General features: G+C 40.9%; 1 protein-coding gene and 1 pseudogene across 1 annotated transcript; both read left to right on the top strand.

The window, feature by feature from the left end:
• The first annotated feature begins 14284 nt into the window (after positions 1–14284).
• On the top strand, positions 14285–14743 carry LOC142169193 (uncharacterized). The gene has a single exon (XM_075230428.1). It carries the CDS (start codon positions 14285–14287, stop codon positions 14741–14743), a length of 459 nt encoding a protein of 152 aa, XP_075086529.1.
• A 332-nt stretch (positions 14744–15075) lies between these two features.
• Positions 15076–67231, top strand: LOC142169192 (small ribosomal subunit protein uS3m-like; annotated as a pseudogene).
• Positions 67232–72089: the final 4858 nt, after the last annotated feature.

The following is a 72089-nucleotide window of genomic DNA, read 5'->3' as shown; positions in this document are numbered from 1 at the left end:
TCAAATTTCCCTATTGAGTCCAGGATTATTACATTTTACACACAAATTTGTTCCTAATTGACTGCGTATTGTTGACTATCTATATAGTCTAATCTTAGACACTAGCCACTCCTGTTCTATACAACTTGCATTAATTTTATTTCAGTTTCAAACTTCAAAGATGCCTCTATGTCGGCAAAGAACAATATTTATTAGCCCCCAAGTAAAATATTACAAAAATAATAATAAGAAAACGAAAAAAAGACTAGGGTAAATGAAATAATAATACTAGAAAGGTTAAATGAAGGCTCAATAAATATTACTGATAGAACCCAATTTGATCCTAACGTGACATTCAATCATTGAACTCACACATACTATATATTTGCAGCTTCCTTTAACCAAATAAATATTTATATATCCTTTTTCTAGGGAAAAATGTTGCTTTCTTATTGGTAACAGGCACAAATATCGAGGTAAAAACTTTTTTTATTAAGCTTTAAAAATAGTTTAATTTTCTGACACTGTAGGTTTTCTTAGAACGGTCCTTTTTGATTTCTTGAACTAATAATTCTTTTTTTTGAAGTAATACACAATGTTTTAACCTCTTTATTTAGTTTAATTTCCATCCGATACGCGTATTATGGCTCCGATAAATCCAAACACATATTGTGTAAGATCTGGGAAATCACTTTTTTTAAAGATTTTTTTTATATCCATAGTTCGAAACCAAAATTTGATTTAGGGTAAAAGAATTTTATCCATCTAAACATGATCCTTGAAAAATTATTTTTATTATCGATGAGTTTTAATCGATTCCGTAAATTTAAGTAATATATATATATATATATATATATATATATATATATATATATATATATATATATATATTATCATGTGATGAGTTTTTACTAGAATATACATTTTGATATTTTCACAACTACGTGAAAACATGTGGTTTTATAACCTAAAAGATTATCTATAAATCCCTTCCCGGATTTGGACAAAAATTAAACTATATTTTGAAGAAGAAAAAAACAGTATGAAATGGGAGGAAGACAGTGAATAATTTCCAGTAGACATCGCAGAAGTCTCTTCCAATCAAAGGATAGAAGGAATCATTTGAATATGTCAGGAAGGTTAATGATTAAGGGAAGATTAAATTATTTTTAAGTGATTATTAAATATTGGTTGAAGGACATGGGTGTCAGAAATTATTCGATTTATTATTTTAAAAGTATATTTTAGAACAGAAATTTCAATAATTAATGACCGACTTATTCTTTTGTTTCAATACCAAGAGGGTAATTAATTAAATATTGAATATTAGATAACTTCTAACGTAGTAGACTTAATAGAACAATTTTCTTTGGGACTTTGGTTACTTGGGATTAGTATTTTGACCAAGGATTTTAACTTCTCTTGCTTCTCATTTCTTAGGCAAAGAGGAATAATTAAGTATTAAACTCGACGGTAATTTCTAAGTGTATACGGTTAAAACCGATCCTCGGTCATGAAGATCGATCGAGGATGGCATTTCAATCAAGGGGTATCTTCATGGAGACCCCGAACGAATTCCGAGATGGGGGCGTCGAGCTCGGGCGTTCGAATCGACCGAGGTAACATCGACCGATACAGGTCCCGAACATCGATGCCCAAAAGTGATCACCTAGCTCGAAACCAAGGCCGAGGTTCCGATCCGATACCGAGCTCGAGTCGGTATCGAGTTCACAGACAAAAAGCTGTTACAACCGCACCAAAGGAGAGAATCTCTGTGGGAATTAAGGAGGAGACACACCATCATGGGTCCTCTACTAGTAATATTTATTCCATCATGTTGCTATAGATAAAGTAGTGATCCTTGGCTATAAAAAGAAAGATAGTTTGTAATAGAAGGCACCTTTTGGCTGGGATTAAGAATTCATTGTGTTTATCCTTCTAAAGCTCATTAAATATCTTTGTTCATCATCTTTTATTTTTGCACCATAAATACGTGTATTGTTATTTTCAGATCAAAGGAATCTACTTGCCCTTAGAACCATACATAAATTCAACGTTATCCGATTCTTCGGGTAAACAGTTTGGCGCCCACCGTGGGGCTAAGGATAACAAGTGATTATTTGATACAAATATGCAGCACGCTCCAGCTTACAAACTTCATATCAACAATGGCTCTGCCAATCGACCTCGAAGCCGGCCTTCAGGATGAAACCAATAACTTGGTGCCCATAGCCGAAAGGCTACCCAACAACGGCAACGAGGCTCGAATCGAGGAACTCGAAATTCGAGCCGAAGTACCAGTAGATATCAATTCACGAATAGCTCTAGAAGCGAATCAACGTTCCGAGCAGGAAAGAAGCGTTCAGGGTGGCGCTCGACCCATAGCCCGAGACACCCACAGCACGGGGGAAATCGGGGTCAGCTTGCGCATGATTTTCGAAATGCTACAAGCCCAACAAGTAGCGATAGCTCAGTTGCAGAGCCAAACTCATATGCGAAGTAATCCAAACTCCAATCCACTTCTTCGAGAAGTAACCCCCAGAACGGAGCCCGACACAGTGAAACCGAACGAGTGAAAATCGGGAACCGCTCCTGAAATTGCTAAACTGCTCGAGGAACTCACGAAGCGAGTCGAAGCCAACGACAAAAAATTCGAAACATATGATGCTAGGATCGATCAGATCCCGGGGCTCCGCCCATGATGAAAGGGCTGGATTCGAAGAAATTCATACAAAAGCCTTTTCCATCAAGCGCGGCCCCGAAACCGATCCCAAAAAAGTTTCGTATGCCCGTAATTCCCAAATATAACGGTACGACCGATCCCAACGAACATCTCACCTCCTATACATGTGCCATCAAAGGCAACGATTTGAAAGACGATGAGATCGAGTCCGTATTATTGAAAAAGTTCGGAGAGACCCTCGCAAAAGGAGCAATGATCTGGTATCACAACTTGCCACCGAATTCTATCGATTCTTTTGCCATGTTAGCAGATTCATTCGTAAAGGCACATGTTGGTGCCATAAAGGCCGCAACGAGGAAATCGGACCTATTCAAAGTAAAACAAAGGGGTGACGAAATACTGAGGGAATTCGTATCCCGGTTTCAAATGGAACGCATGGATTTGCCACCAGTCACGGATGACTGGGCCGTACAAGCTTTCACCCAAGGGTTGAACGGACTGAGTTCGACAACATCACGTCGGCTGAAACAAAGCTTGATCGAATACCCTGCAATAACTTGGGCGGATATACACAATCGGTATCAATCGAAAATCAGGGTCGAAGATGATCAATTGGGATTTTCGTATGAACCCACGCGTCAGAACCGCGCAACCACTAAAATTCTGAAGGAAACCAACAGAGAACAAAGGTCAAACAGAGACCGACACCAGCCGTACGTCACATATCGGGTGAACCACGGTTCGGCACATGAGACGGTTAGGAATAACCGCAGGTATGATCGGGGGCAAAATTCTCGGGGACTTATGAGCAAGAGAGGCTTTGATAAATATGCCGATCCTATAGAAGTTCCTCGATTATCGGAATATAACTTCAACATCGATGCATCCGCCATCGTATCAGCTATCGGACGCATCAAAGATACCAGATGGCCTCGACCCATGCAGACCGATCCGGCCCAAAGGAATCCCAATCAGATATGCGAGTATCATGGCATCCATGGTCACAAAACGGAAGAATGCAGACAATTAAGAGATGAAGTAGCCCGCCTGTTTAACAAAGGGCACCTTAGGGAATTTTTGAGTGATAGGGCGAAGAACCATTTTAAAAACAAGGACTTCGGCAAGCAAAACGAAGAAGAAGAATCACAGCACGTCATTCACATGATCATCGGCGGCGTCGATACCCCTCAGGGACCTTTGCCCAAACGCGCTAAAACGTCGATTGTGAGGGAAAAGCGATCTCGAATTCAAGATTACACTCCCTCAGGGACTTTATCGTTCAATGATGAAGATGCAGAGGGAATCATCCAACCCCATAATGATGCACTGGTAATATCCGTACTCATGAATAAAATTAAAATTAAGCGTGTGTTAATTGATCCAGGTAGCTCGGCCAATATCATCAGATCGAAGGTCGTAAAATAGCTCGGCTTACAAAACCAGGTCGTATTCGCAACTTTGGTTTTAAACGGATTCAATATGGCATGCGAAACCACCAAAGGCGAGATAACCCTACCGATAAACGTCGCCGGAACAATTCAGGAAACAAAGTTCCACGTGATCGAAGGCGATATGAGATATAACGCCCTTTTCGAAAGGCCATGGATCCACAACATGAGAGCTATACCTTCGACCCTACACCAGGTCCTCAAATTCCTAACACCGACAGGTGTCAAAATAGTATACGGAGAATAACCAGCCGCAAAGGAAATGTTCTCCGTCGAGGAAGCAAAACCAGCATCCTCGGCTTCGCCAGTGAATGTATCGGTTTCAAAAGGAGGGACAGTCGAAGACCGGAACGCCAAATAGCAATCAAAGACATTGGCCCCGACCCAGCCAGATAAGCAGAGCATCGAAGAAGATAATGATCAGTGGATCCCTCGATCCTTCGTGACCCCCGATGACTCCGATGCCACCAAATCAACTATTGAGGAATTGGAGCAAATCATTTTGATCGATCACTGGCCCGAACGAAAGGTATACCTGGGAAGGGGTTTGAGACCCGAACTCAGGAAGAAAATCATTCAATTTCTTATCGATAACATCGATTGCTTTGCTTGGTCCCACTTAGATATAACAGGAATCCCGCCGGACATAACGACACATCGACTAAGTGTGTCCCCTAGATTCAGACCGGTGAAGCAAAAAAGAAGACCCCAATCGGAGGTGAAGCACGCATTCATAAAAGATGAGGTAACCAAACTGCTCAAAATAGGATCCATTAGAGAGGTAAAATACCCCGAATGGTTATCCAATGTGGTCGTAGTGCCTAAAAAGGGAAACAAACTTAGAATGTGTATAGACTACAAAGACTTGAACAAATCATGCCCCAAAGATTCTTATCCACTGCCCAACATCGATCACTTGATCGATGCCACGGCCGGCCACGAGATCCTTACTTTTCTCGACGCCTATTCCGGGTATAATCAAATCCAGATGAACCCAGAAGACCTGGAAAAGTCTTCGTTTGTGACCAGATATGGAATATATTGTTATAACGTAATGCCCTTCGGGCTAAAAAATGCAGGAGCTACTTATCAACTCCTAGTAAATAGAATGTTCGAAGAACAAATAGATAAATCAATGGAAGTCTATATTGATGACATGCTAGTCAAGTCCCTGCGCGCAGAGGACCATTTGACCCATTTGCAGGAAACATTCGATATTCTGAGGAAATACAACATGAGGCTCAACCCCGAAAAATGTGCTTTCGGAGTCGGCTCGGGAATGTTCCTCGGCTTCATGGTGTCAAATCGGGGAATCGAGATTAACCCAGACAAAATCAAGGCCATTGAAGACATCACCATCGTGAACAGCGTGAAAGCTGTATAAAGGTTAACAGGAAGAATAGCAGCCCTAGGCCGATTCATTTCGAGATCATCAGATCGAAGCCACAAATTTTTCTCTCTACTCAAAAAGAAGAACGACTTCGCTTGGGCACCGGAATGCCAACTAGCGTTGCAAGAACTGAAACGATATCTATCGAACCCACCACTGCTGCACACTCCAAAAACTGACAAAAAACTTAACCTGTACTTGGCAGTATCAGAAGTCGCCATAAGCAGTGTCCTGGTTCGAGAAGAGGAAGGTACGCAATTTCCTGTTTACTGCGTAAGTCAGACCTTAGGGGAAGCGGAAACTAGATATCCGCACTTGGAAAAACTGGCGCTTGCACTGGTTAGTGCCTCTAGGAAGTTACGACCGTACTTCCAATGCCACCCCATAAGCGTATTAACCAACTGCCCACTTCGTAATATTTTACATAGGCCTGAACTATCGGGCCGATTGGCCAAATGGGCCATCGAACTCAGCGGGTATGATATCGAATATCGACCTCGAACGGCCATCAAATCTCAAATTTTAGCAAACTTCGTAGCCGATTTCACGCCGACCCTCGTACCCGAAGTCGAAAAAGAACTACTGTTAAAATCAAATTTATCGACGAAGGCATGGATCCTCTTTATGGACGGAGCTTCGAACGTAAAGGGGTCCGGGCTAGGCATAGTTTTAAAATCTCCCAAGGGTAACATTATTAGGCAAGCTATTAAAACTATTAGGTTAACTAACAACGAGGCCGAGTATGAAGCCATAATTGCAGGTCTCAAGCTAGTTAGAAATTTGGGAGCAGAGGTCGTTGAGGCCAACTGCGACTCTTTTCTAGTGGTGAGTCAAGTAAACAAAACCTTCGAAGTCCGAGAAGGCAGAATGCAAAGGTATTTGGACAAACTGCTTATCACTTTAAACTATTTCAAATAGTGGAGTCTACGACATGTTCCACGAGAACAGAATAACGAGGCCGATGCGCTTGCTAATTTGGGATCATCGGTCGAGGTGAATGGTTTGAACTCAGAAACTGTCGTTCAACTTTCAAGGTCTGTAATCGAAGATGGGCACGCCGAAATACATTCTACTAGCTTAACCTAGGATTGGAGAAACAAGTATATTGAATACTTAAAAAACGGAAAGCTCCCTTCAGACCACAAAGAGTCCAGGACCCTCCGAACTAAAGCTGTTAGATTTACTTTGGTTGCGGACGGAACGTTATATCGAAGAACATTCGACGGACCGATGGCGGTATGCATAGGTCCGGGGGATACCAATTACATCCTCCGGGAAGTACACGAGGGCACTTGCGGCAATCACTCTGGTGCCGACATGTTAGTTCGAAAAGTGATCAGAGCAGGGTATTATTGGATCGATATGGGCAAAGACATAAAAGAATTTGTTCGTAAATGCGATAAATGTCAAAGGTTTGCTCCAATGATCCATCAGCCCGGAGAACAGCTTCACTCGGTCCTATCGCCATGGCCATTCATGAAATGGGGAATGGACATCGTCGGCCCCCTACCATCGACCCCAGGTAAAGCTAGATTTATTTTGTTTATGACTGACTATTTTTCTAAATAGGTTGAAGTGCAGGCGTTCGAGAAAGTAAGAGAAAAAGAGGTTATCAATTTTTTGTGGGATCATATCGTATGCCGATTCGGGATACCATCCGAAATAGTATGTGATAATGGGAAGCAATTCATTGGCAGCAAAATCACAAAATTCTTCGAAGACTACAAAATAAGAAGGATACTAGCAACCCCATACCATCCCAGCGGAAACGGACAAGCCGAATCAACAAACAAAACTATTCTTCAAAACCTGAAGAAGAGATTGAACGACGCTAAGGGAAAATGGAGAGAAATCCTGCCCGAAGTCCTTTGGGCATACCGAACAACATCGAAATCCAGTACAGGGGCGACCCATTCTCCTTAGTATATGGCTCCGAAGCATTGATACCAATCGAAGTCGGAGAGCCTAGTCCCAGATTTCGATTCATGATGGAAGAAGCAAATAGCGAGGCTATGAACACCAGCCTTGAATTATCAGACGAAGGACGAGAAGCTGCCCTCGTCCGGTTGGCCGCACAAAAGCAACGAATCGAAAGGTATTACAATCGAAGAACTAAACTTCATCACTTCAAGCCAGGGGACTTGGTGTTACGGAAAGTCACCATCAACACTCGGAATCCAAACGAAGGAAAATTAGGACCAAATTGGGAAGGGCCGTACCAGGTGCTCGAGAACTTTGGGAAAGGATCGTACAAGCTCGGTATCATAAACGGCAAACAGCTATCAAGCAGTTACAATGTATCATATCTAAAACGGTACTACTGCTAAGGTCCGACCTTTCCCATATTTATTCAACTGTCCCATTCAGAAGTTCGAACGAAGAACAGAAGTATTCTTTTACTCAAAAGCACGTGTTGCACTCTTTTCTCCTTAGACCGGTTTTTCCCAAAAGGGTTTTTTGCGGCAAGGTTTTTAATGAGGCAACCATCGATCGTGTTGCGCTTTCAAAATAGTATCTGAGGCTTTCAACCCTTAGCCCGAACGGACTCGAATACCGGGAGGGCTCCAAGACCTCAAATACATCGAGTTCAGACACAACAAAGTCTTCTCACAATAATAGAGGAAAAATTGTGAGAGCCAAAATGGTCAAAATGAACCATGCTCATATTAGATTGCCCCAAAAAATATGTACAATGACTTTAGATTTATTATGCAACCAGAATTAACGATCACTCGAATATTAAGCCTACGGGCTACCACATTATCTCGAGGTCGAAATAAACAAGCCTACGGTCTACTTCAACATCGAGTTCGAAACGAGCACTCAAATATTAAGCCTACGGGCTACCACATTATCTTGAGTTCGAAATGATCACTCGAATATTTAGCCTACGGGCTTCCACATTATCTCGAGTTCGAAATTATCATTCGAATATTAAGCCTACGGGCTACCACATTATCTCGAGTTCGAAATAAACACTCGAATATTAAGCCTACGGGCTACTTCTATATCAAGTTCGAAATACTCAGTCGACCGTTGAGCCTACGGGTTAATTCAATATCGAGTTCGAAATAATCACTCAAATATTAAGCCTACGGGCTTCCACATTATCTCGAGTTCGAAATAATCATTCGAATATTAAACCTACGGGCTACCACATTATCTCAAGTTCGAAATAAACACTCGAATATTAAGCCTACGGGCTACTCCTATATCAAGTTCGAAATACTCAGTCATCCGTCGAGCCTACGGGCTGCAGAGTTCGAACAAGGACCCAATCGAATTTGAAACATTGAAAAAGCTACGTTTACTCAGAGTTTACGTTAACCACCACATCTTCATCGACTCAACAAGCAAAATCGACCTTGTTATATATATACAAAATTGCGTACGTAATTAATTTACAGGTAATGAGAATTAGACTCTAAGCTTCTGGGTCGGGGTCTTCCCCACCCTCGGACCCGCTTTTGCTACCATCATCGTTATCATCGTCAGAAGCCAAGGCTTCAGCTTTCGCTTCAAGCTCTTTTGCCTTTCTTACCTCTTCGGTAAGATCGAAACCTCGAGCATGAATCTCCTCGAGGGTCTCCCTCCGAGATCTACACTTAACAAGTTCGGCAACCCAATGAGCTCGAGCATCGACAATCTTCGCCGCTTCCCGGGCCTCCACCTGAGCGGCCTCAGCATCAGCTCGATATACAGTAATAGACTTATCCGCCAAAACTTTCGACGACTCAACCTCCGCCTTAGACTCAGCAAGTCGTATCTCAAGCTCATCGATTTTCTTAGCCTGAACCGACACCTTTTGCTTGACGTTTCGAAGCTGAACGTCGGCTGATAATAACTTTGTTAAAATGGTTTCTTTCTCCGCTGCCAGGCGGTCAATAGTCTCCTTCCACTGGTTGCATTCGGCCCGGATTTGATCGACCTCCCCTCGAAGTAGCCCGATCCTCTCGATCTTTTGCTGCAACTGAGACAACGGATGGTTAACTTCCACAGTCGAGTCGAATCCATACTTTAACAGAACAAGGCTCACCTGCTGATCGAGCTCGACCCTTTCTTTACGAACCTTAGCCAAATCCGCTTGAAGATCCTTTATAGCCTCCTCCTTTTTGCTACAAAGAAGCCGAAGGTCATCTCTTTCACCTAGGACCTTCCGGAGTTCGGCCTCACACTGGCTAAGATCAACTCGAAACCTACCGATGGCCTGTATAGTTAGAAACTGTCATCAACAATAATAAAGCAAAAAAGGATCACCGATATCGGAACCGTCAAGTATGGAAAAGAACAAAGAAGCCAAGTACGGAAGAATCATTACCCGAGTAATAAAACGCTGAGCTTCCTCTAACAAAAGAGAAGCATCACCGATATCGGAACTGTCATCAACACCGATAAAACAATCCTTAAAAGGATCCGCTGCACCTGAGCCAGCACCAATATCGAGAGTCTTCAGCTCTCGAGCCTCCTTCAACGCCTCCTCAGAAAAAGACGGAAGGGAAGGTGAATGACCCATTGCCATTACCCCGAGCAAATCACTTGGGGTACTCTGATCGAGACTTAGGTCTCCGGAACCAACCCCGATGGGCACAGCCGCCATCGGCTCAGCAGCTCTAGCAACCTCGACTGCCTCCGTAGGTCGGACTACCAAAGCCGAGGAACTATCTTCTTCTTCTTCTTCCTCCCTCAGTCGATGGACCGAGTCGATCGAAAGGGCAATGATTTTTCTCCTCACCGTCCGAGTTTTGGGCTTAGGGTCCTCCGGCCGAGAGGAAGCCCTTCGTTTCTTTTCTTTCCCCTGTTCCAGGACCGGGGGCTTATTTCCTTCATCACCGCTCAAAGGCCGCAAAACGGCATCTCTAGTTACACCTATATACAAGGGAAAAACGATAATGAAATAAACGCAGAATATACCTCGAGGGAAACATGAACCAAACCTCACCATGATTCTTGGCCTCCCATCTACCTTTAGCCAAATCACGCCAAGCGCGTTCGGCATAGGATAAAGTCGAGGCTAACTTTCGAACCCAATCCTCGATATCAGGCAGAGCTTATGGCATCCAGGGTGTAACTGGACATCAGAAAATAATATTAACAAATACGGAAAAAGACACAAAAAGCAAACATGGATCACTTACGATCGAAGTTCCATTTTTCAGGAAATGACATCTTTTCCTCCGGGATAAGATCACGAGTCCTCACTCGAATATATCGACCCATCCAGCCTCGATCCTTATCTTCATCGATGCTCGACATCAAAGCCTTCGATGCCCGATGATATAGCCTAATAAGTCCACGAAAAATCTGAGGCTGATACAGTCGTATAAGGTGGCTCAAAGAAAAATACAACCCTCCGGCTTTAGTAGAGAAGAAATGCAATAAGATGACTATACGCCATAAGGAAGGATGAATTTGGCTGAGGGTGACCTGATATCTCCTGCAGAAATCAAAAATCACGGGATCGACAGCTCCCAATATAAAAGGGATAGGTGTAAACACTTAGAAATCCCTCCACATAGGTAGTGACGCTCTCATCGGAGGAGGGGATTTGTAACACAACCTCAGAACCCCAGCCGCAGTCTTTCCTGACGGCCTCGAGGTGAACCTCCGCTATAGAGCACATATACATCGATACGTGCTCACACCGACCCAGAACGGATGAAGGATTCTCCACTTTAAAATCAGCTTTTAAAATACACGGGCCGGGAATATAATCTTGAACGGACGGCTCGGGCGGCGCCTTATCGTCACACAGCCGCGAGGAAGAAGCTTTCTCCTTGTAAGGTACGATTTTTGAAGTTTTTGCCATTAATATGAGAAAAAAAATCGCAAAGAAAGGTGAAAGAGGGTACAGCACCGTAACTCCGGTATAAGCGGTACTAAAGCAACGAAATAAGAGAAACTAATCAAAGGGAATTTGGGAAAAGAGGAAGCACAAAAGTGGAAAACATTATAAGTGAAAACTATTTATAAGGCATGGCAATTCGTTTCTAGCGGTGGCCGACCACCGAGTGAGACACATTAAATACCTCGATAAAACCAATTCGATAGGACAGCTATCACGCACGTCATAGTCAAAGCCGATAGAAACGTCATTATCGATTCGGTCGAACCTTAGGGAAATCACATCGTTTCTCGTCATCTCCTTTCCAAGAAATGAGGGGGCTATCTGTATACGGTTAAAACCAATCCTCGATCATGAAGATCGATCGAGGATGGCATTTCAATCAAGGGATATCTTCATGAAGACCCCGAACGAATTCCGAGATGGGGGCGTCAAGCTCGGGCGTTCGAATCGACCGAGGTAACATCGACCGATACAGGTCCCGAACATCGATGCCCAAAAGTGATCACCTAGCTCAAAACCAAGGCCGAGGTTCCGATCCGATACCGAGCTCGAGTCGGTATCGAGTTCACAGATAAAAAGCTGTTACAACTGCACCAAAAGAGAGAATCTCTGCGAGAATTAAGGAGGAGACACACCATCATGGGTCCTCCACTAGTAATATTTATTCCATCATGTTGCTATAGATAAAGTAGTAATCCTTGGCTATAAAAAGAAAGATAGTTTGTAATAGAAGGCACCTTTTGGCTGGGATTAAGAATTCATTGTGTCTATCCTTCTAAAGCTCATTAAATATCTTTGTTCATCATCTTCTATTTTTGTACCATAAATACGTGTATTGTTATTTTCAGATCAAAGGAATCTACTTGCCCTTAGAACCATACATAAATTCAACGTTATCCGATTCTTCGGGTAAACACTAAGTCTAAACAAATGGGATTTTACTAGCTATTTATGGATGCTATATAGGTTAAACAAAATAGTTTACCATAAACAGTAAGTGGAATTATAGAAACTTTTATTCTTCTCTCTTAGCGCATGATATCATGCTCCCGCTAACGTACGCTAGCCAGCAATGGGGTGGGGCAGGCCAAAGAAAAAATGCAACCATGATTCAGCTAGTAGACTATATGGGGACTCGCAACAACACTCAAGGTATTGGAATTCAGAGTGCTAAGATCACAAATGCAGAGAAAACTTCAATGGAACAGTGGCCGCCATTATCAACCACGAAGGAAGGTATGAAAACACCTACTCCTATGCTTCATTTACCGATGATTGATAGTGCGAAGATAGCTATTGAAACTCAGTTGAAGGATGTTAACCCTAGCTCAAGGAAAACTAACATGCATGTGAGTAATCTAGTAGCTATTGCTTGGGGAAAATTGGAGGCATGAATGATATTGATAAAGGCCAAAACAAATTACCAACTGAGAATACAGAGAAGTGGGCAAATTTGTTTATGGGTAATAGGTTGGTAGCGAAAAGAATGGATCTAAGCTTCATTGCACCAGCTATAAAAAAAATGGTGAAGTAATTATGGAACTATGCAAGGAAGAAGTGGAAGAAGATACATACAAATGAAAGCAAGCCCTGATCCTCTATGTAGTTGGAGGAGCTCCAACTATAGGAGCTATGGAATTCTTTATTGCTTCAGCATGGAATTTTTGCAATAAAGCCAAAAATCTATTTCCATAATGATGGGTATTTTATGTTAATATTTAACTCTACAGATGACAGAAATGAAGTTCTATATTCTAGACCTCATATGCTAAATAACAAGTTAATTATCATGTAAGTATGGTCAGCTGATTTTGATTTCAACAAGGAAGTATTGCATACCATTCTTGTATGGGTCAAATATCCTAACCTCCCACTCAATTGTTGGGGAGCAAAGTCATTGAGCATAATAAGTAGTGGACTAAGAATTCCCTTATATGCAGATGCATGTACCACTCAGTTAGATCGAATTTCTTATGCTAGAGTACTAATTGAGATGGATGTTACTAAAGAACTTCCCAGAGCTATTAAGGTGACTGATCCTAATGGTAGAGAATTTATGCAGGAGGTAGATTATGATTGGTTTCCTGAGTTTTGCCATACCTGCCTGCAAGTGGGACACAAATGCAACTCAGGAGAGCAGCCAACACCTAAGCCTAGGCCTAAGCAGCAGAAGAAGAAACATGAATGGCAGCCAAAAGCTATTCCAAATGACAAGGCACCTGTAGCAGCCAACAATAGTAGTGAGGTAGCAATATCTACTGGTGCAAAGGATGCAAATAATAGACTTGTAAGTTCACATGCAAGGCTAGCTAGAGGGGAGGAGGAACATGCTGGGAAAAAAGCTACATGAAAATCAGTAGGAGCAGGGAGAAACCAGGAGACGATGCAGTCGACATGATTAATAGATTCAACATACTGGTAGAATCTGGACTGCAGCTAAAATTTTCAAGGCAAATGGGTGAGGGTACAAGTAGACAGAGTAGTCAAGAAGGAGAGGATGGGTGTCCACAACCCCTATTTATTCCATTATGAAGCTGGTTACATAGAATATTAGGGGATTTAACAAGATACCTAGGCAGAAAGAGGTTAAGATAGTTATAAGGAGCAGTAGAATAAATATGATTGCATTACTAGAACACAAAATAAACGAGCAGAAGGTTGTACAAATAATTAAGAAAATCACTCCGGAATGGGCTTGGCTTGCAAACTATGAACATAGTAGTAGAGGACGAATTTGGTTACTTTGGGATACCACTAAGATAGAATGCATGGAATTGGGAAAATCCTCTCAATTTATTCATACTGTAGTACACATTAAAAGTATGAATATGAGATTCACATTTACAACAGTTGATGGTCTACATACTCTGGAAGATAGGAGGTGTTTATGGAGTGACTTAACTGGCTTGCATAATGTGCAACACGGCCCATGTCTAATAATGGAGGACTACAATGCTATTAGATCATGGGAGGATCGACCAATTGGGAATACTGTGCAAGAGTTGGAGATTATGGACTTTAATAATTTCATTGATGATATTGCTTTGGTAGAAATGAGAACTAGTGGAAGGAGTTTCACCTGGACAAATGGCCACACATACAGCAAGATAGATAGAGCCTTGGTAAATGCTGAGTGGATGCTGCAAATGCCACACTTAGAAGTAAGGCTAATGGATCCAGTCTGTTCTGATCACTCCTCTTTGAGCATTACCTTTGAAGATAACGAAGATAAGGATCCTAAACTATTAAAGTTTCTAAACCAACTAACAGAACATAAAGACTTTCTGACCATAGTTAGTGGAGCAAAGGAAGTGAGTAATGGGCTAAATATTATGAAGGATGTGTGTAAGAGACTAAAACAAGTAAATCAAGCTATGAAAGATCTTAACAGTGCATAGTATAGTACAGTAGGAGACGGGATTAAACAATGCAGGAAATAACTTTGTGAATTACAGAAGCAAATGAGGGACCATGGGCAATCTGAGGACATGGCTGAAAGCATTATGAAACAGAAATCAAGAGTACAATGGCTGAAGTTAGGAGATGCTAACACAACTTATTTTTTTGCAAGTATGAAAACTAGGTACTCTCAAAACAAGATCAAAAGCTTAATAAGGACCAATGGGGAATTGGTGCAGACAAAATAAGAGATTGAAGAGGAAGTGCTTGATTTTATAAGCAGCTATTGGGATCATCAACTGAAAATATACCTGCTATTAATCTAATAGCGATGAGGGATAGTCCACTGGTGAATAGACAACAACAGCTACAATTGGTGACAGATATATCTTAAGAGGAAATCTACCAGGCACTGCTAGGTATCAGTGATAACAAAGCACCTGATTGTGATGGTTTCAATGCACTATTTTTAAAAAAGGTATGGCCTGTGATTGGTGACAAGATTACAAATGTTGTGATAGAATTCTTCTCAAGTGCTAACCTATACCAGCTTATCAATCGCACAACAGTTACTCTTGTACCAAAGGTGACCAATCCATCCAAAATCACTGAGTACAGACCAATTTTATGTTGCACCCTCCTATACAAAATTATTTCTAAAGTGATAACAAGCAAACTGCAGAGTGTAATGGATGATCTAGTAGATAGAAATCAGTCTGCTTTTGTGCCTGGCAGGCTGATAAATAAAAATATCATACTGAGCCATGAACTTGTTAAAGGATATAGTAGAAAAGGCTTGTACCCAAGGTGCATGTTAAAAGTAGACATAAAAAAGGCTTATGACTCTATTGAATATGACTATATGGAACAAGTTCTAACAAGTCTGCAAATACCTGGAAAATTTATCCAATGGATTACGAGGTGTCTGAGAAGTGTCTCTTATGCCATCATCATTAATGGATAGCATACAACCCCATTCCTTACTAAAAAAAGAATGAGACAGGGTGACCCTTTATCTCCTTATCTATTTGTGTTGGCCATGGAGTACCTGACTAGATTATTGAAGACACTAAAGAGGAATCTAAATTTCAACTATCACCTTAGTATGCTAAAATGAACATAGTACAACTTAGCTTTGCTGATGATCTTTTGCTCTTTTGTAGATGTGATATTATATATGTGCAGTTATTATATCAATGCTTTCAAGAGTTTTTTCAAGATTCTAGATTAGTTTCTAATGCTGATAAAAGCTCCATATTCTTTGGGGGAGTTAGGTATGATATACAACATGAAATACTGCAAGTATTAGGTTTCTCTGAAGTATGTTTGCCAGTGAGGTACCTGGGGGGTGCCTTTGAGTACTAAGAGACTATCACTGGTACACTGTCAATGGATAGCATACAACCCCATTTCCTGCTAAAAAAGAAATGAGACAGGGTGACCCTTTATCTCTTTATCTATTTGTGTTGGCAATGGAGTACCTGTCCAGATTATTGAAGACACTAAAGAGGAATTAAAATTTCAACTATCACTCTAAGTGTGCTAAAATGAACATAGTACAGCTTAGCTTTGCTGATGATCTTTTGCTCTTTTTGTAGAGGTAATATTATATCTGTGCAGCTATTATATCAATGCTTTCAAGAGTTTTCTCAAGATTCTAGATTAGTTTCTAATGCTGATAAAAGCTCCATATTCTTTGGGGGAGTTAGGTATGATATACAACAGGAAATACTACAAGTATTAGGCTTCTCTAAAATATGTTTGCCAGTGAGGTACCTGGGGATGCCTTTGAGTACTAAGAGACTATCACTGGTACAATGTCAACCTCTTATTGGGAAGATGCTAGAGAGAATACAATCTTGGAATACTAGATTTATGTCCTATGCAGGAAGAATTCAGCTTATCAAGAGTATGTTGTTCTCTATACAAATGTTTTGGTCTCATGTCTTCTTGCTGCCAAAGAAACTGACCCAATTAATTGAGAGTATGTGTAGAAGGTTTCTATGGATATGAGGGGTGGAGGTAACCAAGAAAGTACTTCTGGCTTGGGATAGACTGTGTTGGCCAAGAGCAGCAGGTGGTTTAAATTTTCTAGATGTATGTACATGGAATAGAGCAGCCATCTGTAAACTGCTATGGAATCTATGCAAGAAGAAAGACAAAATATGGGTCCAATGGGTTCACATATACTATAAGAAACATACCTCACTGTGGGGGTGCTAAGACAAAGCAAGCATCGTAGGTGATGCAGAAGATACTAAAAGCAAAAAAATACTTTGAGGAAGCTGGCTACTCAGAGGAAGAGGTAATGAGAATGAAAAAATTCTCAATCAAGGCCATGTAATTGAAACTTAAAGGAGATTTGATCAAAGTTCCATGGAGAAGAATGATATGCAATAATGTTGGGCTACCAAAGTAGATATTCACTCTATTCTTGACTACACATAGAAGACTATTAACACTAGACAAATTAAGGAAATGGGGCTGCTTGGATGATCCAACCCGCTTCCTCTGTAACACAGAGGAAGAAACCATCGACCATCTATTTTTAGCTACTCATTCTCAACACAAGAATGGACAGCAATGCTGGACTAGCAGGGGATTCATAGGCAGGTGATAGATTGGGATCATGAATTCACTACAAGAAAATGAGGATACGACGATATTTATTTAGTGACATTTAAAATAAATATCGGAAAAAAATAAATTTCTTGACATTTATGAACAAATGTCATAAAAATAATGACATTGGATACAAAATGTTGTAAAATAAGTGACATTTGATATAAAATATCGTAAAAACAATGACATTTGATATAAAAAGTTATAAAAACAACGACATTTGATACAAAAATATCGAAAATATTATGACTTATATTTTAAATATCATATTAGTAATTGGTAACTAACAATAATTACATCTAATGTTGGAAATTTTACTATATTTTTTAATTATTAAATCGTACTTTGTACAAGAAAAAAAGTTATTTTTTATTTTTAATTAGTGATAGTAAATGTCGATAAAAAGCTTGTTTAAAATATTGACATAACAATAACGACAGAATAGTGTAAAAAACGATAACAAAAATAATAATTTTGATTTTGATCTTAAATCACAATAAAGTACAATTTAGTGATATTTAGAACTAAAAATGAAAAATTTACCGCATTTGTAACTTAAATTTGATAGATGGATATTAAGGAAATTGTAAGATTATTACTGAAAAACAAATTAGGAACTCTTAATAAAGGCCTCACTCTAATTCTTTTCTCTCAAAACCCTAACCGCCTCTCACCTTTCCTCAACCCTTTCTCACGATTGATTTGAGATTCCTTGGAAACAACCATATTTCCATTTTGCAAAAGCCAAGAAAATATGAAATTGGGGAAGGACATCAACAAGATATTCTGAATTTTAGGATTATTATCAACTTGTTAGCTATCTTTTTTCTCAAGAGGGGAGTATTATTTATCTTTTTATTTGTTTATGTTTTAACGAGTTACGGGTTCAACTAGTATAGATTTATAGATTAGTGACCTAGATTGTGGTAATGGATGCACAACTTGGGTGACGATCTGTTTCAAGGAAGGCTTCTAGCTAGCCGATCAATCAAGAACTCCTTTCGATGTTGTTCCAGTGTTATGACGGAAAGTCGGTTATTATGGAAGATTTGGTTTTGAGTAATATTCTCCAACACGGCACGGGCAAGATAAAAAATGCTTGAAACTAAGCTTAGAGAAAGATCTTGGCCCATATTGCTTATTATTATTTTCTTAGACTATAGACGATCTTAACTTCTTTTAGAGATGTATAAAGAAAATTTATATTTATTTGAGAACAATTATCTATTATTACATTGCTTACAATATTTTGATAATTACAGTTTGTATTTCTTTACAAAACGAGTATGCAGAAAGTGGCTATTTATTTCATTTTTATGGTGTATGGTGTTCTGAAATATCAAATGATTATTTCATCATGAAGAATTTCAAAATTCATTATATTATTTTAATATAAAAACCAAAAACAGAAAAACTATTGACGAGACATATTTTTCGACATTTCTATTTTATGTTGCAAGCAAGATGAGTCGAGAGTACATCTTATTGACATTTGACAACATGTCGTAAAACAAATGTCACTAATTATTTTACGACACTAGTTTAAATATTGAAAAATTTCCGACATCGAAATTTCCGACATTTATTTTAAGTGTAAAATAAATATCGGTTAAGCATTTTATGACATTTATGTGATCTATGGCGACATTTTTAAAATGTCGTCATAGCCTTATTTTCTTGTAGTGATTAGAGTGGGATGAACGACATTACAAAGGGAAGAACTCCAAAGCTGAAGTATACAGGATAAAACTAGCTGATAGCATGTATTATATATGGCAAGAGAGGAATGCAAGAATATTTCAAGCAAAATAGAGGAATGCATCAACAATTACTCGACTACTAACACAGGATATACACTGTCGAGGGGGCTTGAAAGCAACGAGTGAAGGGAAGGTTACTAGAGTTAAATTACTATCCTAATGTTCATAGAGATATGTAAAGGGTAGTTATGGTAGTTAGAAAGAGCGGAAATGACAGAAGTGTAGCCGAATGTGGGACTATTGTTCAGATCAGGCTACCGTGAGAAACAGTATGTAAATACTACTTGGTAAATAAAACTGTTTAATTACCAAAAAAAATATATTAAGTGGTTAAATTTTCACCCTAATTATACGGATGAGTTCACTAATTACACAATGCAGCATGAGGTTACACTACTAGAAATCCGGTAAAAATCGACCAACGTTGGTCGGTAATGGCCAAAACGCGACCATTTACGTGTGGACGGTATTTTTGTGGTCGGAAAGGCATACCGACCAAAGTTGGTCTGAAATTACCGACCAACTTTGGTCGGTCAATTAAATTCAAAAAAAAAATATTACAAGAAAAATCGACCAAAGTTGGTCGATATTTTAATTGTGTAATAAGAAGATCCACCATCTGGGAATCGAACCGGGGTCTGTACTGTGTTAGGATACTATTCTACTACTAGACCATTTTTACATATTATTTTAAGACTGTCTTTTATTTGATTTATACTCTTTAATTGTATTTTCGCACGAAAATAACCGACCAAAGTTGGTCGATTTTATTAAAAAGTAAAATTACCGACCAAAGTTGGTCGATTTTTTTAAATGACCGGCCGAATTATCCAACCAATTTGAATTGGTCGGTTTTTTTAATATTAATTTTTATTTATTTTAATTGAAAAACCGACCAAAGTTGGTCGGTTTTTTGAAATATAAATTTCGCGGGATTCAAAAATAGTTTCCCGCATTTTTGCACCAAAGAAAACCGACCAAAGTTAGTCGGTTTCGTAAAAAAAAAAATTAAAAAAATATATATTTTGAAAAACCGATCAACTTTGGTCGGTTTTTTGACCGACCAAAGTTGGTCGGTCGGATGAGTTCACTAATTACACAATGCAACATGAGGTTACATGATTTATGCTATTTGTTGATGATATCATGCAAAAGTTAACTAAACGAGAGCGTCTACCAAAAGTTTAAGAAGCATATAGAGAGTAAGGATTTTAGAACAGTAAAAGTATATATATTGTTTTACTGCAATTTTAGCTAGCTAGTATAAGAAGAGGTAAATTGATATATAAGAAGAGGTAAATTGATATAAGATCAGTCTAATGATTTGATGCATCATCACATAGCCCTCGTGTAACTCCTCGAGAATCATATCATTCGCTTATCACGTGTTGCCACCAAAGTTATAAATACTCGAAATAAGATCCTAGATCGCCCTTACCTACAGTGTTTAAATGCAAACAGTTCAGATATTTAGGCTCGATGTCCGAGAAAAATAGTATGAGAGCAGACGGGATTGCAGTGCGTAAATGGTACCGAAGTATGATGTGATAGAGCTTAGATTAGACGAGATTGCGATGCCTAAATCGACTCATTTATAACTCTATCATTTTCAAAGAGAAAAAGCACGTATGCATGGATGGAATATTCGTGGGATATATATCGAGCAAGTTGATATATCCATATATGGAAGAATGTAAGTCTTTTAACAGGCAAATCACCAGCTTTTACGACTGAAAATATTTTTTAATCAAACCTAAAGTCATACATTATCTATGTTAGCTTGTAAAGTAACTTAATTAAAAAATGCTAAATAAAAAACAAGTGGTGAGAAAGTTAATTAACTTGAACGCTATAGTGGATTACTAGTGTTGGTTATGACTTATGAGTGGGATTCCTCTAGCTTCCCATTTTCTTATGAGTTGGACTTTTCAATAATTTGACTAATTGCTTTTAGCCCTTCACCTCTTTTTTATTATTATTTCTTTCGTCGTAAAATAAATACATCAATTTGACCAATTTTAAAATTAAATTAGATTAAATTAACTTAATATTCAAAAATTAAAGTTTAAATATTTAAAAAGTATATGAAAAGTATTGTATGTTGCAATTAATTTTTAATTTGTTATCCTTCTTTAAGCTAATATGTTTTGATGTCCCACAAAACATATTTTTTAATTTGTTATCCTTCTTTAAGCTAATATGTTTTGCCGAGGGGCTTTCGAAAACAGCTTCTCTACTCTCTCGGGGTAGGGGTAAGGTCTGCGTATACATTACCCTCCTCATACCTCATTAGTGAGATTTTACTGGGTTGTTATTGTTGTTGTTGTTGTTGTTTTGATGTCCCACAGATTTGCCTATATGGGTTGTATATTCCATATATGAAATCACCCAGAATTTCTTTACGCCCTCTCACCTCCTTCCATTTATTATTACTGTATTATTGACTATTATCATTAGTATATAAACTATAAAGGAGAAGATGATTTATACTTTAAATACAAATACCACTCTAGAAAGAGAAATTAAAACAGGCAACAAAGTCTATAAAGTGGGGATTAAAACCCCTGAAAAGTGGGCGGGCTGGTCAGAGGTTGGCCCACATATCCTTGGCCCATTGGGCTCGTATCCTTTTTTAAGGTGTTGGTCTGGGCCGATTATAATATTGTAATTGATAATTGAGCTTTTGACAAAGTTAGCCGCTCGGCAAAAATTATAAACAACCGCCTAGACCACAATTGCATATTACAACTTGTAGCCAAAAATAAATAAATTATGTTAACTAGCATATCTGTGCCGCCCGCCCTCCCTAGTCACCAAAGTCCAAAATTTGGCGATGGATCACCACTTCTCTAGCATTCATTTATTGATTCTCCTTCTTGCACTAAGCAATTTCTTCTATCGGATTGTCGTGTCCGTTGGAAAGTTTCGATTGTATTTTTTTTTTTTTTTGGTGAAATTGAAGAAATCATAAGTTTCCAAAGAAAGAGTACGAGTTTCTGAAGGAGATCGGAATTGGCCCTAAAAATCTAGGTTGTTATGTCAATGGCACCTGAAAAGCTAGTGGCTCCGTCATCTCTACTCTTAATCCCGCCAACAATCCGGATCTTAATTTTTAACGATTTTAAGTTTTTTTTTATATTTAAATTGTACTACTGGTTAATTTAAAGCTATTTTTGTGGATACAGACTATTGCTGAAGTTTTAGAAGCTTCTGCCCAAGATTATGAGGAAGGCATGCAAGCTAGCTCTGAAGCAGCAAAGATATTTTGGTTTAAAATTCACGTGCTAAAGTAACATTTATGATCTTGATGAGGGAGGTTTTATTCTTCTTAGTTTCTGCCGCCAAAAAGGATCCTAGAAATCCTTTTCCTTGTAACCTCTTTCTTTTATGTGTATTATTAAGGAACAATTGTAGTTTGGTTTAGAACAAATATCTGGTATACATTTTTAAATAATTTAATTTCAGGCCCACCATTAGTATATATTTACATGGATATTTATGTATTTCTTTTGGTGAAAATAAATTTAAATATTGGTATATTACAAAATATATAAAATAAAAAATTTCATCTTACCTTACCAAATTCTCCTATACAAAATATATACAAAAATAGATTGTCACTATACAAACAATATACAAAATAGGGTGTCACTATATAATTTATATAAAATAGAATGTCACTATACAAAATATATACAAAATAGACTGTCACTATACAAAAAATATACTAAATAGACTGTCACTATACAATTTATATACAATAGACTGTCACTATACAAAATATATACAAAATAGACTGTCACTATACAAAATATATACTAAATAGACCGTCACTATACAAAATATATATACAAAATAGACTGTCATTATACAAAAAATATACAAAATAGATATTTCTGACTATTAGATGTAATATGTTTGGGCAGGAGGGACATTTCATGTCAATAAAAAAAAATATGGGCTATTAAACTTTTGAGGGGCTGTACAGAATAATTTACCCTTGATAATTCCTATCCTAGCTCACGAACTATATAGGCTTTAAATGAGCCGGGTCGGGCTCTTTTAGAAAAGTCTTGTTTAAAATAGATTCTAATCTGTATTTAAATTATACTTAATTAATTGAAAAAACATAACTGGGCAGTATTTTGAAAACTTTTACAGGATCTTAGCATAATTACTTAATTAACATTTTTGGCAATTATATATTTGCACATATAACATAATTCAATTGGAAGGAAGTCACACGTTTCCTTAAGCATTTAATACCCTTTTATTGCTAATTTAATACTCAACAAATGATTTTTATCTTTTTATTCTAAAATGATTTTGTCATTAATGATGATTTTATTGGTACTTTCCCTCTCTACCTATTATGATGGTTATACATATTTTATCATTTGTATAAATGATTTTTTTTATTGATAAACAGGAATGTTTGGATAATAATGCATACTTGGATAAATAACTAATAAATAACTACTCCTATTATATACGTTATATATAACTTATATATAACTGGTATAATAAATAATTATTTAATAAGTATATTATGAAGTATATTTAAATATTATTTTATATAATATTATGATATTTGGATATACATATACATAATTATTTTATCAATGCCATGAATATATAAGATATATATTCGGAGTATTTTAAATTTATTACTCAAAATGTATCATATATTTATTTTATGAATATTGTATATTCAGAGTACATGATAGTTGTATAATTTCATAGAGTATAATATTATTGTTATATCTAAAGTATATAAAAATGTAAATGATATAATAATGAAATATATATTCATTTGTGTTTATTTGCGCAGTTTATTTAGAAAAAAATGCAGATTTACTTATGTTAATAAATATAAATACTAAAAGTGATAGAGTTATCATGAAAGAGGATGAGGAATAAATTGATAAGAATTTAAAGTCATCCCCTTAATTTGAGGGTTAGTATTTATTAGTTTCTAAACCTGATAACTATTGCACGTGAGCAATTTGTGCTACAATTGTTATTAAATCTGTTATTTTTAAAATAAATCAAAAGCATTGTTATTTATTAAATAAATTCTTAATTAGTGCTCTACAACGTAAAAAAACCTAATTAATTTAGAGAACTTAGTTAAATACTTTTATGCTTTTTTCCCCACTAATTGAATTCTTGTATTATTTAGTTTATTTTGTTTGATAATATGAATCACCAACTCCAAAATAACAACAACAAAAACCCGGTATATTCCCACAGAACCATCAACTCCAAAAATGAATTGGTAAAATACCATCAAAGTACCAATATAAGTTGTGGTGGGATAGATGGATCCCTCCACCCTTAACCAGAGGTCTCGGGTTCGAGCCATGAACATGAAAAAATCATAATTAGGAAATGTTTCGCCCTTAAATGGGTTTTATTTGGTGCATATTTAGATATAATCGGGCTTCAAAGCAAGTAGCGACGGACGGGAAACCCATCCAAAAAATAATGTCGTCAAATTAATTGCGGTAATTGTTTTTTATTTTTTATTTTTAGAAAGAAGCAAACGGCGACTGTTCTCCTCGTTGCTGCATCTCCTGCAACTTACATTTTATGTGGCAGCTACAATTAGGCCTGAAGGAACAGATATTTTATATCCTTGGCTAATTTTTATATTATCTTTTAAGTTTTTCCCCATACCTCTGAAAACAGGAATAGACATAGGACCACTTTCTTTTTATGGTGATAATAGAGTTCATATTTCCAAATTGACTCTTGTGGAAAATTAAAATTGTTTTTTAGTTGTTTTGCTTTATGTTTACATAAATTTTTAAACAGTAAAACAGAGATATGACTGATTAAAAAGATTGAAAGAAATTTTAGTCAATAGGTAAACCGATAAAGATATGATAAGCGACTTATAAAGTCAAATATATATGATGAATTAAATCTTTGTATTGTTAACAGATTTTCTCGTCCTAACCAAACATCTTACATATTACAAGATTGTTAGACTCCAGTTTAATATATGCTAGGTGGCATAGTTAATTGGTCTTTTACAAAGACCAATAGAAGTCTATGTCTAGTTGGGATTAAAATTGTAATTTTTTTAGTTAGTGACCCTATGGGCTCACTAACTTATAAAGAGGAGACACATCATCCTTAAATGGGCACCTTTTAGAAATTTACAAATATAGAAAGTTAATTTTACAAAATATCGAAAATAGAAATTTTCCTTTGGCTAACGTATGTTTTTTTTAAACTATTATAAAACTACGGGAGAGGAATATGAAATTCAAACATTGGATCCAATCTAAACTAGTGAACGGTCGTGGCGAAACGATGACTATTGTTCATTAGATCATTTTTGTGGGCCCGCAACATTTTAGCAGATTAGGGGCCGGTCACCCGAATTCATGCAGATGGAGCACACGAAAATCTGGGAATCGTTTTGAATTCCTGTTTTATGGCCCTAAAATGCCAAAAAGCGAGGAACAGACATGACGAAGCGATGACTATTGTTCATTAAGTGGTTTTATATGTGCCCGCAAAATTTTAGGAGATTCAGGGCCGGTCGCCTGAATTCATGCAGATGGCGTGGACTATAGCACAGGAAAATCTGAGAATCGTCCTAAATTCATGTTTTATGGCCCTCAAACGGCAAAAAAAAAGGAACGGTCATGGCGAAACAATGACTATTGTTCGTTATATCGTTTTTTAGGAGATTCTAGGCCGCTTGCCCAAATTCATGCAGATGGCATGGACTACATCGAACAAAAATCTAGGAGTCGTCATGAATTCCTATTTTATGGCCTAAAACGCCTAACACGAGGAATGGTCATGACGAAGTAATAACTATTGTTCAGTAGGTCATTTTTTATGGGCCCTAAAATTTTTAGGAGATTCGGGGATGGTCACCCGAATTCATGCAGATGACGTGGACTATTGCACACGAAAATCTAGGAATTATCCCGAATTCTTTTTTATGACCCGAAATGCCAAAAAATGAGGAATGGTCATGGCGAAGCGATAACAATTGTTCATTAGGTCATTTTTTATGGGCTTGCAAAATTTTAGGAGTCTCGGGGGGAGGGGGGTCGCCTGAATTCATGCAGATGGCGTGGACTGTAGCGAACGAAAATCTGGGAATCGTCATGAATTCCTAGTTTATGGCCCTAAAGCGCCAAAAAATAAAAATTGGTCTTGGCGAAGCGATGACTATTGTCCATTAGGTCGTTTTTGATGCGCCAACAATATTTTAGAAAATTTGGGGCCGGTCGCCCAAATTCATGTAGATGGCGTGGACTATGGCACATAAAAAATTTGGGAATCAACCTGAATTTCTGTTTTATGGCCCTAATACGCCAAAAAATGAGGAACAGTCATAGCGAAACAATGACTATTGTTCATTAGGTTGTTTTTATGGGCTCGCAAAATTTTAGGAGATTCGGGGCCGGTTACCCTAAATCATGCAGATGGCGTAGATTGTAGCACATATTAATATGAGAATTATCCCGAAATCCTTTTATATGGCCCAAAATACCAAAAAGAGGAACGATTATGGCGAAGCGATAACTATTGTTCGTTAGGTCATTTTATGGGCTCTTAAAATTTTTGGAGATTCGGGGTTGGTCGCCGAATTCATACAGATGACATGGACTATAGCATACAACAATATGGGAATTGTCCCGAATTCCTTTTTTATAGTCCAAAATACCAAAAAACGAGGAACAATTATGGCAAAGGGATGACTATTATTCATTAGGTAACTTTTTATAGGCCTGCAAAATTTAAGGAGACTTAGGGGTGGTCGCCCGAATTCATGTAGATGGTGGGGATTATAACACACTAAAATATGGGAATTGTCTTGAATTCCTGTTTTATAGCCTTAAAATACTAAAAAATGAGAAACAGTTATGGCGAAGCGATGACTATTGTTCATTAGGTCGTTTATCATGGGCCCGTAAATTTTTAGGAGATTCGGCACCGGTCGCCTGAATTCATGCCAATGACGTGGGCACATGATAATATGAGAATTGCACTAAATTCCTGTTTTATGGCCCTAAAATGCCAAAAATAAGAAACGAACATGGCGAGGTGGAGACTATTGTTCCTTAGGTCATTTTTGATTGGCCGACAAAATTTTAGGCGATCCGGGTCCGGTCGCCTGTGCCATGCAGAAGATGTGGGTTATATCACACGAAAAATTGAGAATCAGGTAAAATTTTAATTTTATGGCCCTAATACGCCAAACAATGAGTAATGGTCATGGCGAGACGGGGTCTATTGTTACTTACGTCTTTTTTATGGCATGCAAAATATTAGGCGATCCGGGTTCGATCACTCGGGCCCGTGCAGAAGGTGGGTGGGAATCCGGCGAAATACCGGGTTTATGACCCTTAAACGCCAAAAACGAGTAACTGTCATGGCGAGACAGTGAATATTGTTCCTTAGGTAATTTTTGATGGGTCGACAAAATTTTAGGTATTCGGGTCCGGTCGCCTAGGCTCATGCAGAAAGCGTGGGCTATGTTACACGAAAATTTAGGAATCAGACAGAATTCCGGTTTTATGGCCCTAAAATGCCAAAATATTAGTAACGATCATGGCAAGGCGGTTAATTTATTTCTTAGGTTATTTTTTATGTGCCGAAAAAATTTTAAGTGATCGGGTCCGGTCGTCCTGAGCCTTGCATAAGGCGTGGGCTATAACACGAAAATCTGAGAATCATATGAAATTTCGATTTTATGGCCCTAAAACGCAAAAATGAGTAACGGTCATGGCGAGATGGTGACTATTGTTCCTTAGGTCATTTTTGATGAACCGGTAAAATTTTAGGCGATCCGGTTCTTGTCGTTAGGACCATGCAGTAGGCGTGGGCTATATCACACAAAAAGTTGGGAATCAGGCGGAAATCCAGTTTTATGGCCCTACTACGCCAAGAAACGAATAATGGTCATGGATAAGCAGTGGCTACTATTCCTTAGGTCGTTTTTGATGGGCCACCAAAGTTTTAGGCGATCCGGGTCCGGTCGCCCGGGCCCATACAGAAGACTTGGGATATAACACACGAAAAACTGAAAATTGGATGGAATTATGATTTTATGGCTCTAAAACGCCATAAAATGAGTAACGGTCATGGCGATGCAGTGATTATTGTTCCTTAGGTCGTTTTAGATGGGATAACAAAATTTTAGGTGATCCGGGTCCGATCGCCCGTGTCCATGCAGAAGGCGTGGCCTATAGCACACGAAAATCTGTGAATCGGGCGAATTTCTGATTTTGTGGTCCTAAAACGCTAAAGATGAGTAACTGTCATAGCAAGGTGGTGACTATTGGTCCTTAGGTAGTTTTTGATGGGTCGGAGAAATTCTTGGCGATCCGAGTCCGGTAGCCCAGGCCCATGTAGAAAGCGTGGGATATAGCACACGAAAAATTGAGAATCAGATTGAATTCCAGTTTTATGGCCCTAAAATACAAAAAAATGAGTAACGATTATGGCGAGGCGATGACTATTGTTCCATAGGTCATTTTTGATGGGCTAGATAAATTTTAGGCGATCCACTTCTGTTTGCCTGGGCCCATGCAGAATTCCAATTTTATGGCCTTGAAACGCCAAAAATTAAGGAACGATCATGGCAAGGCGATGACTAATGTTCCTTAGGACATTTATTATGGGCCGGCAAAATTTTATGCGATTTGGGTCAGGGCGCCCGGGCCTATGCAGATGGCGTGCACACGAAAATTTGGGAATTGGGCAGAATTCATGTTTTATGATCCTAAAACAACAAAAAAGAGGAACGATCATGGAAAGGCAATGAATAATGTTCCTTAGGCCATTTTTGATGGGTCGATAAAATTTTAGGCGATCCGGGTCCGAGCTCCTAGGCCATGAAAATGGTGTGGACTACATCACACGAAAATTTCGGAATCAGACGAAATTCCAGTTTTATGGCCCTAAAACGCCAAAAAGCGAGGAACGGTCATGGGTAGGGGATGACTAATGTTCCTTAGGCCATTTTTGATGGGCCAGAAACATGTTAGGCGATCTGGGTTCGGGCGCCCGGGCCCATGCAGATGGTATGGGCTATAACACTCGAAAATCTGAGAATCGAGTAAAATTTCAGTTTTATAGCCCTAAAACGCAAAAAATAGGAATGGTCATAGCGAGGTGATGAATATTGTTTCTTAGGTCATTTTTTATAGTACGGCAAAATTTAGGCGATCTGGGTCCGGGCGCCTGTGCTCATGCAGATGGCGTGGGCAATAACACACGAAAATCTGGGAATTGGACAAAATTCTTGTGTTTATGATCCTGAAACACCAAAATATGAGGAACGGTCATGGCGAGGTGATGGCTAATATTTATTAGGATGTACTTGATGGGCCGGCAAAATATTAGGCAATCCGGTTTCGTGCGCTCGGACCCATGCAGATGGCGTGGGCTATAACACACGAAAATCTGAAAATCGGGCAAAATTTTAATTTTATTGTCCTAAAATGCCAACAAACAAGGAACGGTCATGGCGAGGCAATGACAAATATTCCTAAGGCCATTTTTATGGACTAGAAAATTTTTAGGCGATCTGGGTCCGGGCGCTTGAGCCTATGCAGATGGCGTGCACACGAAAATATGAGAATCGGGCGGAATTCCAGTTTTATTACCCTAAAATACCAAAAAATGAGGAATATTCATGGCGAGGCGTGACTAATGCTCATTAGATCATTTTTGATGGGCCGCCAAAATTTATGCGACCAGAGTCCGGCCGCCCGAGCCTATGCAAATGACGTGGGCTATAACACACAAAAATCTGGGAATCAGGCGGAATTCCAGTTTTATGGACCAAAAATGCCAAAATATGTGGAACAATTTTGGAGAAGCGATGACTAATGTTTCTTAGGTCATTTTTGATGGGCCGACAAAATTTTAGGTGATCCGGGTCAGGGCGCCCGGGCCCATGCAGATGGCATGCACACAAAAATCTGGAAATCGGCCGGAATTCCAATTTTATGGCCTTAAAACGTCAAAAAATGAGGAACGTTCACGGCGAGGTGATGAATAATGTTCTGTAAGCCGTTTTTGATGGGCCGACAATATTTTAGATGATTCGGGTACGAGTGCCCAGGCCCATGCAGATGGAGTGGGCTATAGCACAAGAAAATGTGGAAATTCTGCAGAATTCCAGTTTTATGGCCCTAAAATGCCAAAAAATGAGGAACGATCATAGCGAGGTGATGATTAATGTTCCGTAGGTCATTTCTGATGGGTCGACAAAATTTTAGGTGATACGAGTCTGGGCTCCCAAGCCCATGCAGATGGCGTGGGCTATAGCACACGAAAATGTGAAAATTGGGCAAAATTCCTGTTTTATGGCCCTAAAATGCCAAAAAATGAGTAACGATCATGGAGAGGCAATGGCTAATGTTCCTTAGGTCGTTTTTAATGGGCTAGCAAAATTTTAGGCGATCCGAGTCTGGGCGCTGGCTCCCTGCACATGGCTTGGCCTATAGCACACGAAAATCTTGGAATCAAGCGAAATTCCAGTTTTATGACCCTAAAACGCCAAAAAATGAGGAACGGTCATGGAAAGGCGATAAATAATTTCCTTAGGCCGTTTTTGATAGGCCAATTTTTTTTAGGTGATCCAGGTTCGGGTTCCCCGTCCCATGCAGAAGGCATGGGCTATAGCATACGAAAATCTGAGAATCGGGTGGAATTCCAGTTTTATCGCCCTAAAACGCCAAAAAACGAGGAACAATCATTACGAGGCGATAACTAATGTTCCTTAGGTCATTTTTTATGGGCCCGTAAAATTTTAGGCGATTCGGGTTCGGCGCCCATGCCCATGCAGATGGCATGGGCTATAACAAACGAAAATCTGGGAATCGGGTAGAATTCATGTTTATGGCCCTAAACCTCCAAAAAACGAGGAACGGTCATGGCAAAGCGATCACTAATATTCTATAAGCCGTGTTTGATGGACCAACAAAATTTTAAGATATCCGAGTGTATCTACCCCAACCTCGGTTCGGTCGGTCATGAGGCTTCAGGGGACCGGGCCCATACAGATGGCATGTCATAGCACACGAAAGTTTTGATGGACCGGAAAAATTTTAGGCTATCCGGGTCCAGGCGCCCTGTAATGACCCAACCGGTCGTTTTGCTTTCTAGATCACTATTCCCCTAAATAAGACTTCCCGTATGTGCTTTTGTTGTTTTGTGACTTGCGGGGATGGTTAGTTCGGGTTTGGAAGGGTTCGGGTTGAAATCAGAACACCTAGTTCCTTAACATTAGCTTTAAAGGGTTAAGATTGACTTGGGTCAACATTTCTAGTAAACGACCCCGAAATCGGTATTTGACGGTCCCAATAGGTTCGTATGATTTTGGACTTGGGCGTGTGTTCGGATCGGGTTTTGAATGACCCGAGAGCATTTCGGCGCCTAAAGTTGAAGGTTGGCTTATTAAAAGTTTTAAAGTTCTTTAAATTTGGTTTGGAGTAGGTTTTGGTGTTACCGAGGTCCGTTTGGGATTCCAAGCCCGTGAATAGTTTCGTATGGTGATTTAAGACTTGCATGCATAATTTGGTATCATTTCGAGTAGTTTATGTATGATTCGGCGAGTTCGGAGCAAGTTGGAAGAACTTGAAGTTTATAAGTTGATTCGATTTGGTTTGGAGTGTGATTCTTCGTTTTTGGTGTTGTTTTCCGTGTTTCGTGAGGTCGAACAGGTCCATTTTATGATTTCGAACTTGTTGGTATGTTTGGGCGAGGCCTTGGGGGGACCGGATGCCATTCAGATGATGCGCCGATGTCGTTTGCACTTAGAGAAAATGGCTGAAGCAACATAGCTTCTGGTGCAATCGCACCTGCGAGGAGCCAACCGTAGGTGCGAGCTCGCAGAAGTGAGCCAACGACCGCATAAGTGGTCTGGCATGGGCTGCCCAGGGATCGGGGAAGCAGAGCGTGGACCGCACCTGCTAAAGCGCAGGTGCGAAAAAGGCAACCGCAGAAGCTGGCAAGGCTGCTGGTGCGGCACGTGCGCCGTAGATGCGGGCTCTCAGAAGCGGGCCATTGTCCGCAAATGCAGAAGTAGGCCAGCTGGGGGATAGATGCATCTGCGATTCTTTTTCCGTAGATGCAGAGCCGCAAAAGCGGTAGATTCCCCGCAGAAGTGGATATCGCTGGAGGCAAAAGGGTGCATTTAATACAAGACTTAGGCCATTTTGGCTCATTTATTTTACTTCTTGGGCGATGTTTTGAACTTCTTAGAGAGGGGTTTTCACTTAGCTATTGAAGGTAAGTAAATTCTTTCCAACGTAAGTTAAATACATAGATTATGGGTAGATTTTAACATGCAAAATTGTGAAAATTATGGGTTTAGTTGAAAAACCTAGGTTTTGATAAAAATGAGATTTAACCACGAAAATAATTTGAAATTGGGTGAAAATGATATATTTGAGTTCATAAGGTTATGGTAACAATTATCTTCAAAATTTTCCGAAATCCGTGTAAGTTGACCCGGGGGTGAATTTTAGGAATCTTCCAATTTGGGTTGGGTAATTACTCTAATAGTTAAATTATGAACTTTTGATCATGTACTGATTAATTTATATAACATTTGACTAGTTTCAGGTTGTTTGGCGCCGAGATGAGGATTTAAAGCATATTTTTGGATCGGAAGTGAGCTTGAGAACGAGGTAAGTCTCTTGCCTAACCTTGTAAAATGGAACTCATCCCCTTAGGTGTATTCTTTGTTGTAAATTACTTGTGTGAGGAGATACGCACGCACTAGGTAACAAGAGTCTGTGCATAGCTATATTCTATGAGATATCCGGGTAGTCTTAGATTTACACCATGCCTTGATTATACGGTTATGTTTGTTATGCATATTAATTGTCTTAATTAAAGCTGAGATTTGAGATCTTAAGGTTGAAAATTTCAAATTTAGATTTCATATTTTTGGGAAGAATTGAGGAATATATAATAATTCTGAGAAATCCATGTCCACTCATGTCGCAAGTATTTTCGCGAGCGAGGTAAACTTCTCTACTCTCATGGGAGCGGATCGTTTGCCTCTACAGATTAATAGATGCATCTATGGTTCGTGCCATTCAACCCTCAGTAGTGCACACAGTATATTTTTGGATCAGGCCGTATGACCTCGGCATAAATCGTGCGTGATAATACTCGGAATCTGATTACACTTGATATTATCTCATGGATTATGAGGTTATAATTTATTTGATGACAGAAATAGAATGGGTATTAATAGGTGTTGGCTAGAGAAATTCTTGGAATTTTATCATTAGTTAAGGAACCATATATTCACTACTTGTTGTGGTGTTTCTATTATTATTTCCATATTCCATACATGTTTATAATTCCTGCATTTTATTATTGGCCCATAGTAAGTGTCGATGTCACGGGTTCGAGCCGTGAAAATAGCCTCTTGCAGAAATGCAGGGTAAGGCTGCGTACGATAAACCCTTGTAGTCCGGCCCTTCCCCGAACCCCGCGCATAGCGGGAGCTTAGTGCACCGGGTGGCCCTTTTTAGTTAGTATCTATGTCGACCCCTCGTCACTACTTCTTCGAGGTTAGACTGTATACTTACTGGGTACGTATTGTTTATGTACTCACGCTACACTTCTGCACTAACCGTGCAGGATCTGAGGCAGGTGCATATGGTATTCATCCCGGCACGCATCCATGATACTCTGAGACTTAGTGGTGAGCTACTTCTGAGTCCGTTCTGCAACACCTAGAGTCTCTCTTTTGTATTTACTTTCTGTCTACTCTACTTCAGACATTAGTTAATGTTTTGTATATTCTACTAATAGCTCATACATTTGTGACACCAGGTCTTGGAATTATGCTAGTAGACATTTGATAATTTTTTTGGGTATTTATTTCACCACACTTGTCCTTATAATTGCTCACACTTTATTTTTATTCAATTTCTCACCTCTCACTTATTTAATAATTAGAAATCAACCATTTCTAAAGTGTTAAAAAGAATAAGTACATGGCTAATTCACCGTTGGCTTTCCTAGCGGCGACATTGGGGGCCATCACGGCCTATAGAAAATTGGGTCGTGACAACATAGTATCAGAGCACTAGGTTCACGTAGGTCTCACAAGTTATGAGCAGGCCTAATAGAGTCTTACGGATCGGTGCGGAGACGTCCGTACTTATCTTCGAGAGGCTATAGGGTGTTAGGAAACTACTCTTTCTTCATCTCCTATCGTGCAGTTAATGTTTGACGAGTTCGAAACGCACACTTAAATATAGATGGTGAGAACGCGTGCGACTGATATACCCGATCATTGACTAGCTGCTCCCCCTATTGCTAGAGGCCGAGGGAGGGCTCCAGCTCGTGGTAGAGGATGGGGGCATCCTAGAGTTGTTCCAGTCATGCCACCAGTGGATCCCGTAGAGGATCCTATCATTGAGGAGCGGGGCAAGGTGCTTGCAGCAGATCCGACCCCAGTGGATTTCATGTCTGCTCCGAGATTCTAGGAGTTCATGGGCAGTATGATGCGGTTCATGGATTCTATGACTCAGGCTGGTTTATTTCTAGCAGACCTGGCCACATCTCAGTCGGGAGGGGGAACACAGACCTTTACCACTCAGGATCCTAGGCATGCAACTGCCGTATATTAGACCCCGGGCGCACTACTTGTAGGTGGAGACCAGCCAGTTGCAGCAGCTATACCTGAGCCCAGGCTAGCTGTGGCCGGCAAGCCGTAGAATCTATTGGATAGATGGACCAGGCTACACCCTCCTGTCTTCGGAGGTGAGCGACATGAGGACCCCCAGGACTTTATTAATCGGTGTAGGGGACAGACTGCACAACATGAGGATATTGGAGTCCGCTGGGGTGGACTTTACCACTTTCCAGCTGAAGGGTAGGGCCCGTAGGTGGTGATAGTCATATCTTCTACGCAGACCAACATGTTCTCCTCCATTGACTTGGGATCAGTTCACACGTATCATCCTGGATATGTATATTCCACCCTCTCAGATAGAAGAGTTGCGATTTTAGCTCGGGCAGCTCTAGCAGGGTCAGATGTCATATTCCACCCTCTCACTATGAACTTATGATACTCCCTACCTATGCCGAGAGAGTGCGGAGGTTTGTTGCAGGTTTGCACTCTGATATCCAGGACACTATGGCCCGAGAGGTTGATATGGGGACTTCTTACGAGCTAGTTGTGGAGATAGCTTGGAGGATCGGGGTGTGTTCATCAGCGGAGCCGAGAGCAGACGCCCCAGGACAAACGGTTCCATTATTCTAGAGAGTTTAGTAGTGCTCCGTCTGGGGCAGAGGTCAGTTTGGGTGGGGTTAGCCTAGCAGGCCCACATATCCAGCACCGCCGATTCCTCATGGTGTTCCAGTGCAGCCCTATTTCAGTGCCATGCTAGAGAGTTTCTAACCACCCACCAGCTATTAAAGGTTCCTCCAGTGGGTATTCAGGCGATCATGGTCAGACTTCAAGTCAGCAGTCCACCGTTCCGAGGGATTGTTACGAGTGCAGGGATCCTGGCCACATGATGAGGTTTTGTCCCAGACTTCTGGGCAAGGCAGTACAACAGGGTCATCAGCCTATAATTACAGCACCAGCTGCCGCACCAGCCGTCCGACCACCTAGAGGCGAAGGGCAAGTGGGTAGGGGCCGTCCTAGAGGCGAAGTTCAGACAGGTGGCGCTCCATCTAGATTCTATGTTTTTTTAGCCAGACCAGATGCAATGGCCTCAGATGCCATTATCATAGGTGTTATCTCTGTTTGCGGTAGGGTTACTTGGGTACTATTTGATCCAAGGTCTATATATTCATATGTTTCATATCTTCTTTGCTCATTTCTTGGGTGTTCCTCGTAAGTCCTTGGGTACTCCTGTTTATGTGGCCACACCGGTGGGCGATTCTGTTGTTGTGGATTAGATCTATCTATCCTGCATTGTTACCTTCTGTGGTTATGAGACTAGAGCGGATCTTCTGTTACTCGATATGACCGACTTTGAGATCTTCCTGGGCATGGATTGGTTGTCTCCGTATCACGCCATCCTTGATTGTCATGCCAAGACTATCACCTTAGTGATGCCAGAGTTGCCTATATTAGAGTGGAAGGGTTCGTTTGTCAATGCATCTAGTCAGGTTATCTCTTTTATGAAGGCTCGACACATGGTCGAGAAAGGTTGTTTGGCTTATCTAGCCTATATTTGGGATACTACCACAAAGACTCCGTCGATTTATTCAGTGCCCGTGGTCCAGGAGTTCTCCGATGTGTTTCCTTCTGATCTTCCAAGCATGCCACCAGATCATGATATTGATTTTTGTATTGATTTGGCTCCAGGTACCCATCCTATTTCTATTCTACCATACCGCATGGCTCCGAAGGAGTTGATGGATTTGAAGGAACATCTTGAGGAGTTGTTAGCAAAGGGGTTCGTCAGACCGAGTGTATCACCTTGGGGTGCACCAGTGTTATTCATGAAGAAGAAAGATGGGACTATGCGGATGTGCATTGATTACCGCCAGTTGAACAAAGTTACCATCAAGAACAAGTACCTGTTGCCTCTTATTGATGATATATTTGACCACTTGCAGGGTGCCAGGTTGTTCTCTAAGATTGACTTGAGATCAAGGGGTACCATTAGTTAAATATTCGTGATTCGGATGTTTCGAAGATGGCTTTACGCACTAGATATGGACCATATGAGTTTCTAGTAATGTCCTTCGGGTTGACTAACGCCCCGGCGACATTTATGGATTTGATAAACTATCACACCCCGAACCTGGGAGCGAGACCGGCACTCGGTGCCTCACCTAACCTAGCGTACCAAATTGTGACTAAGGGACTATGAACATATAATGTCATAATTTGGCCTTGGGGCCACCTTGCAAGGCAATTTGTAAAGCAAAATATAAAACTGAATGGAAACTAGCGCTGACTAAACATCAATATAAAGCTGGGCCGATAAGGCTGTCATAACTACTACAACTGACAAACCACCAAAATATACATACCAGGCCTACAAGCCCGACATACTGCACTAACCAACAGGATATGTCTACAAGCCTCTACTGATAAATATATTGTGATCGGAACAGGGCCCCGACCTACCCATATTATATATATAAATACATACATACAGAAGATGTACACGAAAACCTAGACCAGATAACTCCGAAGGATATGGAGCTTACCGATCAGGCTGAACTCTGGAAACACCTACCGAGGAGGTCTACCCGTCTGTCTATCTGAACCTGCATGCATGAAATGCAGCGTCCCCAAAAAAGGGACGTCAGTACGAAATAATATACCGGGTATGTAAGGCAATAACATAACTGAAAACTGAAATTGAACTGATAATATAATAACTGGAAGTAACTGGGAGTCAAAGATGATCTGGAGATATACTTACCTGCTGATACTGACTCAACTTCTTCAATATATTAAGTAAAATAAATGTCCGGCCCTATAAGGTTCGGTACGTGTAACTGCTTGGCCGTAGTTGGCTCGCTCACAGGTGCTCGGCCATACTAGGCTCTGTATCTCGACCATCCTGGGCTCGCTCATAGGCGCTCGGCCACAGTAGGCTCAGTATATATAACTTACCATCTGATCAGAGGTTGCCCAATAGGGGCCTGCCCATCGATTATAGCTCGATGGTGGTGAAAATACTGTAATACTGTGTATGTATAGGCCCTATGCTCTCTTAACTGGAAGAAGAAAATACTAAATTGAATATAGAGTCTCGATAATGAATAATACTATAGCTTATGAGACTAGAATAATGTGAATAAATTCATGAATACGAACTTCTCTTTATGTCTCATTATTAACACACGTAGCTACGAGATCATGCCAAAATGAAGGAAGAGCTTATCCTTAACATACCTTATCACAATCTTTCCAATCACCAACTTGAACTCGCCTCTTCTCACCTTAATCTACAACAACGATAATAATACTATCATTAAGTTACGGAAGGTATAACTAACGCACAACGAACGACAAGCTTATCTTGTATTAAAACGGACAGCATCTCCCTTATAATCCTTACTTCCTCTAAATTCAAGATAACACCAACAACACCAAAAACAACAATAACAACATATATACATTATTTTCCAAACTTATGCACACCACACAATACTACAAAATAGCCAAACACACCCCAATCTCTTCATACACAAAATGACCACCGTAGTAGTGTTAACAACCCGAAAATGTTACGACGAACGACCAGACCAACATCCTGAATTTATGAGGTGTTTATCCACACCCTTCCTCCTCCAAAACTCCACAAAACAGTAGTAAAACACGCAGCCCAACAGCACCATAAAACAGTCCACAAAATAGTCCGCTACAAGTGAATAACTCGAACTCACGGCTTCCGATCACCGTCCCATGAGTTCTTACAAATATAGAACGACTTACTATACATATACAACAGAAAAAAATGGATGAAAGAGATAAGTAAACTTACCTTATTTGTTGGATAACTCGGTTCCTATCTTGGTTCTTTAAACTCTAGGCTTTACCTCCAATTAGAACTTGAAAGGGAGAGAAAATCAATTGGGGTTTGGGGGAAATATTTGGGAGGAGTTTTGCCGAGAATGAGTCTGGTTATTTTGCCCTATTATCAGCCTAATATATGAAGGGAATAGGACTTCAAAAAGGCCTCTTTGAACGACCCGAACTGGCCCATTTTTGGATGACCCGAATAGGCCCAGTTTTGGATTCTCATTTAAGCAAGTAGATGACAGTCTGTGCAGTCTCGGAAAAACATCCATATCTCTCTAATCCGATATTGTATTGACAAACGGTTTAATGAGTTGGAAAATAGACTCATAGATCTTTAATTTGATGGGTGGAAAACCCCATAACTATAAGTATATTGGGAGAAAATTGCAGTTACATTTGACCCAAATTTTCAGTAAAACTTATGAACGTAACTTGTGATGACTTTCATCGACTTTTGTTCCACCACTCGCTTGACTTCAAAATATAACACACGACTATCATACGAATAACATAACTCATAACATAACCTCCTTATCATGTTAAACACCCTGGTCTTACCCCAAAAGTACATGCTATAACATTTCCAACTTGTCGGCTTTCGACGAAACATTTTTGTTTTTTTTCAATTCCTTTAGCTTCTGAACCTTCCAATCCTCTTTGTACTTGTTGTTCATGATCTTCAATATTTGTAACTTCCAAGGTAACATGATTAACTTGTTTTATATATTTTCAAATATGATCTCATTTCTTTGGGTCCTACATTAGTTTGCTCACGATGCAATTTTTTGTACGAAAATATAGGGTGTAACATCATTCCCTCCTTGGGAACATTCGTCCTCGAATGTTTACTTCTAGAGACTTCGGAATTTTTTTTTCAAGAGTTTCCTCCATACTCTAGACTATAACCAACCTGCATGCTGCCAAAAAAAACATACTATGCATGCAACACATGGCCAATGTCTATAAATAACGACACTTTGCCTCAAACAGTCGTAAATCATAAATACTGAAAGTCAGGAAATAAGAGCTTACCTGATGACCTACTAGCCTGAATAGAGTTGTGATGTAGCATCCCATCTCGAGCCATATCTTCAGTTTGAAATAGGTGGGGGTATTTATACTTTATTTCTTCCTCCGCTTCCCATGTCATCTCTTCCACATTATTGCTTCTCCATAAAACCTTCATGGAGGCTACCTCCTTATTTCGTAGCTTGCGAATTTGTCGGTCTAGGATGGCAACTGGAATTTCCTTGTATGAAAAATCCTCCGTAATCTATACATCATCTGTGAAAACCACTCTGGTAGGATCGCCAATGCACTTCCGTAGCATAGATACGTGAAAAACCGGATGGACTGACTCTAATTCTGAGGGCAATTCTAACTCATAAGCTACTTGGCCCACTCTCCGAATAATCCTGTAAGGCCCAATATACCGTGGGCTAAGCTTGCCTTTCTTACCAAACCTCATCACGCCCTTCATAGGGGATACCTTTAAGAATACCCAGTCATTAACCTCAAACTTTAAGTCTCGTCGCCGCACGTCAGAATATGACTTCTGGCGACTCTGAGCTGTCAACAGTCTCTCCCGGATAAGCTTTACTTTCTCTACGGTTTGCTGAACTAGGTCTGGCCCATGTAACCCAGATTCTCCAACATCAAACCACCCTATAGGAGATCTGCACTTACGCCACCCTATAGGAGATCTGCACTTACGCCTATACAAAGCCTCGTACGGAGCCATCTGGATACTGGAGTGGTAACTGTTATTATATGCAAACTCAACAAGAGGTAGATGTTCATCCCAACTTCTTTTAAACTCCAACACACATGCTCGTAACATATCCTTGAGCGTCTGAATTGTGCGCTCGGCTTGTCCATCAGTCTGTGGATGAAAAGCTGTGCTGAGATTCACCTGAGTCCCTAGACCTCTTTGAAATGACCTCCAAAAATGTGCTGTAAATTGGGCCCCACGGTTAGATATAATAGATATTGGTACTCTGTGTAGCCGCACTATCTCCTTAATATATAACTTTGCATAATCTTCTGCTGTATATGTAGATCTGACCGGTAGAAAATGAGCCGATTTAGTGAGCCTATAGACTATCACCCATATAGAATAGAACTTACGATGAGAACGAGGTAAACCCGTGACAAAGTCCATGTTTATCGCCTCCCATTTCCATGTCGGGATCTCTATAGTCTGCATTAGCCCTCCGGGCTTCTGATGCTCTATTTTCACCTGCTGGCAACTAGGACACTGGGCGACAAACTCAGCAATGTTCTTCTTCATATCGTTCCACCAGTACACATCCTATAATGTCATGATACATCTTCGTCGACCCAGGATGAATGGAGTACCACGAATAATGTGCCTCTGACATAATCCTGTCTCGTAGCCCTTTTACATCTGGAACACACAAACGACCCCTGTATCTAAGAACCCCATCTCCCTTGAGCTCTAACAATGGATTCTTCTGCTGCGGAACTCGCTCTCTCAACTCGACCAACTCTGGGTCCTCGTACTGCCTTTCCTTGACTTCAGCTATGAGAGATGATTTTGTAGTGTTTTGGAGTACAACTCCACCATCGTCGAAATCTACTAACCGAACCCACAAACAAGCCAATTGATGAATCTCTCTAGTTAATGGTCTTTTCTCGGCCTTTACATGTGCTAAACTACCCATAGATCGGCGACTTAAGGCGTCTGCTACAACATTAGCTTTCCCTGGATGGTAGAGAATATTAACATTGTAATCTTTCAATAACTCAAGCCATCGCCTTTGTCGCAAATTCAACTCTTTTTGCTTGAATATATATTGCAGACTTTTATGATCGGTAAATATATCAATATGAATACCATATAAATAATGCCGCCATATCTTAAGTGCATGGACAACCGCAGCTAACTCGAGATCGTGGGTTGGATAATTCTTCTCGTGCTTCCTTAACTGCCTTGAAGCATACGCAATTACCTCCCCATGTTGCATCAGGACACATCCTAACCCGACACCTGAGGCATCACAATACACGGCATAACCCTCTGGGCCCTCTGGAAGTGTTAGAACTGGCGCTGAGGTCAACCTATTCTTAAGCTCTTGGAAACTCCGCTCGCAAGCCTCCGTCCACTGAAACTTAGTTAATTTCTACGTCAACTTTGTCAATGGTGCCGAAAGGGAAGAAAAACCCTCTACGAACCTCCGGTAGTATCCTGCTAAGCCTAGAAAGCTTGAACCTCTTTCGGAGTGGTAGGTCTAGGCCAAGATTTCACGGTCTCAATCTTCTGAGTGTCTATCTTTATACCTTCATCGGATACAATATGCCCCAAGAATGCTACAGACTTCAACCAGAACTCACATTTAGAAAACTTAGCATACAACTTACAATCACGGAGGGTTTGGAGTACCTCTCGCAAGTGGTCCACATGCTCATCCTTTGAACTTGAATAGACCAAAATATCATCAATAAATACTATCACGAACAGATCTAAAAATGGACGGAATAGGCTATTCATCAAGTCCATAAATACGGCGGGAGCATTCGTCAACCCGAAGGACATGACAAGGAACTCGAAGTGGCCATATCGGGTCCTGAAGGCTGTCTTCAGAATATCTTTCTCCCGAACTCTGACCTGGTGGTATCCCGATCTCAAATCTATCTTTGAAAAGAATCTAGCCCCCTGCAACTGATCAAACAAGTCATCAATCCTTGGAAGTGGATACTTATTCTTAATAGTTACCTTGTTCAGCTGCCTATAATCGATACACATCCTCAACGAGCCGTCTTTCTTCCGCACAAAGAGTACCGGTGTACCCCAAGGTGAGGTACTGGGCCTGATGAAACCTTTCTCCAGCAAATCGTTTAATTGCTCCTTCAACTCCTTTAATTCGGCAGGTGCCATTCTATACGGAGGGATGGATATTGGTTGAGTTCCTGGAAGCAAATCAATGCTAAAATCAATCTCTCGCTCTGGAGGAATACCTGGAAGCTCATCTGGAAACACATCTGCATACTCTTTGACTACGGGAATAGACTGAAGTGTATGTATCTCAGCATCTGTATCTCTAACTCATACAATATGTTAAATGCACCCTTTTGCAATCATTTTCCTCGCCTTCAGATAGGAAATAAACCTACCTCTGGGTGTCGTTATATTACCTACCCATTCAAGGACTGCCTCACCTAAAAAATGAAATCTCGCTGCCTTTGCTCGGCAATCAACTGTGGCATAGCAAGCTGCCAACCAGTCCATGCCCATGATAGCATCAAAATCCGTCATCTCTAGCTCAACTAGGTCGGCTGAGGTCTGACGATTGCAAACTGTCACTGTACAACCTCGGTAAACCCGTCTAGCAATAATCGATTCTCCGACTGGTGTAGATACCGCAAAAGGATCACCTAGTATTTCAGGCACTATACCAAATTTCCCCGCGACAAATGGGGTAATATATGATAAAGTAGATCCTGGGTCTATCAAAGCATAAGCATCGTGAGAGAAAATGGTCAATATACCTGTCACAACGTCTGGTGAAGACTCCTGGTCCTGTCGACCCGCTAAAGCATAGATATGATTCTGATTATCACCTGAACTGGAACCTCTACCTCTGCCTCGACCTCTACCAGCCGAAGATTGAGACTCGCGCCCTGAAGGATGCACAGACATAGATGATCCTGTCGCTGAACTTGCTGGTTGTGCCATATCCCCAGAATCTCTATTTGCGTAATCTCGCATCATATGCCCCGGACGCCCATATGTATAACAAGCATCAGAACTTGCTCGGCATTGGCCCACGTGTCCTCTACCACAGATGTCACACCACGGCAAAAATGACCATGTCTTCCTTGAAACTCGTTGTCGTTGCAAAACCGACGCTCGTGAGCTCTCACCTGGTCCTGACTGACTATAGCGGTCATACCTGTTACCCTGTAACTGAGGTGGCGGAGGCCTAGGTGTCCGTCCGAAGTACTGGGGCCTATAACTACCCTGAGACTGCTCCTAAGATCTAGGAAATCTCATCCTCTTACGCTGAACTTGCTCAGTCCTCTCTGTACCCTGCTGTCGATGCCTACCCCTTTCTATATTCTGAGCGAATGCCTGAATCTGGGAGATATCCATATTATCATACAATGCAGCGGTGGCACATGCCTCGGTCAACTCTGGGGCTAACCCTACTATAAACCTATGGATCCTGTCACGCATAGTAGCAACTATGGATGGTGCATATCTGGCTAATGAGTCAAAACGGAGACTATACTCTCGAACACTCATATTGCCCTATTTAAGGGCTAGAAACTGATCGACCCGAGCCTGTTGGATCTCCCGCGGTAAGTACTGGTCAAGGAAAGCATCTAAAAAATTCTCCCAACTAGCTGGACGTGCATCACGTGCCCTGGACCTCTCCCATCCCTCGTACCAAAGGATGGCTATATCTCGGAGTCGAAAAGCTGCTAGCTCAACTGCCTCTTTCTCTGTGGCATGCATAACCTGAAATATTCTGTGAAGTTGATCTATGAAATCCTGTGGGTCCTCCCTCTGATCTGACCCCGTGAACTCTGGGGGACTCAAAGCAATAAACTCTCGGACCCTTTAACTCCCAAGCCCCTCAGAAGATCCTGCACTTGCTGATGCTCTAGCTTGTTGCTGGGTAGCTACAAATTGTGTCAACAAATGCACCGGACTCCTCAAGTCCTGATCTGGTGGAAGTGGAGGGGGAACTGGATGTGCGGTATCCCTAGGAATCTCCTCAGGTGGTGGACGAGCCGGTAATGGCTGAGTAGGGATCTCGCCTTGGGCCTCAGACTGGGACCCATCTACTAGGGGTACCCTGCTGGTTCCCTCACCTGTTGTTGTATCTCCCTTCTAGCTAGATGTAGTCTTCCTAGTCACCGTCATCTGTGTATGCAAATACCAACACATAAGTATAACTCAAATTTCCTATAACTCAGTTCTACAGCACGATTTAGATTTGAAAGAAGGGTAACCAACTCCTAAATGCCCTGTAGCTCCCTGCTTATATAATGTGGTGCACAACACATCTATAAACAAGATCCTACTAGACACGGCTTGTAGACTCCCTAGGACAGAACTGCTCTGATACCAAGTTTGTCACGCCCCGAACCTAGGAGCGAGACCAGCACCCGGTGCCTCACCTAACCTAGCGTACCAAATTGCGACTAAGGGACTATGAACATATAATGTCATAATTTGGCCATGGGGCCACCTTGCAAGGCAATTTGTGAAGCAAAATATAAAACTGAATGGAAACTAGCACTGACTAAACATCAATATAAAGTTAGGCCGATAAGGCCGTCATAACTACTACAACTGACAAACCACCAAAATATACATACCAGGCCTACAAGCCCGACATACTGCACTAACCAACAGGATATGTCTACAAGCCTCTACTGATAGATATATTGTGATCAGAACAGGGCCCCGACCTACCCATAATATATATACATACATACAGAAGATATACACGAAAACCTAGACCAGATAACTCCGAAGGATATGGAGCTTACCGATCAGGATGAACTCTGGAAACACCTACCGAGGAGGTCTACCCGTCTGTCTATCTGAACCTGCATGCATATATTGCAGTGTCCCCAAAAAAGGGACGTTAGTACGAAATAATGTACCGAGTATGTAAGGCAATAACATAACTGAAAACTGAAATTGAACTGATAATATAATAACTGGAAGTAACTGGGAGTCAAAGATGATTTGGAGATATACTTACCTGCTGATACTGACTCAACTTCTTCAATATATTAAGTAAAATAAATGTCCGGCCCTATAAGGCTCGGTACGTATAACTGCTAGGCCATAGTAGGCTCGCTCACAGACGCTCGGCCATACTAGGCTCTGTATCTCGACCATCCTGGGCTCGTTCATAGGCGCTCGGCCACAGTAGGCTCAGTATATATAACTTACCATCTGATCAGAGGTTGCCCAATAGGGGCCTGTCCACCGATTATAGCTCGATGGTGGTGAAATACTGTAATACTGTATATGTATAGGCCCTCTGCTCTCTTGACTGGAAGAAGACAATACTAAATTGAATATAGAGTCTCGATAATGAATAATACTGTAACTTATGAGACTAGAATAATGTGAATAAATTCATGAATACGAACTTCTCTTTATGTCTCATTATTAACACACGTAGCTACGAGATCATGCCAAAATGAAGGAAATACCTTATCACAATATTTCCAATCACCAACTTGAACTCACCTCTTCTCACCTTAATCTACAACGACGATAATAATACTATCATTAAGTTACGGAAGGTACAACTAACGCACAATGAACGACAAGCTTATCTTGTATTAAAATGGACAGCATCTCCCCTATAATACTTACTTCCTCCAAATTCAAGATAACACCAACACCACCAAAAACAACAATAACAACATATATACATTATTTTCCAACCTTATGCACACCACACAATACTACAAAACAGCCAAACAAACCCCAATCTCTTCATACACAAAACGACCACCGTAGTAGTGTTAACAACCCAAAAATATTACGACGAACGACCAGACCAACATCCTGAATTTATGAGGTGTTTCTCCACATCCTTCCTCCTCCAAAACTCCACAAAATAGTAGTAAAACACGCAGCCCAACAGCACCACAAAACAGTCCACAAAACAGTCCGCTACAAGTGAATAACTCGAACTCACGGCTTCCGATCACCGTCCCATGAGTTCTTACAAATATAGAACGACTTACTATACATATACAACAGAAAAAAATGGATGAAAGAGAGAAGTAAACTTACCTTATTTGTTGGATAACTCGGTTCCTATCTTGGTTCTTCAAACTCTAGGCTTTACCTCCAATTAGAACTTGAAAGGGAGAGAAAATCAATTGGGGTTTGGGGGAAATATTTGGGAGGAGTTTTGCAGAGAATGAGTCTGGTTATTTTGCCCTATTATCAGCCTAATATATGAAGGGAATAGGACTTTAAAAAGGCCTCTTTGAATGACCCGAACTGGCCCATTTTTGGATGACCCGAATAGGCCCAATTTTGGATTCTCGTTTAAGCAAGTAGGTGACAGTCTGTGCAGTCTCGGAAAAACATCCATATCTCTCTAATCCGATATTGTATTGACAAACGGTTTAATGAGTTGGAAAATAGACTCATAGATCTTTAATTTAATGGGTGGAACACCCCATAACTATAAGTATATTGGGAGAAATTTGCAGTTACATTTGACCCAAATTTTCAGTAAAACTTATGAACGTAACTTGTAATGACTTTCATCGACTTTTGTTCCACCACTCGCTTGACTTCAAAATATAACACACGACTATCATACGAAAAACATAACTCATAACATAACCTCCTTATCATGTTAAACACCTTGGTCTCACCCCAAAAGTACATGCTATAACATTTCCAACTTGTCGGCTTTCAACGAAACATTTTTATTTTTTTTCAATTCCTTTAGCTTCTGAACCTTCCAACCCTCTTTGTACTTGTTGTTCATGATCTTCAATATTTGTAACTTCCAAGGTAACATGATTAACTTGTTTTATATATTTTCAAATATGATCTCATTTCTTTGGGTCCTACATTAGTTTGCTCACGACGCAATTTTATGTACGAAAATATAGGGTGTAACATGAACCAGGTGTTCAGGCCGTATATTGACTCATTTGTCATTGTATTCATTGATTACATTTTTATCTACTCGCATAGCATGAAGGAGCATGAGCAGCATTTGAGAGTGGTGCTTCAGACCTTGCGGGAATATAAGCTATATGATAAGTTCTCCAAGTGTGAGTTTTGGTTAGATTCCGTGGCATTCTTGGGGCATATTGTATCAGGCGAGGGTATTAAGGTAGATCCCAAAAAGATCGAGGCAATTCAGAGTTGGCCTCGTCCTACCACTGCGACCGAGATCAGAAGCTTCTTGGGGTTAACAGGTTATTATCATCGGTTTGTAGAGGGCTTCTCATCTATTGTAGCACCTTTGACTAGATTGACCCAAAAGGGTGCTTCGTTCTGATGGTCCGATGATTGCGAGGCAAGCTTTCAGAAGCTCAAGATCGCCTTGACTTTAGCACCAGTATTAGTGTTGCCTTCCGGTTCGAGGATGTATATTGTGTATTGCCAACGCGTCTGTATATTGATGCACGAGGGGCGAGTTATTGCATATGCTTCACGTCAGCTAAAGCCCCACGAGAAGAATTACCCCGTGCACGATTTAGAGTTTGCCATGATAGTTCATGCTCGTATGATCTGGAGGCATTATCTTTATGGGGTACCCTGTGAGGCCTATACCGATAATCGCAGCTTGCAGCATTTGTTCAAACAAAGGGATCTTAATTTAAGACAGTGCATGTGGCTTGAGTTGCTAAAGGATTATGATATTACCATCCTTTATCATCCGGGAAAGGCGAATATGGTTGCGGATGCCTTGAGCAGAAATGCGGAGAGTATGGGTAGTTTAACATTCATATCAGCAGAGGAGAGGCCATTAGCCTTGGACATTCGGTCCTTCGCTAATAGACTTATGAGCTTGGATATTTCAGAGCCTAGACGAGTTCTTGCATGCATCGTCGCCCAGTCTTCACTATTCGAGCAGATCAAGGCTCACCAGTACGACGATCCACACTTATTGGTTCTCAAGGAGTCGATACTACAGGGTGGTTCCAAGGAGGTTACTATCAGTGAGAAATATGATATACGACTCCAGGGTCGTCTATGTGTCCCTAATGTTGATGGATTGAGAGAAACGATTCTAGAGGAGGCACACAGTTCTCGGTATTCTATTCACCTAGGTGCTACGAATATGTATCGCGACCTGAGGCAACACTATTGGTATCGGCTGATGAAGAAGGACATAGTTGAGTATGTAGTGAGGTGCCTTAATTGCCAGCAGGTTAAGTAAGAGCATCATAGGCCAGGTGGCCTACTCCAACAGATGGTTATATCTGAGTGGAAATGGGAGTGCATTACTATGAATTTCGTAGTTGGGTTGCCGCGGACCTTACGGAAGTTTGATGCAGTTTGGGTCATTGTCGACAGGTTGACCAAGTCGGCACACTTCATTCCGGTGGTGACCACGTATTCTTCAGAGAGATTGGCCCAAATTTACATTCAGGAGATTATTCGGTTGCATGGTATGCCTCTCTCCATTATATCAGATAGAGTCCCTCAGTTTACTTCACATTTCTGGAGGGAAGTACAGAGTGAGTTAGGGACCCGGGTAGAGCTTAGCATAACCTTTCATCTGCAGACCGAGGGGCAGTCGGAGCAGATGATATAGATCTTAGAGGATATGTTCAGAGCATGTGTGATTGACTTCGGAGGGAAGTGGGATCGATTCTTGCCTTTGGCCGAGTTTTCTTACAACAACACTTATCATTCTAGCATCGAGATGGCTCCATTTGAGGCTTTATATGGTTGATGATGTCATTCGCCCATCGGATGGTTTGAGCCCGACGAGGCTAGGTTATACGGTACTGATTTAGTGAAGGATACCTTGGAAAAGGTAAAGTTGAATCAGGAGCGAATTTGCATAGCAAAGTCCATACAGAAGAGTTATGCGGATCAGAATGCGCGTGATTTATCATTTATGGTGGGAGAGAAGGTTCTATTGAAAGTCTCGCCGATGAAGGGAATCATGAGGTTCGGGAAGAAGGGAGAGTTGAGCCCAAGTTTTATAGGTCCATTTGAGGTGTTGAAACGAGTTGGGGAGGTTGCTTATGAGCTTGCTTTGCCTCCCAGTCGATCGGGGGTTCATCCGATTTTCCACGTGTCTTTGATCTGGAGGTATCATGCCGACAGGTCGCATGTGTTAGACTTCAGCACGGTTCAGATAAATGAGATCCTGGGTTATGAGGAGGATCCAGTTGCCATTGTTGACATGCATGTTCGCCATTTGAGGTCCAAGAATATTTCTGCGGTAAACGTTCAGTGGAGGGGCCAACCAGTCGAGGAGGCGACTTGGGAGGTCGAGGAGGACATGCGAAGTAGATATCCACACTTATTCAACACTCCAGGTATGAGTTTAGGCCAGTTTGAGGACGAAATTTTGTTTAAGAGGTGGAGAATATAATGACCCGACCAGTCGTTTTTCTTTCTAGATCCCCGTTCCCATAAATAAGACTCCCCGTATGTGCTTTTGTTGTTTTGTGACTTGCGGGGATGGTTAGTTCGAGTTTGGAAGGGTTTGGATTGAAATCGAAACACTTAGTTCCTTAACATTGGCTTTAAAGGGTTAAGTTTGACTTGGGTCAACATTTCTAGTAAACGACCTCGGAATTGGGATTTGATGGTCCCAATAGGTTCGTATGATGGTTTTGGACTTGGGCGTGTATTCGGACAGAGTTTTGGATGACCAGGGAGCATTTCATTGCCTAAAGTTGAAAGTTGGCTTATTAAACGTTTTAAAGTTCTTTAAATTTAGTTTAGAGCAAGTTGGAAGAACTTGAAGTTCATAAGTTGATTCGATTTGATTTGGAGTGTGATTCTTAGTTTTTGGTGTTGTTTTCTGTGTTTCGTGAGGTTGAGCAGGTCCGTTTTTGTCACGACCCAAAGCGGAGGGACGCGACGGGCACCCGGTGCCTTACTCAATCGAGTACCACATATCTTTCTTATCACACCATCATAGGTAAATGGGCTAGACGGTCCATCATGATATAACTGGAATAAAACATAAGGGAATACTAGACGTAGGACGACCCGACATGATATAGAAACTTATACACGTGACATACGATCTTATAAGGCCGACATGATCATGTGTACACTCAAAAAATAGGCCGATAAAGCCATACAAGTATCCATATACATGACATCTGTCTACAAGCCTCTAAGAGTACATAAACGTCATAAAGGTCGGGACAGGGCCCCATCATACCAATCAATACATGTCCAAATCATACTTACGGAAACCATCAGCTCTCTTGTTTTGATGGGCTTAATCCCGAGGACTTACCTATTCCCACTCGCCTTTTCTTATCCTTACTCCTGTCTTCCTAAAACCTTGTCTCTCTACCATACTTTCGCTTGTGACCTACACATATCTATTTATACTACTTGCAACCTCCTTTAACTTGCTTGCACCATAGGTTTCCTTATGTTATTCTGGAACCTCAAGCGAGACATCACATTGTCTCTAACTCTTATTTACTCTCTTAACTAGACCTCTCGGTACCTAGAAACCATAGGCTGGTAGATATATCACTGACGACACCGCTATCATTTCTTGATACTAAATCCCAGTGCTTCTAGCCCTCTATCTGAAGTACGGACTATTCACAAACTTCTGTACGTGAGTATCTCGTACCTTCTTTACCTTTACCTTACATACCTTAAAATCTCATATCATATCTTCCATCTCTTTCATAACCTCCCCCTTCCATATAGGTATAATTTACATCCATAACTTGAAGCTCTACTATAATACTTGCACCTATGGTGTATACACAATCCGATGGAAGCTTCATACTGACTTCCTATGAGCCTGGTACTCTTCTAACTGGATTTATCATAGAGCCGTTATAGAATATGGCTGATGTACTATCTCTCTTGTACCTATGATATTAAGAGTGATTATGCAATGGTTTCAATCATGATTTCTATCATTATCTAGGTCCAATAATCAGACTCCTGATTTACTTAGCTGATATACCTCTTTAGTTTCCTCTTCTCTCTCATCCTTTATGTAGGCTTAAACTATCTTCCGATCCGTGGCTCAGGGTATTAGTTATTACTTTAGCCTTTCATAGACGGTATGAAATATCTATGATATACTCTTCTAACAATTTAATCCTTTGTCTATGACCCAAGCTCAATTCTTTCTTTTAACTTATATCAGAGTCTTCTACGACTGTATGAATGTCAACATATATGCTGTATGGATAATACTCCAAAATATTAAATGCGTTTATAACGTAACTAACTCTGGGTCATTGATAAAATAATTCCTTTCCTTCCTTCTCAGCTTTCTTTAAATGTAAGCAATTACTTTTCCTTGTCATTCTACTGCCTGCTGCACGAATAATTGGCTTATCTTAGTGCCCACAAATACTATAGTTCCCTATAACTCATATGATCTCAAATGTCACTTTTGAATTTTTTTTCACTTCCCATTCATTAGCCACGGTAGGTGCCACTTTCTTATAGAGTGCATACAATGCTGTAGTGAGATTGTTTTTACATGGCCATTTCTTCTTCAAGTTACTATGCTTAGGTTGAAGCCTTCTTCCTTATTTCCCCAGCTAGTCTTTCATTGTAGTACTTAGGGAGGACCCTCTGACTCTTGTAAAGCTGCGAGCTTATTACATCGTATACTCGACGGAATGTTTTTGATGTTCTTCCTCGCCTATAATTATCCTTAGTTACTTACCTCCACGCCCTTGTGCTTGTAGGGTTGCTTATGGATTGATATTTTGACTGTCTTCCCAGTGGCACTCTCTTTTATTTTCGTAACACCAATACAGTACCTTTAACTACCCCAACTCCTATCTGAATATTTCTCAAGGATTACAATGTCAAAACTGCGAGACAGAATTCACCATATTGGATTTCACTATGTTTATCTTGCATGATCTGCTGATTTGTCTGTATCCTCTTGTCTAGCCATAACTAGGCTCTTCCTGAATCAACTACTAACTACTCGTTGGTCCATTCTCATATCTATATTCGGCGTAATCTCTCTTGGGATATGTCCTTTGTCTTAACTTACCTCTCGCACTGGATCCTTATGTATCAAGTATTCATTCGTACTTATTTATCAATAACATCCTCATCGGGAACCTTTCCCTGTCGTCGTGCTTGCGTAATGTTCTTCATCTTTGGAGTCTTTTCACATATTCACTGACTCTTACTCGCCTTGCGGTAATCCTTCTATATCAAGGATAATGAAATTTCTTACTCACGAGGGTGACACCTAGTGTAAGTGGAACACTTAGTCCCTTAAACTTAACTCTGCTCACAATGCTTGCTTTAGGGAAGCGTCTTCGTGAATGAACTTTAAAGGTATTCTTTTGTTGTCCATTCTATTATTGCCGGAACGCTATCTCTGAAATTCTCATGATGCTGACTATTATAAAATCCTTAAGAAATGTCAGCTAACGCTAATAATCTATCCACCATTTTGGGTTTCTCTAACCCCAGCTGGATCCTGATAACCCGTCCTTCTCTTAAACTATATCTGTTGGCTCCCATGGAGCATAACTGAGATGGATGTGCCAATTTTATATACCTCTGTTACAATTGAAGGTAACTCAAAATGCTTATATTTCTCTGCCTGAATTATAAATACTGATAATCTTCACTAATTGGGTACCTCGTACCCTTCTTCACCTTGCTTCTTTTACTTGTTGAAACTTGTATCTACCTTCTGATTCTCTCGTTGCTTTAAACCATATGAGTGGATAGATATTCATGCCTTAGGGCTCCTTATCAAGAAGCTTACACGTCTTAGTACACACATGATCTACTAAAGACCTCACATTTACTCATCATAAGCTTGATGAAAAATCGAGTTCCTCTGACTCAACTCTTCCATAACCATAGTCAATCTCTTACCAGCTGTCTTTCTAGATATAGGTATCGTTGTATTACGAATAAAATAGAATTTAGGAGTTTGAATTCTTACAACGGAGCTCTACGACACGATCTAGAGTAAGAAGAAAGAGTGACAGTCCTAAATGTCCTGTAGCCTCCTACTTATAAGTGTGGTGCACAACACACCCATAAACAAGACTCTACTAGACACGACTTGTAGACTCCCTAGGACAGAACTGCTCTGATACCACTTTGGGAGGGCCGCGACGGGCACCCGGTGCCTTACTCAACCGAGTACTAACGTAACATATCTTTCTTATCACACTATCATAGGTAAAGGATATAGAAGGGCCATCATGAGATAAATGGAATAAAACATAAGGGAATACTAGACATAAGATGACCCAACATGATATATAAACTTATACACGTGACATACGAGCCTATACGGCCGACATGGTCATTTGTATACTCACACCATAGGCCGACAATGCCATACAAGTATCCATATACATGACATATGTCTACAAGCCTCTAAGAGTACATAAATGTCATAAAAGTCTGGACAGGGCCCCGCCATACCAATCAATACATGTCCAAATCATACTGACCAAATAGGCAACTTCGGAGCAAGTGGAGTGCACCAACACCTTCCGCTGAGCTGATAGCCTACTAGGAGGACTGTCAACCTGTCTATCGGGACCTGTGGGCATGAAATGCAGTGTCCCCAGGCAAAAGGGACGCAGTAAAAATAAAGTACCGAGTATGTAAGGCATAAAAGAAACATGGTGTAAAGAACTCAACATGTAAGTCTGAATATCTCTGTGAATCATGAAACATTTATAATTTCATGCATATGCGTGTAAATGTCATGCCATGCATAGGTATATGAGTATATAATATCATCAAGCCTCTGAGGGTATCCCATTATATCATCTCGTCCTCTATGGGTAAAATCATCAACGTATACCAACTGATCAGGTGGTGGTACGTATATAATACCATAAAATTTCCCCATACCCCATATACATATAATATACACGTATATAACGCCATCTGGTCATGGGTAAATATACATGTATAAATGAATACAATGCATAAGAAGTAAGTCGATAAGATGTCTCGGATCATAAGATCAACATGCCTTCAGATAAACTTTATCAACTTACGTATTTTCTAAGACCCATGAACATACGATATAATAATAAGCCACACAGGGAATCAACAACATAGGCACCCCTAGTGCTTCTATGAATAGAGACATTTATGAAAGTTATGCGTTTGCTCGTTTCGTTTGTATCGTATGGATCATGCCAAAATGAAAGAAGGGATAGCCTTAACATACCTTTGTCGTTTACCTAACCACACGACGTCGGTTCATCCCGTTATAGTACTTCAATCTACGACAAACAATAAAGGACCATTGTTAAGCTTACGGAAGCTAGAACTCAACACAAATGAGTGACTAGCTCATCTACGAAATTTTGGACATCACCTCCCCTTATTCTTTTCACTTTCCTCAAATCCACAAACAAGAACAACATGTCCATAATGTCAACAAATATATATATATATATATAACCTCATATTCATTACAATACATCACCAAAACAATCCAGATCATCTCACCCAACAACCAAGTTCTAACTTCACTTTCCAAGCCTTCTCTTCTTAAAAACATATCAACCACAATAGAAATAGTATTATTAAGTTATTTCTACTGATTTCCAGCCATTAAACATCAAGAATTCAACTCCAAAATAGTCCAAAAACTACAACACTTCAACATGAAATTTAATTTACTTCACAAGTTTCCTTTATCAAATCAACTAAATATACATAGATGATCTTAAATACATATAGGAGAAGTTAAACCTTACCTTGGCGGTAAGAATACTCATCCAACTAAGCTTTACTTCAAGCTCAAATAAGCTCTTTACCCCAAACAACAAAGTAGAGAGATAACTAGGTGGCATTGATCTTCCAGGAGAGAAATCACCTTACCAACTTGTGGATTTGGTTTTGAACCCTAGGATAACTTTGAGAGAGATCTTGGGCTAATATTTTGGAGCTCTTTCACGTTGCAAGAGAGAGAGAGGGATTATGAATTATTTTCTAAGTGAAATTGAGATATATCTATGTTTATATGGCCCCACTAATGGGCTTGGGAAAATGGGTCTTGGGCTGCCCCAAGACTTGCCCATCTCTATCCTTTTCCATTCCCTTTTAATTTGATCCACAAGCTCTAAGTAGGAGATGCACCTACTTGTCACCTACTAAATCAAGTAGGTGATTCATGTTGGTCCTTTTTCCATTTTGAAACATGTGTCTCATCCTCATTAAATAATTTAGACATGAATCGAGTAGCTCAAGCAAGTAGGACGGAAAGTAAGTTGGTGAAGCAGGCACGTAGGGTAAGCAAGCAGCTCGTTTTTATTTGTCCAAAATCTCCTTTCTCACGTTTAAGTGCATTCGTCCTCAACTTAGTCATTTGTATGTTGAATGGAAATATGGGATGCAATATCATTAGATCACTTTATATACTTTCAAAGAGAATCTCATTTCCGAGCTTACATAAATTGACTTACGACATACTTTCACGTACGAAAATATGGAGTATGACAATTTTATGATTTCAAACTTCTGGGTATGTTTAGGCAAGACCTAGGGAGGCCCATATGCCCTTCCTATGATGCGCAAATGTCGTTTGGACTTGGAGAAAATGGCTGAAGCAGTAGAGCTTCTGGTGCAATCGCACCTGCGAGGAGCCATCCGCAGGTGCGAGCTCGCAGAAGTGAGTAACGACCGTAGAAGCGGTCTGGCATGGGCTGCCCAGGGTTCGAAGTGGAGCGTGGACCGCATCTGCAAAAGAGCAGGTGCGAAGAAGGCAACCGTAGAAGCGGGAAAGGCCGTAGGTGTGACACGTGCACCGCAGACGCAGGCTCGTAGAAACAGGCCATTATCTGCAGATGCGAAGTAGGCCAGCTGGGGGAGAGTCGCATTTGTGATGCTTTTTCTGCAGATGCAGAGCTTTAAAAGCGGCCGATTCCCCGCAGAAGCAGAAATCGCTGGAGGCAGAAGGGTCCATTTAATACGGGACTTAGGCCATTTTGGCTCATTTATTTCACTTCTTGGTTGATTTTTGGAGCTTCTTAGAGAGGGGTTTTCACCTAGCTATTGAATATAGGTAAATTCTATCCAATATAAGTTAAATACATAGATTATGGGTAGATTTTAACATGAAAAATTGTGAAAATTATGGGTTTAGTTGAAAAACCTAAGTTTTGATAAAAATGGGATTTAACCACGAAAATAATTATGAAGCTGGGTGAAAATGATATATTTGAGTTCGTAAGGTTATGGGTAACAATTATCTTAAAAAAATTGCGGAATCCGGGTATGTGAGCCTGGGGTGAATTTTAGGAATCTTCCAATTTGGGTTGGGTAATTACTCTAATAGTTAAATTATGAACTTTTGAACATGCATTGATTAATTTATATAACATTTGACTAGTTTCGGGTTGTTTGACACCGAGTTGAGGATTTACAGCATATTTGTGGATCGGAAGTGAGCTTGAGAACGAGGTAAGTCTCTTGCCTAACCTTTTAAGAGGGAATCATCCCCTTAGGTGTATTCTTTGTTGTGAATTACTTGTGTGGGGAGCTACGTACGCACTAGGTGACGAGAGTCCGTGCGTTGCTATATTCCATGATATGTCCAGGTAGTCTAAAATTTACACCATGCCTTGATTGTACGGTTATGTTTGTTATACATATTAATTGTCATAATTAAAGCTCAGATTTGAGATTTTAAGGTTGAAACTTTCAAATTTAGATTTCATATTTTTGGGAAGAATTGAGGAATATATAATAATTCTGAGAAATCAATGTCCACTCGCGTCGCAGGAATTTTCGCGAGCGAGGTAAACTTCTCTATTCTCATAGGAGCGGACCGTTCACCTCGGCAGGTTAATAGATGTATATTTGGTTCGTGTCGTTCAACCCTCGGTAGTGCACACAGTATATTTTTGGATCGGGCCGTATGACCTCAGCATAAATCGTGTGTGATAATACTCGGAATCTGATTACACTTGATATTATATTATGGCTTGTGAGGTTATAATTTATTTAATAATGACATAAATGGAATGGGGATTAGTAGGTGTTGGCTAGAGAAATTCTTGGAATTTTATCATCACTAAAGGAACCATTTATTCGCTGCTTGTTGTGGTGTTATTATTATTATTTCCATGTTCCATACCTGTTTATAATCCTGCATTTTATTAGTGGCCCATAGTAAGTGTCGATGTCGACCCCTCGTCACTACTTCTTCGAGGTTAGACTGGATACTTACTGGGTACATGTTGTTTATGTACTCATGCTACACTTTTGCACTAACCGTGCAGGATATGAGGCAGGTACATATGGTATTCATCCCAGCGCGCTCTCCTGATACTCCGAGACTTAGTGGTGAGCTGCTTCTGAGTCCGTTCTGCAGCACTTGAAGTCTCTCTTTTGTATTTACTTTCTGTCTATTCTACTTCAGACAATAGTTACTGTTTTGTATATTCTACTAGTAGCTCATACACTTGTGACACCAGGTCTTGGAATTATGCTAGTAGACATTTGATAAATGTTTTTGGGAATTTATTTTACCACACTTGTCCTTATAATTGCTCACACTTTATTTTTATTCAATTTCTCACCTCTCACTTATTTAATAATTAAAAATCAATTATTTCTAAAGTGTTAAAAAAATAAGTATATGGCTAGTACACCGTTAGCTTGCCTATCGGGACCATTAGCTTGCCCGGGCCCATGCAGATAGCGCGGGCTATTGCAGACTAAAATCTGGGACTCAGGCGAAATTCCATTTTTATGGCCCTAAAATGCCAAGAAACGAGGAACGGTCATGGCGGGGCGATGACTAATGTTCCTTGGGTCATTTTTGATAGGTCGACAAAATATTAGGTGATCCGGGCATGCAGATGGTGTAGGCTATAGTACACGAAAATTTGAGAATTGGGCGAAATTCTAATTTTATGGCCCTAAAACGCAAAGAAATGATGAACTGTCATGGCCAGGAGATTACAAATGTTCCTTAGGATGTTTTTGATGGACTGGAAAGTTTTTAGGTGATTTGGGTCCGGGCGCCATGGCCCATGCAGATGGCGTGGGCTATAGCATACGGACATCTGGGAATCAGGCGGGAAATCCAGTTTTATGGCCGTAAAATGTCAAAACATGAGCAACGGTCATGGAGAGGTGATGACTAATGTTCCTTAGGACGTTTTGGATGGGTCGACAAAATTTTAGGCAATCTAGGCTTGGCCGCTCAGGCCCAGGCAGATTGTGTTGGCTATAACACATGAAAATCTGAGAATCGGATGGAATTCCTATTTTATGGCAGTAAAATACCAAACAAATGAGGAACGATCATGGCGAGGAGATGACTAATGTTCCTTGGGATATTTTTTATGGGACGACAAAATTTTAGGCGATCCGGGTCAGGGACCAGGCCCATGCAGATGACAAGGGCTGTAGTACACACAAATCTAGGAATCGGGTGAAATTTAAGTTTTATGGACCTAAAACGCCAAACAATAATGGAAGGTCATGGCGAAGCGATGGCTAATGCTCCTTTCGGCCGACAAAATTTTAGACGATCCAGGTCTGGGCGTTCAGGCCAATGCAGATTGCGTGGGCTATATAACATACGAAAATTTGGGAACCGGGTTGAATTCCAGTTTTATGGACCTAAAACACCAAAAAACGAGGAACAGTCATGGCAAGGTGATAACTAATGTTCCTTAGGTCATTTTTGATGGTCCGGAAAAGTTTTAGCCGATTAGGATCCGGGCGTCCAGGCTCACTTAGATGGCATGCATACGATAATCTGTGAATCAGGCAGAATTCTTATTTTATGGCCCTAAAATGCCAAAAATGAGGAACTGTCATGGCGAGGCGATGACAAATGTTACTTAGATTATTTTTGGTGGGCTGGAAAATTTTTAGGTGATCCATTTCCGGCCGCCCAGGCACATGCAGATAACGTGGACAATAGCACATAAAGATCTGGGAATCAGGCAAAATTCCAGTTTTATGAATATTGTTCCTTAGGACGTTTGTGATGGACCGAAAAAATGTTAGGCGATCCGATTTTGGGCGCCCGGGCCCATGCAGGTGGTATGGGCTGTAGCACACGAAAATCTAGAAATTGAGCATAATTTCAGTTTTATGGCCCTAAAACGCAAAAAAAATGAGGAACGGTCATGGAATGGCGATGACTAATGTTCCTTAGGTCATATTTTATGGGCACGCAAAATTTTAAGCCATACGGGTCTGGGCGCCTGGGCTCACGGAGATGGCGTTCACACGAAAATTTGGGAATCACGAGTAATTCATGATTTATGGCCCTAAAATGCCAAATAATAAGGAACGGTCATGGCGAGGTGATGATTAATGTTCTTTATGTCGTTTTAGGTGGACCGGCAAAATTTTAGGTGATCCGTGTCCAGGCGCCCGGGCACATGCAGATACCGTGGGCTAGCTCACGAAAATCTGGAAATGGGACAGAATTCTAGTTTTATGACCCTAAAATGCCAAACGCAAGGAACGTTCATGGTGAAGCGATGACTAATGTTTCTTAGGACATTTTTGATGGGCCAGCAAAATTTTAGGCGATCTAGGTTCGGGCGCCCGAGACCGTACAGATGGCGTGGGCTAAAGGACGTAAAAATCTGGGAATCGGGCAGAATTTCAATTTTATAACCCTAAAATGCCTAAAAATGAGGATCAATCATGGCGAGACGATCTCTAATATTCCTAGGCCATTTTTGATAGGCCGGCAAAATTATAGGCGACCGAATCTAGGTGCCCGGGGCCATGCAGATAGCGTGGACTGTTAGAGATGAAAATATGGGACTCGGGCGAAATTTCATTTTTATGGCCCTAAAATGCTAAGAAACATTGAACGGTCATGGAGGGGCGATTAATACAGTTCCTTATGTCAGTTTTGATAGGTCGACCAAATATTAGGTGATCCGGGGTTGGGCGCCCGGGCCCATGCAGATGGCGTTGGCTAATTAGCACACGAAAATATAAGAATCGGGCAAAATTCTAATTTTATGGCCCTAAAATGCCAAAATACGATGAACTGTCATGGCCAGGCAATTACAAATGTTCCTAAGGCAGGTTTTGATAGGCTGGCAAAATTTTAGGTGATTTGGGTCCGGGCGCCCTGGCCCATGCAGATGGCGTGGGCTATAGCACATAAAAATCTAGAAATCGGGCGGAAATCTAGTTTTATGGCCGTAAAATGTCAAAAACTGAGAAACGGTCATGGCGAGGCGATGACTAATGTTCCTTAGGACATTTTTGCTGGGTCAACAAAATTTTAGGCGATCCGGGCTTGGCCACCCAGGCCCAGGCAGATTGCGTTGGCTATAGCACATGAAAATCTGAGAATCGGGCGAAATTCCAGTTTTATGGCCCTAAAATGCCAAAAAACGAGGAACGGTTATGGCGAGAAGATGACTAATGTTCCTTAGGCCCTTGTTTATGAGACGACAAAATTTTAGGCGATCAGAGTCCGGGACCCAGGCCCATGCAGATGACGTGAGCTGTAGTACACAAAAATCTAGGAATCGGGTAAAATTCTAGTTTTATAGACCTAAAACGCCAAAAAACAAAGGTCATGGCGAAGCGATGGCTAATGTTCCTTTCGGCCGGAAACGTTTTAGGCAATACAGGTCCGGGCGTCCACGCCAATGCAGATGGTGTGGGATATATAGCATACGACAATCTGGGAATCGAGCTGATTTCCAGTTTTATGGACCTAAAACACCAAAAAACGAGGAACGATTATGGCTAGGCGAAGACTAATGTTCCTTAGGTCATTTTTTATGGGCCGAAAGAGTTTTAGGCGATCAGGGTCCGGGCGTCCGGGCTCACGTAGATGGCATGCATACGATAATCTGTGAATTGGGCGGAATTCCTATTTTATGGCCCTAAAATGCCAAAAAATGAGGAATTGTCACACCGAGGTGATGAAAAATGTGCCTTAGGTCATTTTTGGTGTGCCGGAAAAATTTAAGGCGATCCATTTTCGGGCACCCAAGCACATGCACATAACATGGGCAATAACACACGAAAATCTGGAAATCAGGTGGAATTCTAGTTTTATATCACTAAAATGCCAAAAAAGAGGAACGGTCATGGTGAGGTGATGAATAATGTTCCTTAGGCCATTTTTAATGGACCCGTAAAATTTTAGGCGATCCGGGTCCGGGCGCCCGAGCCCATGCAGATGGTGTGGGTTGTAGCACACGAAAATCTGGAAATCGGGCGGAATTCTAGTTTTATGGCTCTAAAACACCAAAAAATGAGGAACAATCATGGAATGGCAATGAATAATGTTCCTTAGGTCCTTTTGATTAGCCCGCAAAATTGTAAGCCATACGGGTCCGGGCGGCCCGGCTCACGGAGATGGCGTGCATACGAAAATCTGGGAATCAGGCGGAATTTTTGATTTATGGCCGTAAAATGTCAAAACATAAAGAACAGTCATGGCGAGGTGATGATTAATGTTCCTTATGTCATTTTAGATGGGCCGGTAAAATTTTAGGCAATCCGTGTCCGGGCGGCCACGCACATGCAGATACCGTGGGCTATAACCCACGAAAATTTGGGAATCGGGCGGAATTCCAGTTTTATGACCCTAAAACGCCAAAAGAAAGGAACGGTCATTCCGGGACGATGACTAATGTTGCTTAGGATGTTTTTGATGGGCCGACAAAATTTTAGGCGAACCAGGTCCGGGGGCCCGAGACCATACAGATGGCGTGGGCTAAAGCGTGAAGATGTGGGAATGAGGCGGAATTCCAGTTTTATGGCCCTAAAACACCTAAAAAGGAGGAACGGTCATGGAAAGACGATGTCTAATGTTCCTAGGTCATTTTTGATAGGCTGGAAAAATTTTAGGCGACCGAATCTGGGTGCCCTGGCCTATGCAGATAACGTGGGCTATTGGAGACGAAAATCTGGGACTCGGGAGAAATTCCATTTTTATGACCTTAAAACGCCAAGAAACATTGAACGGTCATGGCGGGGAGATAACTAAAGTTCCTTATGTCATTTTTGATAGGTCGACAAAATATTAGGTGATCTGGGGTTGGGCGCCCAGGCCCATGTAAATGGCTTGGGCTATAGCACACGAAAATCTGAGAATCTGGCAAAATTCTAATTTTATGGCCCTAAAATGCCCAAAACGATGAACGGTCATGGCGAGGCGATTACAAATGTTCCTTATGCCATTTTGGATGGGTTGGAAAATTTTTAGGCGATTTGGGTCTCGGCGCCCTGGCCCATGTAGATGGTGTGGGCTATAGCACACGAAAATCTGGGAATCGGGCGAAACTTCAGTTTAATGACCGTAAAACGTCATAGAATGAGGAACGGTCATGGTGAGGCGATGACTAATGTTCCTTAGGCCATTTTTTATGGGTCAAAAATTTTTAGGCGATCCGGTCTTGGCCGCCCGGCCCCAGGCAGATTGCGTTGGCTATAGCACACGAAAATTTGAGAATCACGTGGAATTTTAGTTTTATGGCCCTAAAATGCCAAAAAACGAGGAACGGTCATGGCGAGGTGATGACTATTGTTCCTTAGGCCATAATTTATAGGAGGAAAAAGTTTTAGGCGATTCGGGTCCGGGGCCTAGGCCTATGCAGATGACGTGGGCCGTAGTACATGAAAATCTAGGAATCAGGTAAAATTCTAATTTTATGGTCCTAAAACACCAAAACATAAGGAAAGGTCATGGCGAGGCGATGGCTAATGTTCCTTTAGGCCGTTCTTTATAGCCGGCAAAATTTAGGCAATCCAGGCCCGAACGTCCAGGCCAATGCAGATGGCGTGGGCTATATAACACACGAAAATATGAAAATCGGGCTGAATACCAGTTTTATGGACCTAAAACACCAAAAAAGAGGAACGGTCATGGCGAGGCGATGACTAATGTTCCTTAGGTCGTTTTTGATGGGTTGGAAAAATTTTAAGCGACCAGGGTCTGGCCGTCCGGGCTCACACAGATGGCATGCATACGATAATCTGTGAATCAGGCAGTATGCCTATTTTATGGCCCTAAAATACCAAAAGAATGAGAAACGGTTATGGCGAGGCGATAACTAATGTTCCTTAGGTCGTTTTCAGTTGGTCGACAAAATTTTAGGCGATCCAATTCCGGGGCCTAGGCACATACAGATAACATGGGCAATAGCACACGAAAATTTGGGAATGAGGCAGAATTCTAATTTTATAGCACTAAAACACCAAAAAGAGAAATGGTCATGGTGAGGTGATGAATAATGTTCCTTAGGCCGTTTTTGATGGACCGGCAAAATGTTAGGTGATCCGAGTCTGGGCGCCCGGGAACATGCAGATGGTGTGGGCTGTAGCATACGAAAATCTAGAAATCGGACGGAATTCCAATTTTATGGCATTAAAACGCCAAGAAATGAGAAACAGTCACGGAGAGGCAATGAGTATTGTTATTAGGTCATTTTCGATGGGAAAACAAAATAGTAGGCGATCCAGGTCCAAGCGCACGGGTCCATGCAAATGGCGTGGGCTATAGCACACACAAATATGAGAATCGGGCAAAAGACAGGTTTTATGGCCCTAACACGCCAAAAATGAGGAACGGTCATGGAGAGGCGATGTATAATGTTCCTTAGGCTATTTTTGATGGGCTTGTAAAATTTTAGGCTATCCAGGTGAAGGCGCCCAGTCCCATGCAGATGGCATGCATACAAAAAATTGGGAATCAGGCGGAATTCTAGTTTATAAGATGTCGTGAAAGAAGCACAGTGGACGAGAGTGCTTCGACCGTGTCTCCGGGAAAAGTTGAATGAAGATATCATTAATGCGAGGTGCATGATTCCAGGACGAGAAACCCGGGCAACCATTCCCCAACGTGCCAATCGCTAGCGCATCCATGGCCCTGGTGCCCAGCTCAGCTGGAGAGGCCCAGCCTAATCTGAGAAGTGCTAATTCGGTTCGGATAGACTTCATTCAAGAATGCCACTACCCCGAAAATCAATAAGAAAACAAGTGCTAAGTTTCAGATCAGTGAATAAACCAAAAGAAAATAAGTGACCTTTCTCGCTCAGCGCCTAAATCGCACTATGCTCCGCTTCAACAAATGAGAGTTTTCGGTGGAACCGGTGAACCACGTGAGATGGTTTGATGCGTGGGACAGAGGGCTCGTAGTACCTGCTAGCGCAGTTATGCAGTGGAAGGGAAGCGGCCTAAATCTACCCCCTTCTTTTTTTCTTTGAAAAAAGCAGTAAGGAGTAAGGAGATTAAACTCTCGGATGAGACTAAGAAGCTACCGACTGTTCCGACGCGTCCTTGACCTATTTTGATTAAGACCAAAAACCTATCTCTAAAATGGAGCCTAGTTTAAGCTGTCAATCAAGTGATGATTGAATGAAAGAAAAACCACTAGTAGGGATATGGATGGAGTCTCGCTCAGTAAAGAGAGTTGTAGGATTCATAAAACAAGAGCCTTTACTTTCAAATGACAACTGCTCTTCCTACCGTGAGGGCCTTGAAAAAAAACCGCCCCCGCCCGATCAAGTACATGTTGCTTCGCTGGTAGGCCTACTTAGGTTAGGGTTCCAAACCTCAGTTCTTACCAACATCCGGTGTGTAATCTATATCTATCTAGCAAGAACTTGGTCAAATAAGAATCATTGATTCCCTCTACTGTCAGTTTCTTGATCATTCATTGCGTTCGTCCAATGCTCCTTTCTCATCTCAAACCATAACTACTTTGAACATTAGGGAAGATAAGGGAAGACCACCTAAGCGAAGGGACCAAAGGAACTTTGACTTATCCGAACTGAATGATAGCGGCTTAAATCGTTGCCTATCACGAGTAGCCTCGCTCCTTGATCGGGAGGGAGGAGCATCTCAAAGTATGGGGCAAATGATGTTGCATTTTGACTTTGTCTCACGGGATCCACCACAAGTTGGGTTTTAGAGCCGTGTGATTGGTGATTATCCAGCATAGTTCGGAGAGCACTTTTAGTCTGCGCTGGTGAATGCAAGCCCCCTATCAAGCAAGAGGGAAGTGGCTATTCCCACGGCGGAGTCACCATTGACTCTATTTACTATTATTGTAAATCAGTGTATCAAGATGTCAATCAAAGATCTTATTTCGGTTCGATACGTCCACCTACGAGACTCACCTTTGCCTTTCCTTTGGGAAAGTCGAGCCGATCAGATGTCTTCATTCAAGCAATGATATAGAATAAGAACAAAATGAAGTGAAAGGTCAGGGGCATGGAAAAAAGTTGAGTCGATCAGGCTCCACGATTGGGAGAAGCAAAACAAAATCAAGATTTGGCCGAAAAAGAAGCAAGGCGATGGATACCATGACCGATCACCATCGATAAAGAAGAATCTTTCTAAATCACTTTGTGTTAGTGGGGTTTTCAAGCATCCAAAATACACAGGGATTGAAAATGACATAGCATTCCTGATAGAAAATGACAACTCCTTCAAAAAAACAAATTTATTCAAGTTCTTTTTCCCAAAGAAGTCCCGCTCGACCACCTGACGAGTCATCTACTTAAAAGGACCCTCCCCACAGTCTGCCCTTCCTTGAATTATTCGGTTATATAATACTTATTGAATACAAAGAACAAAATTTATTTTGACCCCGTCGTAGTTCTCAATCATTTCGTGGCACCGGGCGTGGCTGAACCATCTACGATGGGGGGAGCTAATGCACAGGGAAGAAGCTTAGATAAAATAATACGTTCTTGCATCGCTTTTTTTGTAAAAAGCTCGACTAGAGAGAAAAAGTGTTTGGCCGAAGCCAAAAAGAGGGTGACCCACTTTATTCGCCAAGCAAATGATCTTCGCTTCACGGGAACAACAAAAACCACCATCTCGCTCTTTCCTTTCTTCGGTGCTACCTTTGTTTTCCAAGGGATGTTGTTAGGTTGTATAATAACTTTTTTTTAGGATGCTCGGGAACAACTCCTAGGTCAATTAAGGATAAAATGTTGGAACCTTATGGGTAAGGATAAGGTAATGTAATTGATAGAGAAATCCATAGACCTAAATAGGATAGGAGAATTAATGAGGGGAATAGAGATGATGATATAGACCATACTGAGAAACAGAAAAATTTCACACGGGCATAACTATTATTTGAACGAAGTGAAAAAAATGCGATCTTTGTTGACTAATAGAACAAACACTAATACCTTAATTGAATCGGTCAAGATAAAATCTTTTTATCAAAGTGCTTCTCCGATTGCTCAAGATATCTTTTTTCAACCGAGAAACAAAACAAGATTTTGTTCTTTTTTTAGTAAAACAGTGAAGGATATTCCATTAGTAATGAAAAAAGGGGTGGAGGGGATCTGTATGTATTGTTCAGGTGGATTAGAACGTATAGAAATATCTAGAACTGAATGCGGAAAGTATGGAAAAACATATCGTAATGTATTTAACCAGAAAATAGATTATGCTCCTATAGAAGTATCTACTCATTACGGAATATCAGGTGTCAAAGTGTGGATTTCATATAGTAAGAAAAAGGGACGTGCTATATCCAAAATATACAAAATATAGTAAATATCGTAAAGGAAGATGTAGTAGGGATTGCAAACGGGGCGGTACACAACTTGGTTTTGGAAGATATGGCACTAAAGGTTGTAGAGCTGGTCATCTTTCATTTCGAGCCATTGAAGCAGCGTGTCGTGCTATAATCGGAAACTTCCATCGTGCTATTAGCGGACAATTCCGAAGAAATAGTAAGATATAGGTAAGAGTTCTTGCAGATATCCCTATTACCGGGAAACCTATAGAAGTAAGAATGGGAAGAGGAAAGGGAAATCCTATGGGTTGGATGACTCGTGTGTCCAGGGGACAAATCCTATTTGAAATGGATGGTGTGAGCTTGTCAAATTCTCGACAAGCCGCTACATTAGCGACGCATAAACTATGTTCGTCATCCAACTTTGTTCAGTGGTCGTAAGCTTATAAATCTGACCCAAATTCTCCATTTTGGTACACGCCAAAGCATTCCATTTCGGCGGATTGAAAGAGCCATCAATCACTATGATCTCTTTCTTAGAAAAGAAATTGCGTAAATTCTTCCTTTTTTTCTCCCATGCTTTCCGTTGGTCAACAACCAACTAAAGTGCTCTATACTTCTTCACTACTCGTACAGGGAAGGTGGAAGAAATGAAGTCTCTCTTTTTTTGGGGGGGAGCAGAGCAGTCAAAGAATGAACCAAACCAAATGATTGTTCTAGAATGGCTATTCCTCACAATTTCTCCTTGTGATGCAGCGGAACCATGGCAATTAGGATCTCAAGACACAACAACACCTATAATGCAAGGAATAACAGACTTACATCACAATGTCTTTTTCTTTGTTATTCTGATTTTGGTTTTCGTATTATGGATCTTGGGTCACACTTTATGGAATTTCCACTATAAAAAAATCCAATCCCGCAAAGGATTGTTCATGGAACTACTATCAAGATTCTTCGGACCATATTTCCTAGTATCATCCTTATGTTCATTGATATACCATTATTTTCTCTGTGATACTCAATGGATGAGGTAGTAGTAGATCCAGCCATTACTATAAAAGCTATTGGATATCAATGGTATCGGAGTGTGCCTCTTCAAGAGGTTTAGTAAAGTTCAACGAAATGCCTAAAAGTTGAATATGGTTCGCGAAGCATATGGCTTACTGGTAATCTCCCATTCCCTCCATTGAGAGACTTTAATAACTATGTCATGCCAGAAACGGGTAGTTAAGATGGCTAGACCTATACCCCAAAATGCTCCTAGCAGAGGAGCCTGTGGTTCCATTCTTGTTGTTGTTGGAGGTACACATCCCTCTTCTCGGTGTGGAACGATATACGAGAAATAGATGCTCAACCTACAATGTCCGATAACGGTGCCGAAGTAGTGAATCTATCTGCACCATAGCAGTGGTAGACAACTTTGGACCTAACGACCAACCTAGTAACCTTTCGGAATGGGGGATCCACGTTGGCAACAACCACAGTAGTAGTTGCGGAACTACAAGGCCGGGAGAGGACAACCTCTTATTCCTGCTCCTCTTTCTTCGCTTCGAGGATGAAGGTTTTACGGTAGGTAACAACAGGCACAAGCAAGTTGACCGAAGGAGCACTTCTACTCCTTCATTGAGGACTCGTTCTTGCGAGAAGCAAGGGATGTCGTGAACGGTGGGAGGTCACAGAGAATTGACCTATTCATAGAGTGATCCTATGATCGATACATGATATAGACTATCTCATTCTTTATTCTATTCTATTTTTGAAAGAAAAAAAGGAACGGTGACTCAACTTCTCAGCTAGAGTTGGTAGTGGGACCTGTTGGCATAATGCACGCTGGAATGTGGGAATTCGAGGTCTCATGAACTACTACTAAAAACCAACCTTTTTTTATTTTGTTTGTGGACAAACTATATTCGGTCGGCCTATGGTTGGATCCTTTTAGATCTACTGGCTGGCTGGCCTCCGCCATTTACATGAGCATAGAGAATCTATACTCGAGCGTTCCACTGGCCCCCTGGCAGGATAGGTGAGGAACCACTCTAGATCTTTTTTTTTTGGGCTGCAACTTCGCCGAGACGACTAACATCCCTTTCCATTGTGCATTTTTTGAACAAAGAAGACAACTATAGGATAAAATTCTCTCTTCAAGAAACTGCTCGTCCCTTACCTTCTGCCTGTCTCATATGTGTGGAACCTAGTCTTTTTCGGTTCCAGCCTCTCCCTCGAATACATAGGGTAGGTAGGGATGGGTGAGAAATGGTTCCCTCTTGCCAATAAACTTTCCCCGGCCTTCGATTAACCTTACTCATAAAGGGTATTACGGTCGAGAGAACTACCCAACTAAATAAAAATATTGATCTCTCTAAGAGTAGACGTGGAGAGTTTTTTGCGGGAAAACTCACATGTATAGTTTGCAGGGAGGCGGGCGTCGACCCTACCTTATGAGTATTCGGACTATAACAGTTCCGATGAACAGTCACTCACTTTTGACAGTTATACGATTCCAGAAGATGATCCAGAATTGGGTCAATCACGTTTATTAGAAGTCGACAATAGAGTGGTTGTACCAGCAAAAAGTTATATACGTTTTATTGTAACATCTGCTGATGTACCTCATAGTTGGGCTGTACCTTCCTTAGGTGTCAAATGTGATGCTGTACCTGGTCGTTTAAATCAGACCTCTATTTCGGTACAACGAGAAGGAGTTTACTATGGTCAGTGCAGTGAGATTTGTGGAACTAATCATGCCTTTATGCCTATCGTCGTAGAAGCTGTTCCTAGGAAAGATTATGGGTCTCGGGTATCCAATCAATTAATCCCACAAACCGGGGAAGCTTAAGCGGAAATGAAAGAGGAGGGTGAGGGAAGCCACTAAATTGAGGGCTTCGCTCGCTCGCTCTAATGCTCGTTTAGTAGACAGCGAGTGGAGTGCATAAGCCCCAATAGAGATAGGAGTGAGTACTACATGAGATCGTAAGTAAAGTACGGAACGAGCCTTGTCTACGAAGTAGAGCGACCTCATCTTGCTTGATTCTGGCAAAGCTTCTAGCTCTAAACTATTAGACGAGCGATAGCGAAGCCAAACCGTATAAAGACGAGTAGCCCTTATAGGCTATAACAACAGCAAAAGGCCTACTTATAGCCTATCAACAGGTCAGTCAATATCAGTAGGGGTTCTCTTGCCTAACAGAGTCAGCCCAACATGGACAATGATAGGCAGACCAAAGATTCACAGAGTCGTTGCGTGCTTGCTTTGCGTAACGGCATAGCAGAATTCAAATCCGCTGGCTCGGATGAGTGGCTATTGGCTTGGTAAACATATCCATGTTGTTTATTTTTCACTACCAATGAGTAGGCATCTTTGGATGCTTATGGAGATATGGATTTGGTAAATATCTTCTTAGCGTGTGCTTTCTTGGGTGCTACTTAGAATAGAGATAGCCAGACTCTAACTTGAGAATGTTATAGCATTGTGAAATAAGGACATTCTGATCGACCCGATTGGCTCTCGTTCTGGTTTGGTAGAAAGTTAAAAAACACCAAATCTTTCTTCCTGGTTGGTGTACTAGGGTGAGGCAAATCCATCCCCTTCATTAGCTAGCTAAGCTTCCCATCTTTTCAATCTATATCAGATCCTCCATTACTTTTTTGCCAATACCTTTTAGCTTTCCTTTAGCATCTACTTTTTCCCAGTCCACGCCCAATCAGAGTAGTTAGTATGCTTGCTCCGTCCTTCTTTGACAAAATGGATGTTGTAGGAGAGGTTGAGAATCAGCCGAAATTATTGTTTTATGGCCTTAAAATACCAAAAATGAGGAATGACCATGGCGAGGTAATGAATAATATTTCTTAGGCCGTTTTTGATGGGATGGAAAAATTTTAGGCGATCCGGGTCCTGGCACCCGGGCCCATGCAGACGTGGGCTATAGCACACAAAAATCTGAGAATCTAGCGAAATACAGGTTTTATGGCCTTAACACACCAGAAACAAGGAACGCTCATGGAGAGGCGATGACTAATGTTCCTTAGGACATTATTTATGGGCTTGAAAAAATTTAGGCTATCCAGGTCAGGGTGCCCGGTCCCATGCAGATGGCGTGCACACGAAAATTTGGAAATCGGACAAAATTCTAGTTAATGGCCCTAAAGCACAAAAAAAACACGTTACGGTCATGGCGTGACAATGAATAATGTTTTTAGGCCATTTTTTATGGGCTAGCAAAATTTTAGGCGATCCGAGTCCGGGCACCCAGGACCATGCAGATGGCATGTGCTATAACATATGAAAATCTAGGTATCGGGTGGGATTCCAGTTTTATGGCCCTAAAACACCAAAAAATGAGGAATGGTCATGGCGAGGCGATGACTAATGTTTCTTCAACCGCTTTTGATGGGCCAACAAAATTTTACTCTATCCAAGTATGGGTGCCCGAACCCATGTAGATGGCGTGGACTATAGCACACAAAAATCTAGGAATCGGGCGAAATTCCAGTTTTATGGCCCTAAAGCACCAAACAATGAGGAACGGTCATGGTGAGACGATGAATAATGTTCCTTAGACCATTTTTTATGGTCCAAAATATTTTTAGGCGATCCGGGACCGGGCGTTAGGGCCCATGCAGACAGCGTGGACTGTATCACACAGAAATATGGGAATCGAGCGAAATTTTAGTATTATAGCTCTAAAACACCAAATAACGAAGAATGGTCATGGAAAGGCGATGAATAATATTCCATAGGTTAATTAATGTGGGTCGACAAAATTTTAAGCGATATAGGTCCGGGCGCCCGGGCCAATGCATATGGTGTGGGCTATTAGCACACGAAAATCTAGGAATCAGGCAAAATTCCAGTTTTATAGCCCTAAAATGCCAAAAAACGAGAAATAATCATGGCGAGACGATGACTAATGTTCCTTCGGCCGTTTTTGATGGGCCGAAATTTTTTTAGGCAATCCGGGTCCAGCACCCGGGCTCATTCAGATGGCATGGGCTATAGCACATGAACATCCGATTATGAGGCGAAAATCCAATTTTATGGCTCTAAAATGCCATAAAATGAGGAACAATCATGGCGAGATGATGACTAATGTTCCTTAGGCCATTTTTATGGGCCGACAAATTTTTAGGCGATCCGGGTCTGGGCGCCCGAGCCCATGCAGATGTCGTGGACTATAGCTGTTGCGACCAAACACACTCACGCAAGTATACGCGGTCGTCAAGTAATAAAGTGACTAAAAGTCGGATGTCGAACCCACGAGGACTTATGATTAGCTATTAACTAAATTAGACTATCCTA

The sequence above is a fragment of the Nicotiana tabacum genome, chromosome 14 (genome assembly GCF_000715075.1).
Source record: "Nicotiana tabacum cultivar K326 chromosome 14, ASM71507v2, whole genome shotgun sequence".
NCBI lineage: Eukaryota > Viridiplantae > Streptophyta > Magnoliopsida > Solanales > Solanaceae > Nicotiana > Nicotiana tabacum.
The sequence above is the reverse complement of the archived record's forward strand: the minus strand, read 5'-3'. Positions and strand labels throughout refer to the sequence as shown.

What these genes read in the sequence shown, in the direction of transcription:
- LOC142169193 (XM_075230428.1), top strand. Translation starts at nt 14,285, where the DNA reads ATGGAGGACTACAATGCTATTAGATCATGGGAGGATCGACCAATTGGG.